The 65,077-nt window shown below is 42.5% G+C and overlaps 1 protein-coding gene across 1 annotated transcript; it reads right to left on the minus strand.

Annotated features, from left to right (window-relative positions):
* Nucleotides 1–26,373: 26,373 nt before the first annotated feature.
* LOC117427706 (TM2 domain-containing protein 3-like) lies at nucleotides 26,374–51,853 on the minus strand. The gene is made up of 6 exons (XM_034045927.3): nucleotides 51,687–51,853; nucleotides 48,167–48,259; nucleotides 47,260–47,420; nucleotides 44,642–44,816; nucleotides 33,317–33,392; nucleotides 26,374–29,376 (listed from the first exon to the last, which is right to left on the minus strand). The coding sequence occupies exons 1-6, from the start codon at nucleotides 51,793–51,795 to the stop codon at nucleotides 29,211–29,213; spliced, it is 780 nt and encodes a 259-aa protein (XP_033901818.1). The 5' UTR covers nucleotides 51,796–51,853; the 3' UTR covers nucleotides 26,374–29,210.
* Between the last annotated feature and the right edge of the window lie 13,224 nt (nucleotides 51,854–65,077).

Genomic DNA, 65,077 nt, shown 5'->3' on the forward strand with positions numbered 1-65,077 from the left:
CTCTGAAATGACGTCAGAAAACTATTAAAATGAAAAGTGAAGCATTTTGTTCAGTAAGGTTTGCTCGCCGATGTCGAGTCGCATGAAGCGCTACATGCTCAGTACACTGTACTGAACAAAGACCCGCATCAGAATCTCAAGTGAAAGGCATCACTAACATGTAACATAATACAAACTATATACAATATTTAAAATTATAATAACATTATTCGTGAGGGTCTGGAACCAACTCCCCAGTAATGTTGTTGAAGCGGACACCCTGGGATCCTTCAAGAAGCTGCTTGATGAGATTCTGGGACCAATAAGCTACTAACAACCAAACGAGTAGCCTGAATAGCCTCCTCTCGTTTGTAAACTTTCTTATGTTCTCATGTTCTTACAATTGCGCTATGTACGTTATAGCATTAGCTTGCATCGTTGATACACTATATTAAGCAATTATACATTTTCTAGGTAGACTAGAATGTAGCCTATAATTAAAATATGGGGCACCTTTTTCTCATTGATTATGGTTGAGGAACAAAATATTCTGAAGAGACTGGTTTTGTTTTATTCATAAAAATGTTGCAAACACAATTAGATACTCCCATATTTAAATAATAATAAAAAAATGCACATTTGATGTATTCAATTTAACCGACTTAAACGTCACATGTATAATAAGTATTATATAAACAACAAATTTAGGACTTAACGTTCAGTGTCAATGCAGCAACAGGGTACCGGCGAGTTAAAATGCAAGTATGATCCGTGTGCGGAATGTGCACAAAAAGACAAGTACAATTAGGCCTATCGATATAGATTATGAATATGTATTTTAAATGTGTTTGCCCGAATCACCACCTGATACGCATGAACAGCGCTCAGTGCCGCACCGCCGCGGACCAGCAGCCAATTGCGAGCTAGTAAGCCAATATAGAAATTGTCACATGACAATTGTTCGTGTGGTGTTTTAGATTGCTGAAATCATCTTTATAAACTTTATTTTTATTTTCGATGGCTCATATTGTAAGTGATATTCTGGAAGACGAGACCCCCTTTTCAAAGCGTGTAGAAACAAGCAATCAGCAGCGACAGTGCTTCCCGGCAGCTTTTGTCGAAATTCTCTTTTTATATGTATTTTCTGTTAACATTAGTTTATGGATAATCTTGTTTGCTTTTAAACCAATTAAATTGTTACAAAAAAGACTATTCTATAGTCCCTGCTAGCTATGCGACGCTCAGCCAATAGGCAGGGACGGGATGTTGAAAAGAATTGTTGGAAATGTGGGATCAGGCATAGAAGCAAAGGTATATTTCAAGGTCTTAAAACGACATTTCCAACAATTCTTTTCAACGTCCTGTCCCTGCCTATTGGCTGAGCGTCGCATAGCTAGCAGGGGCGGCACATTCAAGTTTCAAACTATACAGACAGACTCGGAGCACTTAGCTTATTTGTGTTTAAGTTACTAACACTGTCTCTGTTGAACCAAATACTGTTTTGTTTTTAGCCGTATTTTTATTTTCATCGGCAGACGCGCTCTGGATGCAAGCACAGTGCTGACATGTCATTTCCTAAAATTATATTAAGCGAGATTTCGGGTAAATATAGAAAGAAAAAAGGGAGTGTATATTTGAGCACTAGTACAACAAGACCATGTACGGAATTAAAATGAACGGACTATAGAACAGTCTTTTTTTTGCAACAGTTTAATTGGTTTAAAAGCAAACAAGATTATCCATAAACTAATGTTAACACACCAGCGCCAGTAGGCACTGGACTTCGGACACAACAAGCACATATGTTTCGCCGAAGCTTTCCGGACAGAAGTTTTGGTTTAATTTTAATAAAATAATAGTTTACAAGTTACCCATGTGCTTACAATGTAGACATATGCGTTGGTTTAAAAAAATATAACACAAAAAGCTGTGTCTTCCCAAAGAATGTTTTTAAACTAGGTGAGATATAGGGGGTGAAAAATAAAGCTGATCACTACGGATCGAAGGAACTTTTTCTTTTAAAGTTGTGTGTGATAGTCCATAATACAGACAAGCATCTTCAACAACAGACCTTATTCCAAGTATTTAAATGTATTATCCAGTGTCAGGAGCTGAATTATTAGGGAGATGCATTTTTGTCTCCTTAAGTCAAATGTCTACCCAAAGTATATATATATATATATATACACACAGTACTGTGCAAAAGTTTTAGGCAGGTGTGAAAAAATGCTGTAAAGTAAGCATGCTTTCAAAAATAGACATGTTAATAGTTTATATTTATCAATTAACAAAATGCAAAGTGAGTGAACAAAAGAAAAATCTACATCAAATCAATATTTGGTGTGACCACCCTTTGCCTTCAAAACAGCATCAATTCTTCTAGATAACACTGTAACTCCTGCTGCCCTGTCCTCTCTCTACGTCTTGTCCCATACCCCGCGTCTCACTGGACGGGGAGGTGGGACGGGTCTTCTCCTCTCTCCCTACTTACTCTTTTCTGTCTCCTCCGATCTCACCTCACTCTCTGTCAATACCTTTGAATTTCATGCAGTCCAACTAACCTCTTCCTGTCAACTCCTGCTCATTGTCCTGTACTGCCCCCCTGGGCCTCTCACTCACTTTCTGGATGAACTCGACTATCTACTCTCCTCCCTCCCCTCTCTGTCTACCCCGACTGTCATGTTGGGTGACTTCAACATCCATCTCTCCAACCCCAGCCACTCTGCTGGATTCCTCCCTCTCCTTCACTCCTTCGACTTCTGTCTCTATCCGTCCCCTCCTACCCAGAAAGCTTGCCGTCAACTGGACCTCACCTTCTCCAGGGCCTGCTGCCCCTCCACCCTCTCTGTCACCCCCCTGGACCTCTCTGATCACTATTTCATCTCTTTTTCTCTGTCTCTCCCCCCTCTCCCTGCTCCTCCTACCCCCACTATCACCTCTTGCCGTAACCTCCGCTCTCTCTCCCCCCTGTCCTTGCCTCCACTGCTCTCTCTCACCTCCCTCCAATCGACTCCTTTTCACAACTCTCCGTAGACTCTGCTACCTCCACCCTCTTCTCCTCACTCACCTCCTCCCTCAACTCCCTCTGTCCCCTCACCTCCCGACCTGCTTGCCCCTCCCCTCAACATCCCTGGCTCTCCTCTGCTCTCCGCTCGGCAAGAATCACACTGCGATCTGCTGAAAAGAAATGGAAGAGAACCAAACTCCCTGCTGCCCTAGACCTTTACCGCACTCTCCTCTCCTCCTTCTCCTCTACTCTCTCCTCTGCTAAATGTACTTATTTCCAATCTGTAATCCAAGCCTCCACTAACAACCCACGTAAACTATTCTCTACCTTCTCCTCCCTCCTAAACCCTCCCCCCCTCCTCCTCCCTCCTCTATCTCCCCTGATGACTTTGCCTCCTTCTTCTCTTCTAAAATCTCAGATATCCGCAAACTCTTTAACACCTCCACACCTCACCCTCTCTTAACTGGAGTCCCCCAAGGGTCAGTCTTGGGTCCTCTCCTGTTCTCTCTCTACACCCGCTCCCTGGGCCCCTTCATCGCATCCTATGGTTTCTCATACCATTTCTATGCTGATGATGCTCAGATTTTCCTCTCCTTCCCCACCTCTGACTCCACCATCTCCTCCCGTATCTCTACCTGTCTGTCTACTATCTCCTCCTGGATGCACTCGCATCATCTCAACCTCTCTAAATCTGACCTCCTTTTCATTCCCTCCTCCTCCTCCTCCTCCTCTGATCTCTCTATCTTTGTTCCTATGGAATCTACCACACTCTCTCCCTCTTCCTCCGCTAAGAACCTCGGAGTCACCCTGGACCCCTGCCTCTCTTATTCCCAGCACATCTCCACTCTGGCATGCACTTGCCGATTCTTCCTGAGCAACATCCGAAGAATCCGACCCTTCCTCACCAACTATGCTACCCAGCTCCTGGTCCAGGCCCTGGTACTCTCCCGCCTAGACTACTGCAACTCCCTCCTGGCTGGCCTCCCTGCGTCCTCCACCCGTCCGCTCCAGCTCATCCAGAACTCTGCTGCCCGCCTGGTGTTCTCTCTGCCCTCGCTTCGCCCACGCTACTCCACTACTCCGCTCACTCCACTGGCTCCCGATCACCGCTCGCATCCAGTTCAAGACTCTTGTACTAGCCTACAGATGCCTTGACCAGACTGCACCCAGCTACCTCCAGACCCTCATCTCTCCCTACACCCCCACTCGACCTCTCCGCTCCGCCTGCACTAGAAGACTAGCTCTACCTCCGCTACGCTCCCCTGCCTCCACCCTTGCTCCGCAGTGGTGGAATGACCTTCCTACAGATGTCAGGACTGCCCAGTCCCTGACCACATTCCGGCGCCTCCTTAAGACTCACCTCTTCAAAGAGCACCTGTAGAACTCCTCTGTTTGTATCCTGGGACACTATCACCCTTCATGTAAATGTGCTTTATTTTGCTCTTATCTGCCCCTATTTTACTGCATTTAATCCTGTACTTCAGAATATTGTAATCTGCCAAGTGCTTAACCTGTAGTACTTTGTATTTAATCATATCCTGATGTAACTATCACTATTTAATCATACCCTGATGTAACTATCACTATTATCGGCTGTATTATTGAATTGTGGTTTGTCACACTTATACTTTGCTTGAACAAAAGTTATTGTATTTCTTGCTCTTATTGTAACACTTGAAAGGTATTTGCTTACGATTGTAAATCGCCCTGGATAAGGGCGTCTGCTAAGAAATAAATAATAATAATAATAATAATAATAATAATAATAATAATAATAATAATAGGTACACTTGCACACAGTTTTTGAAGGAACTCTGCAGGTAGGTTGGCCCAAACATCTTGGAGAACTAACCACAGTTCTTCTGTGGATTTAGGCAGCCTCAGTTGCTTCTCTCTCTTCATGTAATCCCAGACAGACTCGATGATGTTGAGATCAGGGCTCTGTGGGGGCCATACCATCACTTCCAGGACTCCTTGTTCTTCTTTACGCTGAAGATAGTTCTTAATGACTTTCGCTGTATGTTTGGGGTCGTTGTCATGCTGCAGAATAAATTTGGGGCTAATCAGATGCCTCCCTGATGGTACTGCATGATGGATAAGTATCTGCCTGTACTTCTCAGCATTGAGGAGACCATTAATTCTGACCAAATCCCCAACTCCATTTGCAGAAATGTGTCCCCAAACTTGCAAGGAACCTCCACCATGCTTCACTGTTGCCTGCATACACTCATTCGTGAACCGCTCTCCAGCCCTTCTGCTACAGCCAAATATTTCAAATTTTGACTCATCAGTCCAGAGCACCTGCTGCCATTTTTCTGCACCCCAGATCCTGTGTTTTCGTGCATAGTTGAGTTGCTTGGCCTTGTTTCCACGTCGGAGGTATGGCTTTTTGGCCGCAAGTCTTCCATGAAGGCTACTTCTGACCAGACTTCTCCGGACAGTAGATGGGTGTACCAGGGTCCCACTGTTTTCTGCCAATTCTGAGCTGATGGCACTGCTGGACATCTTCCGATTGCGAAGGGAAGTAAGCATGATGTGTCTTTCATCTGCTGCAGTAAGTTTCCTTGGCCGACCACTGCGTCTACGGTCCTCAACGTTGCCCGTTTCTTTGTGCTTCTTCAAAAGAGCTTGGACAGCACATCTGGAAACCCCAGTTTTATTCCTCCTACACAGCTGTTTCTGTTTCAGTTAATGATTGTGTTTCAACCTACATATTGAATTGATGATCATTAGCACCTGTTTGGTATAATTGTTTAATCATACACCTGACTATATGCCTACAAAATCCCTGACTTTGTGCAAGTGTACCTAGAAGAATTGATGCTGTTTTGAAGGCAAAGGGTGGTCACACCAAATATGGATTTGATTTAGATTTTTCTTCTGTTCACTCACTTTGCATTTAGTTAATTGATAAATATAATCTATTAACATGTCTATTTTTGAAAGTATTCTTACTTTACAGCATTTTTTCACACCTGCCTAAAACTTTTGCACAGTACTGTGTATATATATATATATATATATATATATATATATATATATATATATATATATATACATATATATATATATATATATATATATACATATATATATATATATATATATATATATATATATATATATATATATACACATACAGACGTGCTCAAATTTGTTGGTACCCTTACAGCTCATTGAAATAATGCTTCATTCCTCCTGAAAAGTGATGAAATTAAAAGCTATTTTATCATGTATACTTGCATGCCTTTGGTATGTCATAGAATAAAGCAAAGAAGCTGTGAAAAGTGTTGAATTATTGCTTATTCTACAAAGATATTCTAAAATGGCCTGGACACATTTGTTGGTACCCCTTAGAAAAGATAATAAATAATTGGATTATAGTGATATTTCAAACTAATTAGTTTATTTAATTAGTATCACACATGTCTCCAATCTTGTAATCAGTCATTCAGCCTATTTAAATGGAGAAAAGTAGTCACTGTGCTGTTTGGTATCATTGTGTGCACCACACTGAACATGGACCAGAGAAAGCAAAGGAGAGAGTTGTCTGAGGAGATCAGAAAGAAAATAATAGACAAGCATGGTAAAGGTAAAGGCTACAAGACCATCTCCAAGCAGCTTGATGTTCCTGTGACAACAGTTGCAAATATTATTAAGAAGTTTAAGGTCCATGGAACTGTAGCCAACCTCCCTGGGCGCGGCCGCAAGAGGAAAATCGACCCCAGATTGAACAGAAGGATAGTGCGAATGGTAGAAAAAGAACCAAGGATAACTGCCAAAGAGATACAAGCTGAACTCCAAGGTGAAGGTACGTCAGTTTCTGATCGCACCATCCGTCGCTTTTTGAGCGAAAGTGGGCTCCATCGAAGAAGACCCAGGAGGACTCCACTTTTGAAAGAAAAACATAAAAAAGCCAGACTGGAATTTGCTAAAATGCATATTGACAAGCCACAATCCTTCTGGGAGAATGTCCTTTGGACAGATGAGTCAAAACTGGAGCTTTTTGGCAAGTCAGCTCTATGTTCACAGGCGAAAAAATGAACCTTTCAAAGAAAAGAACACCATACCTACAGTGAAACATGGAGGAGGCTCGGTTATGTTTTGGGGCTGCTTTGCTGCGCCTGGCACAGGGTGCCTTGAATCTGTGCAGGGCACAATGAAATCTCAAGACTATCAAGGCATTCTGGAGCGAAACATACTGCCCAGTGTCAGAAAGCTCTGTCTCAGTAGAAGGTCATGGGTCCTCCAACAGGATAATGACCCAAAACACACAGCTAAAAGCACCCAAAAATGGATAAGAACAAAACATTGGACTATTCTGAAGTGGCCTTCTATGAGTCCTGAATCCTATCGAACATCTATGGAAAGAGCTGAAACTTGTAGTTTGGAGAAGGCACCCATCAAACCTGAGACAGCTGGAGCAGTTTGCTCAGGAAGAGTGGGCCAAACTACCTGTTAACAGGTGCAGAAGTCTCATTGAGAGCTACAGAAAATGTTTGATTGCAGTGATTGCCTCTAAAGGTTGTGCAACAAAATATTAGGTTAGCGGTCCCATCATTTTTGACCATGCCTTTTTCATTTGTTTTATTATTTACAATATTATGTTGAATAAAAAATCAAAAGCAAAGTCTGATTTCTATTAAATATGGAATAAACAATGGTGGATGCCAATTACTTTTATCAGTTTCAAGTTATTTCAGAGAAGATTGTGTATTCTTCGTTTTTTGTGGAGGGGTACCAACAAATTTGAGCACGTCTGTGTATATATATATATATATATATATATATATATATATATATATATATATATATATATATATAATCTTTTCACTGTAATTAGCAAAACAGTTGAAGAAAGAAAAACAGCCTGGTTGCAACAGTAAACAAAGAAGAAGAGCGTTTCCACCATCTGCGCAAAACTTAGTACTCGGTGAAAGCAATCACTGATGTCCAGTTGCTGTATTTTACAATGTACTGGACATGGCAGCCATCAATTCCTTCGTTTTGTACAGTGAATGCACCGGGGAAAATATCAGTAGGAGAGATCTCTTATGATGCTAGCCACGGAGCTTTGGCAGAAACATTTCGATCAGAAAACTGCAAAGCGGCAGCGCAACGCAGCTCAACCTGGATACAGTGTGCATCAAGTGACACACGCAACAGAAAACTAAATGCAGTAAAAATAAAACTTCTGATATCTGTGCCCAGTGTGAAAGAGCAGTATGTGGTAAATGCACACAAGCTGATAAGTGTTACATCTGTGTGGATTGTGCTAATATGGGGGTGTCACAAAGACGGCCAGAGTGGGTGGCGTCAGACCAGAAGCAGGAAGGAATACAGAGACAGTGGTTGTGATGAGCTGAGTGCAATGGCTGCACTCAGCGTTTATTAACAAAATAAAAAGGTTTAACAGTACAAAAACAGGACACGGCACTTGCGCCAAAATAAACAGACATACAAAACGACTAAACACTAACACACAGGTGAAACGGAGACGAACAAACACGGTGAGTACAAACAAAACACTTATTATATTTATAATTACGATTTTAACTCTCCTTCTCTCTCACCCGTTCTCCACTCTCTGAACCCCTACCCCGAGTGACAGAAACGTGCATCTATATATACTGTTGTGCTGGGATTCAATTACTAATTAATTACTCACTTGAATCCCAGCACGTGAATTCATTACGTGAAACCCCGTGTTCACATATTATATTTTAAATGCACGTGCGTGATGTGCAATCCCGTGCCTAAATACAAATATACAATTTAAACACACGTGAAACACAGACCCGTTTATATCCCGTGTACCAATCTATACACCAACATTAACATACGCACGCATATATACAACACAGAACACACAAATGCACACAGGGGCGGGGCACTTTGCCACATATACCCCCCCTTGTGCGCAGCACACATGGCCTCAACGGCCACTTCCCCCCTTAAAAACCCAGCAGTCCAGGACAAAGTCTCGGGCTGGGAAGGGAGGCTTCAGTGGGCCCATGGCTGGAAATGCTGTCAGCTCCCCTGCCGGTAGTGGCACGGCTGACAGCATGCTGGTCCCGTCCTGCAGCGAAAAAGCTGCGGGGGCAGGTGGTCCCCCGACCTCCCCCTTCTTCGTAGCCGGCAGCTCCCTCCTGTGGGGCTCCGGCCACAAGAACTCCTGCAGCGAAACTGCTGCTGGGGAAAGTGGTCTCCAGACCTCGTCCCCCTTCTTCGTGGCCGGCAGCTCCCCTTTCTGGGGCTCCGGCCACCGTACTCCCTGCGGAGGTACGGGCAGCAGAGGCAGCTCCTGCTCCTCTGCTCCGGGCGGTGGCGGAGGCAGAGGCAGCTCCAGCTCCTCTGCTCCTGGCGGTGGTGGAGGCAGAGGCAGCTCCAGCTCCTCTGCTCCTGGCGGTGGTGGAGGCAGAGGCAGCTCCAGCTCCTCTGCTCCTGGAGGTGGTGGAGGCAGAGGCAGCTCCTGCTCCTCTGCTCCTGGAAGTGGTGGAGGCAGAGGCAGCTCCTGCTCCTCTGCTCCTGGCGGTGGTGGAGGCAGAGGCAGCTCCTGCTCCTCTGCTCCTGGAGGTGGTGGAGGCAGAGGCAGCTCCTGCTCCTCTGCTCCTGGAAGTGGTGGAGGCAGAGGCAGCTCCTGCTCCTCTGCTCCTGGCGGTGGTGGAGGCAGAGGCAGCTCCTGCTCCTCTGCTCCTAGTGGAGGAAGCGGTGGAGGTGGCGGAGGCAGAGGCAGCTCCTGCTCCTCTGCTCCTGGTGGTGGTGGAGGCAGAGGCAGCTCCTGCTCCTCTGCTCCTAGTGGAGGAAGCGGTGGAGGTGGCAGAGGCAGCTCCTCTGCTCCTGGCGGCACTGGCTCCCTCCGCTGTGGCGGCTGGGCTGGTGCGCGCCGTGCTGCCTTCAGCAGCATGAATAGAGGCTGCTGGGGGACACCAGCCTCCTGCCCCTCTCCCCCCCAAAAATTTCCAGGGGGTTGGGCCTGTAACTCCTCCCCTTCCGGCTCTTGGGGCTGAACCAGCAGGCATTTTCCCTCTGCTGGTGGCTTGGGTCCCAGAGCTGTGGAAGCCCCGACTTGCCTCCCTTTGGGCTGTGGACGCACCGACTCCTCCCTTTTGGGCTGTGGACGCACCGACTCCTCCCTTTTGGGCTGTGGACGCACCGACTCCTCCCTTTTGGGCTGTGGACGCACCGACTCCTCCCTTTTGGGCTGTGGACGCACCGACTCCCCCCTCTTGGGCTGTGGACGTTCGGGCTCCCCCCACTCAGGCGTAGGACGTTCGGGCTCCTCCCACTCAGGCGTAGGACGTTCGGGCTCCTCCCACTCAGGCGTAGGACGTTCGGGCTCCTCCCACTCAGGCGTAGGACGTTCGGGCTCCTCCCACTCAGGCGTAGGATGTTCGGGCTCCTCCCACTCAGGCGTAGGATGTTCGGGCTCCTCCCACTCAGGCGTAGGACGTTCGGGCTCCTTCCGCTTGGGCACTGGCGAGCTGGCATAGGGGCATCCTGACCAGTCATGTCCCCCTTCCTCACATCGCCCGCACCAGCTCGGTGGCACCTCGGAGCAGTCCCTCCAGCGGTGATCCACCTCTCCGCACCAGGTGCACCAGGGGAACAGGTTCTCTGGCTCCTCTGGCCGCTGTTGCAGTTGTGGTTGGGGCGGTGGGAGCAGCAGTCTACCTCCCCCTGCTGGTGGTGGAGACTGAGGCGACCCCTGCTCCTCCCTCTCCTGATGGACAGGGCAGTGGGCCACGAAGTGCTCACCTCCGCAGATGGGGCATCGTTGGGGTAGCTGTCCGAGGGGGTACCAGGGGCAGTTGGTGCGGGAATGCCCAGGCTCAGCACAGCAGTAACACCCGGGCTGCTGTTCCTCCTCCTCCTCACCTTGGAAGGGGCAGATCGCCACCGTGTGTCCTTGGACCCCACAGGCCATGCACCAGCCTTGGTCCTCGAGGCCCCCGAGGAGGTCCTCCAGGTCCCGGCAGCCGTCTCTCCAGCCTTCCATTTTCCCCTCGGGGTGCATTAACCAGTCCCATATTTCTCGGGACGGTGGGGAACCCGGTGGCAGTGGGGTGGCTACTGCTGGTTGGGGTGACCGCTGCTTCTGCTGCTTCCTGCAGCTCTTTCTCCCCATCCCTCTTCTTGCTCTTTTTTTTTTTTGTAATACAGACCCCTCCTGGTCTGACGCTTGGAGGCGCGGCTATCCCACGAAGACACCACGTGTCACAAAGACGGCCAGAGTGGGTGGCGTCAGACCAGAAGCAGGAAGGAATACAGAGACAGTGGTTGTGATGAGCTGAGTGCAATGGCTGCACTCAGCGTTTATTAACAAAATAAAAGGTTTCAAACAGCACAAAAACAGGACACGGCACTATAGCCAAAATAAACAGACATACAAAACGACTAAACACTAACACACAGGTGAAACGGAGACGAACAAACACGGTGAGTACAAACAAAACACTTATTATATTTATAATTACGATTTTAACTCTCCTTCTCTCTCACCCGTTCTCCACTCTCTGAACCCCTACCCCGAGTGACAGAAACGTGCATCTATATATACTGTTGTGCTGGGATTCAATTACTAATTAATTACTCACTTGAATCCCAGCACGTGAATTCATTACGTGAAACCCCGTGTTCACATATTATATTTTAAATGCACGTCCGTGATGTGCAATCCCGTGCCTAAATACAAATATACAATTTAAACACATGTGAAACACAGACCCGTTTATATCCCGTGTACCAATCTATACACCAACATTAACATACGCACGCATATATACAACACAGAACACACAAATGCACACAGGGGCGGGGCACTTTGCCACAGGGGGCTACTTTGAAGTATGAGTTTTATTTTCTTTCTTATGTTATTTTTTTATAAATAATTTATATTTTACAATTTTGTATGTAGGCTACATATAACCAGTTTACAGCTGGTTACACAATTTTATTATGAAATGTTTATTTTATTATAGTTTTTCATTTTTTGAAGTCGTGCTATGCAGTAGGCTAATGTGAAAAAAAGCCTTTTATGTTATTTTTGTAAATGCTGACATCGTTTTTACAATTTTGTATGTCCATATGTCAGTTCACACTATCTTCTTTTGAAATGTTTATTTTATTAGTTTTACATTTATTTTACGTCATGCATTATATGCGCTAATTTCGAAAATTAAGCCTTATGTTTATTTTTTCATTTAAATACGATGTTTCTGCTTTGCAAATGTTAGATATGATGTTCATAAATAAAACTTTTGAGTTGTATCTGATAGTTTGTGTTTCATTTTCATATCAAAGCTGTTTAAAATGTACCCCCCTCAAAATGACTACTGCTGGCGGTTCTAGGTAGTAGCATAAACCCGGCGGTTCTAGTGATAAAGAATTGAATCTATTCAGTCTTGAACAAAGAGGATTGCACGCTGATCTGATTCAAGCATTCAAAATTCTAAAATATCTTGATAATGTCAACCCAAGGGACTTTTTCGACCTGAAAAAACAAGGACCAGGGGTCACAAGTGGAGATTAGATAAAGGGGCATTCAGAACAGAAAATAGGAGGCACTTTTTTACATAGAGAATTGTGAGGGTCTGGAACCAACTCCCCAGTAATGTTGTTGAAGCTGACACCCTGGGATCCTTCTAGAAGCTGCTTGATGAGATTCTGGGATCAATAAGCTACTAACAACCAAACGAGCAAGATGGACCGAATGGCCTCCTCTCGTTTGTAAACTTTCTTATGTTCTTAATTCCTTTGGACACAGGGATAGAGGAGGATATCTGATGCAAGGCCTGTCTCCCATTGTCTCCCCCTCTCTTACAGCATCACTCTGGGTGGGTTCGGCGCGGATCGCTTCTACCTGGGCCAGTGGAGGGAAGGTCTGGGGAAGCTCTTCAGTTTCGGAGGTCTGGGGATCTGGACTCTGATCGACGTGCTGCTCATTGGAGTGGGCTACGTGGGGCCGGCCGACGGCTCAAAATGAGAGCTGGGGGAGGGAGACCAGGCGACAATTATATGGACTGGTCCTACTGCAGTTTCCCCCTGCCATTCTTTGGAAAGCTGTCTGCAGTCCTCAGTCTTGTAAATATTTGTAAAGTATGTATATAATCCACAGTCTATCGGGTTGGACATAAATGCAATCCAAAAGAGGAATGGGAGCCTAGGAGATTTGTCACATCTCAGGTCAGTTGTCATGGTTACCATGTAGAGTGTGTGACCAGGTAGATCAGTTGTCATGGTTACCACGTAGAGTGTGTGACCAGGCAGATCAGTTGTCGTGGTTACCATGTAGAGTGTGTGACCAGGCAGATCAGTTGTCATGGTTACCATGTAGAGTGTGTGACCAGGCAGATCAGTAGATATGTACATCAGATGCATATTTTGAATCGGAACCATCAGTACCTATTTATTACCTGGAATAGTAAGCTATTGGAAAGCTTTGTAAAGTACTTCTGTTTAACATTGCTCTTGGGTACTGTAAACTGAATACATTTCACTTAGAAGAAACACAATTATTTTTGCTACATGGCCATTCATTACTCTCTAGTTTTTTCTACCCCCAAACAAATGCTGTTCATAGTATCGATAAACAAGAGGGTCCACCATCATGGCTATTTTCATATTTTTCCCTCCTAAACAAAATGTTTGAAAATGATGTGCAATTTAAATTGAAAAAAAAACTGCTTTATATTTGAAAAATAATTGAAGGGAATTAATCTTAAGCGTCCAAGCTCATGTCATTTCAATTAGTTAAAACCAGAGGGCTTAATCCTTTGTAATGTAAAACAGCCCTGGTTAAAATCCTGCATCTACTAAAGTCCCATCTAGGGTCCTAAAATGACCTTTGGATAAGATCCCATGTAGTGCTGTGAACTTCTAATGGTATTAACCTGCCTTTCTCATAACTGCAGCCACATCTGTGTAAATCTCTTCTGCACTGTAAATAAATGGAAACTTACTGAATGCCTTCTCTGTACAAATGTTGCCATGTGTACTGCATTTGTGTTTCAGCAAAGCAATTAATTTGACTTCGTCGTGATCAGATAAAGCATCATGCAACTTTGATTTAGTTATAGCATCTTAAACTAGGTATAGAGAATATAGAAGCCCATATTGCCCCTATTGCAGGACTCAGTGAAGCAATCTGGAGCATATTTAACACAATTTTGACTTGTCTTTTGAGAATTATTAGTTTGTCAACAGATCTTAAAGTAAGATTGCAGCAGTCTTTTTGTGTTGGGAGAGTAAAACTCTATATGATGCAATCATCATGATTCCTATACAGTGCAATCTTTATGACTCCTTGTGGCAAAGTGCCCCGCCCCTGTGTGCATTGGTGTGTTCTATGTTGTATGTATGCGTGCGTATGTTAAATGTTGGTGTATAGATTGGTACACGGGATATAAACGGGTCTGTGTTTCACGTGTACTTAATGTAGATTTGTATTTAGGCACGAGGAGAGCACAAATCACTTCACGTGCTGGTTAAATATAATATGTGAACACGGGGTTTCACGTAATGAATTCACGTGCTGGGATTCAAGTGAGTAATTAATTAGTAATTGAATCCCAGCACAACAGTATAAATAGATGCACGTTTAGTCACTCGTGGTTGGGTGTTCGGAAGAGGAGAACGGGTGAGAGAGAGAGGAGTAATTAAGATCGTAAAAGTAAAGAGAAGTGTTTTGTTTGTACTCACCGTGTTTGTTTGTCTCTCCGTGCACCGTTTGTTTAGTGTTAATCCGTTTTGTCTGTCTGTTTATTTTGGCTATAGTGCCGTGTCCTGTTTTTGTGCTGTTTGAAACCTTTTATTTTGTTAATAAACGCTGAGTGCAGCCATTGCACTCAGCTCATCACAACCACTGTCTCTGTATTCCTTCCTGCTTCTGGTCTGACGCCACCCACTCTGGCCGTCTTTGTGACACGTGGTGTCCTGCGTGGGATCGACAGCGCCTCCAGGACTCAGGCCAGAGCAGGAACCGCAGTTTGGATTTAAAAAAGAAAAAAAAAAAAAAATGGCAGAAGACGCCATCAAAATGCGGGACTGGATGCTGGAAAATGCTGGGCCCAGTCTATCCCAGTAGTCGTCCAGTTCCTGGAGTTTATGGATAGGGAACGATGGGAGGCTTATGCGAGGGAACAGACCGTAAGCACCTGGGAGGAAGGTGTGGGGTTGGTCCTCAGCTACCTGGAAGCAGTTATAAGTGGAACAGCAGCCCAGGTAGCAGGTCCACCAGCAGAGGAAGAATGCCTGCTGTCCCCGTCTCCACCAGCAGAGGAAGAATGCCTGCTGGTTTTGCCTCCACAGCCCAAGCGGGAGGAGCCTGAGCGTCCACAGCCGAAGCGGGAGGAGCCCGAACGTCCTACGCCTGAGTGGGAGGAGCCCGAATGTCCTACGCCTGAGTGGGAGGAGCCCGAACGTCCTACGCCTGAGTGGGAGGAGCCCGAACGTCCTACGCCTGAGTGGGGGGAGCCCGAACGTCCACAGCCCAAAAGGGAGGAGTCGGTGCGTCCACAGCCCAACAGGGAGGAGTCAGTGCGTCCACAGCCCAACAGGGAGGAGTCGGTGGGTCCACAGCCCAACAGGGAGGAGTCGGGGCGTCCACAGCCCAAAAGGGAGGAGTCGGTGCGTCCACAGCCCGAAGAGAGGGAAGTCGGGGCTTCCACAGCCCTAGGACCCAAGCTGCCAGCAGAGGGTGAATACCTGCTGGTCCCACCTCCACCAGCAGAGGGTGAATGCCTGCTGGTTCCACCTCCACCGCAGTGGGAGGACTGCTTGCCCCTCCCACCTCCACCAGCAGAGGGTGAATACCTGCTGGTTCCACCTCCACCGCAGTGGGAGGACTGCTGGCCCCTCCCACCTCCACCAGCAGAGGGTGAATACCTGCTGGTTCCACCACCGCCAGGAGCAGAGGAGCTGGAGCTGCCTCTGCCTCCACCACCGCAAGGAGCAGAGGAGCAGGAGCTGCCTCTGCCTCTGCCACCACCACCGCAAGGAGCAGAGGAGCAGGAGCTGCCTCTGCCTCCGCCACCACCACCGGAAGGAGCAGAGGAGCAGGAGCTGCCTCTGCCACTTCCAGGAGCAGAGGAGCAGGAGCTGCCTCTGCCTCCACCACCGCCAGAAGCAGAACAGCAGGAGCTGTCTCTGCTTCCCGTACTTCCACCACGGGGAGTACGGTGGCCGGAGCCCCAGAAAGGGGAGCTGTCGGCCACAAAGAAGGGGGAGGAGGTCTGGAGACCACCAACCCCAGCAGCAGTTTCGCTGCCAGAGATCGTGCTCCCACTGCAGCTTCTTCGCTGCCGGCAGTACTGTGGTCGGAGCCCCACCAAGGGGAGCTACCGGCTACGAAGGAAGGGGGTGAGGTCAGGAGACCAGCATCCCCTGCAGCAAGTTCGCTGCAAGCATGGACCAGCAGGCTGTCAGCCGTGCCACTACCGGCAGGGGTGCTGACAGCATTGCCAGCCAAGGGCCTACTGAAGCCTCCCTTCCCAGCCCGTAGACTTTGTCCTGGACTGCTGGATTTTTAAGGGGGGAGGTGGCCGTTGAGGCCATGTGTGCTGCGCACAAGGGGGGGTATATGTGGCAAAGTGCCCCACCCCTGTGTGCATTGGTGTGTTCTATGTTGTATGTATGCGTGCGTATGTTAAATGTTGGTGTATAGATTGGTACACGGGATATAAACGGGTCTGTGTTTCACGTGTACTTAATGTAGATTTGTATTTAGGCACGAGGAGAGCACAAATCACTTCACGTGCTGGTTAAATATAATATGTGAACACGGGGTTTCACGTAATGAATTCACGTGCTGGGATTCAAGTGAGTAATTAATTAGTAATTGAATCCCAGCACAACAGTATAAATAGATGCACGTTTAGTCACTCGTGGTTGGGTGTTCGGAAGAGGAGAACGGGTGAGAGAGAGAGGAGTAATTAAGATCGTAAAAGTAAAGAGAAGTGTTTTGTTTGTACTCACCGTGTTTGTTTGTCTCTCCGTGCACCGTTTGTTTAGTGTTAATCCGTTTTGTCTGTCTGTTTATTTTGGCTATAGTGCCGTGTCCTGTTTTTGTGCTGTTTGAAACCTTTTATTTTGTTAATAAACGCTGAGTGCAGCCATTGCACTCAGCTCATCACAACCACTGTCTCTGTATTCCTTCCTGCTTCTGGTCTGACGCCACCCACTCTGGCCGTCTTTGTGACACTCCTATGCGATGCAATCTTCATGACTCCTTTATGATGCAATCTTTATGACTCCTATACGATGCAATCTTTATGACTCCTTGTTACAAGAATGGCTGAGTGGGTGACGTCAGACCAGAAGACAGGAACACAAACGACAGAGAGATGTGGAGTTTGGTGGAGCTGAGCGAATGCTTTCGCTCAGCATTTAATGAATAAACAGACAGAAAATAAACGTTTGTAACAAAACACAAAAAACAGGACACGGCACTTGCCAAAATAAACAGATATACAAAACGACTAACCACTAAACAGACGGTGCAGGACAGACGAACAAACACGGTGAGTGAAAACACTTATCTTTACGATTTTACTTTACTTTTACTTTATAATACCCTCCGTCTCCTAACCCGTTCTCCACTCACCGAACACCAACCCCCAGTGAGTGAAAACATGCAGCTTTTATGCAGTTGTACCGAGATTCGATTGCTAGTCAATCATTCAATTGGAATCTCGGTACAACTGCACGTGAATTAATTAAAGTGCAATTCCCCGTGCTCACATATTACTTTTTACTTGCACGTGATGTGATGTGCCATCCCCGTGCCTAAATACAAATATACAATTTACACACACGTGAAACACAGACCGCTTATATCCCGTGTACCAATGCCTATACACCAACATTTACACACAACACGTAACATATAACACACACAGGGGGGGCACTTTGCCACATATACCCCCCCTTGTGCAACGCACACATGGCCTCAACGGCCACCTCCCCCCTTAAATACCCAGCAGTCCAGGCAAAAGTCTCGGGCTGGGAAGGGAGGCTTCAGTGGGCCCATGGCTGGAAATGCTGTCAGCTCCCCTGCCGGTAGTGGCACGGCTGACAGCATGCTGGTCCCGTCCTGCAGCGAAAAAGCTGCGGGGGCAGGTGGTCCCCCGACCTCCCCCTTCTTCATAGCCGGCAGCTCCCTCCTGTGGGGCTCCGGCCACAAGAACTCCTGCAGCGAAACTGCTGCTGGGGAAAGTGGTCTCCAGACCTCCTCCCCCTTCTTCGTGGCCGGCAGCTCCCCTTTCTGGGGCTCCGGCCACCGTACTCCCTGCGGAGGTACGGGCAGCAGAGGCAGCTCCTGCTCCTCTGCTCCGGGCGGTGGCGGAGGCAGAGGCAGCTCCAGCTCCTCTGCTCCTGGCGGTGGTGGAGGCAGAGGCAGCTCCAGCTCCTCTGCTCCTGGCGGTGGTGGAGGCAGAGGCAGCTCCAGCTCCTCTGCTCCTGGCGGTGGTGGAGGCAGAGGCAGCTCCAGCTCCTCTGCTCCTTGCGGTGGTGGTGGCGGAGGCAGAGGCAGCTCCTGCTCCTCTGCTCCTTGCGGTGGTGGAGGCAGAGGCAGCTCCTGCTCCTCTGCTCCTTGCGGTGGTGGTGGTGGAGGCAGAGGCAGCTCCAGCTCCTCTGCTCCTGGCGGTGGTGGAGGCAGAGGCAGCTCCAGCTCCTCTGCTCCTGGCGGTGGTGGAGGCAGAGGCAGCTCCAGCTCCTCTGCTCCTTGCGGTGGTGGTGGCGGAGGCAGAGGCAGCTCCTGCTCCTCTGCTCCTGGAGATGGTGGAGGCAGAGGCAGCTCCTGCTCCTCTGCTCCTTGCGGCGGTGGTGGTGGCGGAGGCAGAGGCAGCTCCTGCTCCTCTGCTCCTGGAGATGGTGGAGGCAGAGGCAGCTCCTGCTCCTCTGCTCCTTGCGGTGGTGGTGGCGGTGGAGGCAGAGGCAGCTGCTGCTCCTCTCCCTCAGGTGGTGGAGGCAGAGGCAGCTCCTGCTCCTCTCCCTCGGGTGGTGGAGGCAGAGGCAGCTCCTGCTCCTCTCCCTCGGGTGGTGGTGGAGGCAGAGGCAGCTCCTGCTCCTCTCCCTCGGGTGGTGGTGGAGGCAGAGGCAGCTCCTGCTCCTCTCCCTCGGGTGGTGGAGGCGCTGCCGGCTCCTCCGACAGCGGGGGTAGGGCTGGTGGCGCTGCCGGCTCCTCCGACAGCGGGGGTAGAGCTGGTGGCGGGCGTCTCCGCTGGGCTCCCTTCAGCAGCAAAAACAGCGGCTGCTGTGGAGCCTGAGCTTCACGCCCTCGTCCCTCCCAAAAAAAAATAGGGGTTTGGGCCTTCAGCTCCTCCCCTCCGGACACAGGACGCACCGACTCCTCCCTCTCGGGCCGTGGACGCACCGACTCCTCCCTCTCGGGCCGTGGACGCACCGACTCCTCCCTCTCGGGCCGTGGACGCACCGACTCCTCCCTTTTGGGCCGTGGACGCACCGACTCCTCCCTCTTGGGCCGTGGACGCACCGACTCCTCCCTCTTGGGACGTGGACGCACCGACTCCTCCCACTCGGGCTGTGGACGTTCGGGCTCCTCCCACTCGGGCTGTGGACGTTCGGGCTCCTCCCACTCGGGCTGTGGGCGTTCGGGCTCCTCCCACTCGGGCTGTGGACGTTCGGGCTCCTCCCACTCGGGCTGTGGACGTTCGGGCTCCTCCCACTTAGGCGCAGGACGTTCGGGCTCCTCCCACTCAGGCGCAGGACGTTCGGGCTCCTCCCACTCAGGCGCAGGACGTTCGGGCTCCTCCCACTCAGGCGCAGGACGTTCGGGCTCCTCCTCCCCTGGCTCCTGCTCTGGGCAGTCCTCGTCCTCATGCCCATATGCAATGCACATGGTGCACCACCTTGGCTCCCTCTGCTTCCTCCTCATCTTTCCCCCTCTCTGCCTCCTTCTGCTCACCTTCCTCCTTTGGGCTGGTTCCTCCTCCTCTTCCTGGAAGGGGCAGACAGCCACCGTGTGCCCATACACCCCACAGGCAAGGCACCAACCTTGGTCCTCCAACCTGCCGAGGAGATCCTCCAGCTCACTGCAGCCGTCTCTCCAGTTCCAGCCTTCCATTTTTTTTATTTATTTATTTTTTTTTATTTACTTTTCCACAAAAAAAAAAACTGCGGTTCCCGCTCTGGCCTGAGCCCTGGAGGCGCTGTTGTCCCGGTTCTGACACCACGTGTGACAAGAATGGCTGAGTGGGTGACGTCAGACCAGAAGACAGGAACACAAACGACAGAGAGATGTGGAGTTTGGTGGAGCTGAGCGAATGCTTTCGCTCAGCATTTAATGAATAAACAGACAGAAAATAAACGTTTGTAACAAAACACAAAAAACAGGACACGGCACTTGCCAAAATAAACAGATATACAAAACGACTAACCACTAAACAGACGGTGCAGGACAGACGAACAAACACGGTGAGTGAAAACACTTATCTTTACGATTTTACTTTACTTTTACTTTATAATACCCTCCGTCTCCTAACCCGTTCTCCACTCACCGAACACCAACCCCCAGTGAGTGAAAACATGCAGCTTTTATGCAGTTGTACCGAGATTCGATTGCTAGTCAATCATTCAATTGGAATCTCGGTACAACTGCACGTGAATTAATTAAAGTGCAATTCCCCGTGCTCACATATTACTTTTTACTTGCACGTGATGTGATGTGCCATCCCCGTGCCTAAATACAAATATACAATTTACACACACGTGAAACACAGACCGCTTATATCCCGTGTACCAATGCCTATACACCAACATTTACACACAACACGTAACATATAACACACACAGGGGGGGCACTTTGCCACACTCCTATACGATGCAATCTTCGTGACTCCTATATGACGCAATCTTCATGACTTCTTTATATGATGCAATCTTCATGACTTCTCTATGATGCAATCTTCATGACTTCTGTATGATACAATCTTCATGATTCCTATACAGTTGTAGGTTCTATAGACATTGTCATCTCAAATATATTGCAAATGTCATGGACTTTCTTATTTATTTCTTAGCAGACGCCCTTATCCAGGGCGACTTACAATTGTTACAAGATACCACATTATTTTTACATACAATTACCCATTTATACAGTTGGGTTTTTACAAGAGCAATCTAGGTAAAGTACCTTGCTCAGGGGTACAGCAGCAGTGTCCCCCACTGGGGATTGAACCCACGACCCTCCGGTCAAGAGTCCAGAGCCCTAACCACTTATGTTATGATATTATATATTATCAGGAATCTACATTGAATGAACTTTTAATCTTAATTTGTCTAGCTTTGCCTAGAGATAACGATCAACCTAACACCTTGAATGCACCAGTTAGGAAACAAAAGGCTAATCAAAACCGTCTCCATGATTTAATTAACCCGTCTAGTGAGAGAGGTGGTTTAGAATAGGAGTCTGAAAGAGAGAAAAATAGCTTAGAGATTGAAGACAAATTTCACATCATATTGACTTAATACCACTATGAGTACAAGATGCAAGCATTTTTATTCTTAAATTGCCTAACAAGTATAGAATAACCCAGGTAATAAATCCCTAAGAGAATTAAACTGTTTGCAATGTCTAACCAAAGTCGCAACCAGACATGTTTGGTGTCTAAAGAAATGTAATTTCTTATGGTAAAAATAACATGAATTCAGAATAAAATATGAATTATTTAGCAAAAGTTATGCACGTTTTAAAAGTTTCCCCTTTCCAGATTATGATAATGAACTAATCAGACAGAGGAAGGGGGGAGCAATCAATCAAGATTTCAAGCCCATTCGCTACCAAATAGCCAATCGGAGCATGCAGCGAGAAATTCAAATAATCTCTTTGTTTGGAAAGTATAAAACCCCCTGCTTTAGCCCAGCTCCTTGTCCCCAGCTCTACCCCCCTACGCTTGCCCTCTAATCTGAGTCCCCAGCTCTACCCCCCTACACTAGCCTCTGCTCTAGTCCCCAGCTCTACCTTGCTATGCTTGCCCCAGACCTGCGTTAGCCCTCTAATCGATGCCCCAGACCTGTGCTATCCCTTCTCGCTCAGACTAAGAAACTACAAGACTGCACCTGGAGCCCTCAGCTTCCAGTATTTATCCATCAAGGTTGGGGGCCCTGACACTCGGAGAAACACAAGGTAACAGAATGCTGAAAGTGAATGCTTTTCAGGCTAGGTAACAATACTCTTAAATATCTATTCAGGTATTGTGCGACCCCTTGTTGTGTCAGTATGTACTAGTATTTCTTTGGTAAATTGTTGTTTTAAACATTAGTTCTCATTGTAATGCTTTTAATGTGACATTAATTGTGTAACTGTTTTGTGTGATTTTCAAACTTATGTTGTTGCATGCTTAATAAATACCATCTTTCTAAGAAGAGATTCCCAGTATTGAATCATTTGCTCATGTTGAACAAACACGATTTATGAACTTTGAACAGTCAGGAATGTGGTCTATTTTTGGCTTGTTGTAACGTGTAAATCCGCCATCGTTTTCAGAGAGCGATATTAAAAACGGGTTTGTACATTATAATAGGACACCGTTTATTGTAGAGGTCCCACTGAGAAGGTATCTCTTTATCCCCTACAGTTTTTGGAGGTCCTTTTAATTTATTGCTCTTAAGAATATATTAACTGCCTACAATAGTACCCACAGCTCTAATTGGAGGTCCCACCGAGATCTTGACAATCAACGGTATCTCTTTATTCCCTACAGTTTTTGGAGGTCCTTTTAATTTATTGCTCTTAAGAATATATTAACTGCCTACAATAGTACCCACAGCTCTAATTGGAGGTCCCACCGAGATCTTAACAATCGAAAATATCTCTGTAGCCCTCCACAGCTTATTTTGGAGGTCCCACCGAGATATTTCGAATTGTTGAGTAATGAATGTATTTAATATTGATGAATCTGTTCAATGCTTAAACACACTAGTGCTGTGATTATTGTTGAAAATTCAGGCGATTGAGCTGCTACCCCATAATTGTAGTAAATCGAACTACACAAATTCCTTAATTAGCGAATACATTGTGGCAATTGTGGTACATTGCTGGGAGCCTGTCTTGAGTCTGAGTTACGGTGTTCCACTATAGGAAAAACGCTTTGAGTTTTAAATTAGCGTGTCTGCCCCCATCTAAAAACCATAATTTGCTAGCCGTTCGATGTTTCAGTACTTGTGCTATCAGCAATATGGGTTTTTAATGTACACAAAGCAGACATTTCTAATTCGCTGGTAAAAGGAGGGCTGGATGCTGAACTGAGCTGCAAGTTGAGGAGGTTTGTGGGGTGGTCTCCGAACGTGAGTTCACTGTTTCCATTCCAAGCGGGTATTTCTATGGTGGACTGCTTATGTTCTATTCTGTATTAACTAATAAAGACAAACAGTTAACCGGGTATGATTCAAGCATGCCACTTTCATGGGTGTAGCTGGATTGTTTGATTGTTAGCATTGCACACATTGGTTTTGTTTCTACTTTCATGCCAATTCGGTTGGTAAGCTTAGGCATAAATGATTGTAAGGTGATTTTGAATTTGAGGACTTTATTGCAGTGTGACGATTGAATAACTGGAGTGTTGAGTGTAAAGTTGGAAACGCCAGCTCACTTACTGATTACAATACAGCCTCAAACGATTGGTTACATTATTGACAAATGTTGAGATATTGATTTCACGGCTAAAACAAAGATCAGCAAATATACGCGTTGCTAAACCCAGAGAGAGGCTGGATAACTTTTATTGTGTAGTATCTGCAGCCATAAGACCCGCATCCAGATAAGTGGAGCGGGGGGCCTAAGACAGATCAAAATAATTAGCTACGTGCTTGATATTTGAAGAATTATCAGCCATACCAGGGGGTAATCGCATGACTAAGCTGAATATTGTAAAGCCACATCGATTTTCAATTTGAATGTTAAAAGTAAGCCAATTGTCACGTAGCCAATTTGATCAGTTAAGCAAACAACTGTCCTTCAATCAATCGTGTTAACAGAATAGGTACTCACCTTTCTAATCAACCCTTACAAATAATGAAACCTGGTAAAGATTAACTGAAATGTGTTGTATTCCTCAAGCAGCATAGGAATAGTTTGGATGGGCTGTTAATTGTCCAAGGTAGTGGAATGCATAATTCTCCATATCACCTGAGTTAACTTCAATTCCCAAGTTAACTGTTAACCTCTTATGAGATTGTATTGTTATGCTCTTTATTTTTCCCTTTGTGTATTGTTTGTTATCCCCTTGCTATCTCACCCCTGTTCATTCTCTCTCTAATTTGCTTCTATCAATTGTTTGTCAGTACTTTATTATTTTATTTTGTACTTTATTCCTGCTTCCAATCTGTTTCTTTTTGTTCTATTTTGTTACCGTACTATTTTGTTTCTCTGTTTACACTCATTTCATTTCTTTTTTATTTTATTTTTATTTTTTTTATTTATTTTGATTCTTTCCTTTTTTTGTTAATGCTGGTGTACCACAGAGTACACAATTTGAACACTCAGCAAACCAATCCTTTTCTGAGTTTGTGAAATTCTAAATTTAGGAAGTAAATTCCTTGACTGTGAAATTTAAATAATCAAGATAAGATTAGGAATAATCCAATTACTCTTTAGGGACAAGATAAATTCATCCTAAAACACTAGTTTAGTGCCATTGAGTAGGTAATATTCAGAGTCAACGAATATACAGTAGATTACACAGATGTTATTCCTGTGATAACCTCAATTCCCTAAGCTATATCCCAGATATATCTATTTAAAGAGGAATAATTTATAGGGAACCCATTGTTCCCCATTCTGCCATCTAGTGGTGGAGTAGTATTTATTAATTTGGCCTTCCTATTTTCTAATCTTGTAGTCTGCATTGTCTGACTAAAATAGGATACATTTTGCTACTAGATTTCCCATAGAAGCTTACTAAACAGTAAGAGAAATTCCCTGTTTCTTTTGCTCTCTCTATCTCTCTCTCTCTTTTGATCCATTAAAGACTGCTGTTAGTTCCTTGAGAATAACTCTTTCTCTGTTTTCTTCCTCTAGCACATAGCGTAGAAGAGCCAGCTGTCAGGAGACCTAGCAAAGAATCGCCATTATCCTAAGAGCTATTCTCATAGGGAGGCTTCTGCTAATTCACCCGGCTGGACACCCCTCATAGAAGCGTGAGTGCCCCTAGTTACACACACACACACACACACACACACACACACACACACACGTGCACACTACAGATTAAGTTAAGTCAGGATTCACTTGAATAATGAGTGCTAACTTTTAACTCCCAATCAATAGAGCCCCTAGTTAGAGTAGTGTAGGGATCAGAAATGGCAACCAAACTGCTGGACATCTCCGCATTCCTCTACAATGCTGCAATCCAAGAACCCAACCATGCGCCTGAGATCATCTAATGGAAAAGTCGCTCCGTGGCTGAGCTGGAAAGTTACCAGCAAGAACACGCCTGGCAATGTGAGGACAACCCCAAAATGAGATCGGCGTACAGAGCATACCCGGTTAACTGTTTGTCTTTATTAGTTAATACAGAATAGAACATAAGCAGTCCACCATAGAAATACCCGCTTGGAATGGAAACAGTGAACTCACGTTCGGAGACCACCCCACAAACCTCCTCAACTTGCAGCTCAGTTCAGCATCCAGCCCTCCTTTTACCAGCGAATTAGAAATGTCTGCTTTGTGTACATTAAAAACCCATATTGCTGATAGCACAAGTACTGAAACATCGAACGGCTAGCAAATTATGGTTTTTAGATGGGGGCAGACACGCTAATTTAAAACTCAAAGCGTTTTTCCTATAGTGGAACACCGTAACTCAGACTCAAGACAGGCTCCCAGCAATGTACCACAATTGCCACAATGTATTCACTAATTAAGGAATTTGTGTAGTTCGATTTACTACAATTATGGGGTAGCAGCTCAATCGCTTGAATTTTCAACAATAATCACAGCACTAGTGTGTTTAAGCATTGAACAGATTCATCTATATTAAATACATTCACTACTCAACAATTCGAAATATCTCGGTGGGACCTCCAAAAAAAGCTGTGGAGGGCTACAGAGATATTTTCGATTGTTAAGATCTCGGTGGGACCTCCAATTAGAGCTGTGGGTACTATTGTAGGCAGTTAATATATTCTTAAGAGCAATAAATTAAAAGGACCTCCAAAAACTGTAGGGGATAAAGAGATACCTTCTCAGTGGGACCTCTACAATAAACGGTGTCCTATTATAATGTACAAACCCGTTTTTAATATCGCTCTCTGAAAACGATGGCGGATTTACACGTTACAACAAGCCAAAAATAGACCACATTCCTGACTGTTCAAAGTTCATAAATCGTGTTTGTTCAACATGAGCAAATGATTCAATACTGGGAATCTCTTCTTAGAAAGATGGTATTTATTAAGCATGCAACAACATAAGTTTGAAAATCACACAAAACAGTTACACAATTAATGTCACATTAAAAGCATTACAATGAGAACTAATGTTTAAAACAACAATTTACCAAAGAAATACTAGTACATACTGACACAACAAGGGGTCGCACAATACCTGAATAGATATTTAAGAGTATTGTTACCTAGCCTGAAAAGCATTCACTTTCAGCATTCTGTTACCTTGTGTTTCTCCGAGTGTCAGGGCCCCCAACCTTGATGGATAAATACTGGAAGCTGAGGGCTCCAGGTGCAGTCTTGTAGTTTCTTAGTCTGAGCGAGAAGGGATAGCACAGGTCTGGGGCATCGATTAGAGGGCTAACGCAGGTCTGGGGCAAGCATAGCAAGGTAGAGCTGGGGACTAGAGCAGAGGCTAGTGTAGGGGGGTAGAGCTGGGGACAAGGAGCTGGGCTAAAGCAGGGGGTTTTATACTTTCCAAACAAAGAGATTATTTGAATTTCTCGCTGCATGCTCCGATTGGCTATTTGGTAGCGAATGGGCTTGAAATCTTGATTGATTGCTCCCCCCTTCCTCTGTCTGATTAGTTCATTATCATAATCTGGAAAGGGGAAACTTTTAAAACGTGCATAACTTTTGCTAAATAATTCATATTTTATTCTGAATTCATGTTATTTTTACCATAAGAAATTACATTTCTTTAGACACCAAACATGTCTGGTTGCGACTTTGGTTAGACATTGCAAACAGTTTAATTCTCTTAGGGATTTATTACCTGGGTTATTCTATACTTGTTAGGCAATTTAAGAATAAAAATGCTTGCATCTTGTACTCATAGTGGTATTAAGTCAATATGATGTGAAATTTGTCTTCAATCTCTAAGCTATTTTTCTCTCTTTCAGACACCTATTCTAAACCACCTCTCTCACTAGACGGGTTAATTAAATCATGGAGACGGTTTTGATTAGCCTTTTGTTTCCTGAGTACCTGGTGCATTCAAGGTGTTAGGTTGATCGTTATCTCTAGGCAAAGCTAGACAAATTAAGATTAAAAGTTCATTCAATGTAGATTCCTGATAATATATAATATCATAACATAAGAAAGTCCATGACATTTGCAATATATTTGAGATGACAATGTCTATAGAACCTACAACTGTATAGGAATCATGCAGATTGCATCATATAAAGAAGTCATGAAGATTGCATCATATAAAGAAGTCATGAAGATTGCGTCAAATAGGAGTCACGAAGATTGCATCATATAGGAGTCATGAAGATTGCATCGTATAGGAGTCATAAAGATTGCACTGTATAGGAATCATGATGATTGCATCATATAGAGTTTTACTCTCCCAACACAAAAAGACTGCTGCAATCTTTACTTTAAGATCTGTTGACAAACTAATAATTCTCAAAAGAGAAGTCAAAATTGTGTTAAATATGCTCCAGATTGCTTCACTGAGTCCTGCAATAGGGGCAATATGGGCTTCTATATTCTCTATACCTAGTTTAAGATGCTATAACTAAATCAAAGTTGCATGATGCTTTATCTGATCACGACGAAGTCAAATTAATTGCTTTGCTGAAACACAAATGCAGTACACATGGCAACATTTGTACAGAGAAGGCATTCAGTAAGTTTCCATTTATTTACAGTGCAGAAGAGACTTACACAGATGTGGCTGCAGTTATGAGAAAGGCAGGTTAATACCATTAGAAGTTCACAGCACTACATGGGATCTTATCCAAAGGTCATTTTAGGAACCTAGATGGGACTTTAGTAGATGCAGGATTTTAACCAGGGCTGTTTTACATTACAAAGGATTAAGCCCTCTGGTTTTAACTAATTGAAATGACATGAGCTTGGACGCTTAAGATTAATTCCCTTCAATTATTTTTCAAATATAAAGCAGTTTTTTTTTTCAATTTAAATTGCACATCATTTTCAAACATTTTGTTTAGGAGGGAAAAATATGAAAATAGCCATGATGGTGGACCCTCTTGTTTATCGATACTATGAACAGCATTTGTTTGGGGGTAGAAAAAACTAGAGAGTAATGAATGGCCATGTAGCAAAAATAATTGTGTTTCTTCTAAGTGAAATGTATTCAGTTTACAGTACCCAAGAGCAATGTTAAACAGAAGTACTTTACAAAGCTTTCCAATAGCTTACTATTCCAGGTAATAAATAGGTACTGATGGTTCCGATTCAAAATATGCATCTGATGTACATATCTACTGATCTGCCTGGTCACACACTCTACATGGTAACCATGACAACTGATCTGCCTGGTCACACACTCTACATGGTAACCACGACAACTGATCTGCCTGGTCACACACTCTACGTGGTAACCATGACAACTGATCTACCTGGTCACACACTCTACATGGTAACCATGACAACTGACCTGAGATGTGACAAATCTCCTAGGCTCCCATTCCTCTTTTGGATTGCATTTATGTCCAACCCGATAGACTGTGGATTATATACATACTTTACAAATATTTACAAGACTGAGGACTGCAGACAGCTTTCCAAAGAATGGCAGGGGGAAACTGCAGTAGGACCAGTCCATATAATTGTGGCCTGGTCTCCCTCCCCCAGCTCTCATTTTAAGATTGAGAAATATTCCAGGTTTTGAAATGAGTCAGTTTCTTATTAAGAAAAGCATTTTAGGCAGCGAAAAAATGTTCATGATTATGTTTTTCTTCACATCATGCAAGATTCACTTAAAACTATAGTAAATAGTCAAGTAGAAAAAGGTGGCAGTCTGGAGGTAGTCACTGCAGGTTGGCTCCTTGGTTCCCTCGTTGGCTCAGATGTAGAGGGAGCCGTCGGCCGGCCCCACGTAGCCCACTCCAATGAGCAGCACGTCGATCAGAGTCCAGATCCCCAGACCTCCGAAACTGAAGAGCTTCCCCAGACCCTCCCTCCACTGGCCCAGGTAGAAGCGATCCGCGCCGAACCCACCCAGAGTGATGCTGTAAGAGAGGGGGAGACAAGGGGAGACGGGCTTTGCATCAGATATCCTCCTCTATCCCTGTGTCCAAAGGAATTAAGAACATAAGAAAGTTTACAAACGAGAGGAGGCCATTCGGTCCATCTTGCTCGTTTGGTTGTTAGTAGCTTATTGATCCCAGAATCTCATCAAGCAGCTTCTAGAAGGATCCCAGGGTGTCAGCTTCAACAACATTACTGGGGAGTTGGTTCCAGACCCTCACAATTCTCTATGTAAAAAAGTGCCTCCTATTTTCTGTTCTGAATGCCCCTTTATCTAATCTCCACTTGTGACCCCTGGTCCTTGTTTTTTCAGGTCGAAAAAGTCCCTTGGGTTGACATTATCAAGATATTTTAGAATTTTGAATGCTTGAATCAGATCAGCGTGCAATCCTCTTTGTTCAAGACTGAATAGATTCAATTCTTTATCACTAGAACCGCCGGGTTTATGCTACTACCTAGAACCGCCAGCAGTAGTCATTTTGAGGGGGGTACATTTTAAACAGCTTTGATATGAAAATGAAACACAAACTATCAGATACAACTCAAAAGTTTTATTTATGAACATCATATCTAACATTTGCAAAGCAGAAACATCGTATTTAAATGAAAAAATAAACATAAGGCTTAATTTTCGAAATTAGCGCATATAATGCATGACGTAAAATAAATGTAAAACTAATAAAATAAACATTTCAAAAGAAGATAGTGTGAACTGACATATGGACATACAAAATTGTAAAAACGATGTCAGCATTTACAAAAATAACATAAAAGGCTTTTTTTCACATTAGCCTACTGCATAGCACGACTTCAAAAAATGAAAAACTATAATAAAATAAACATTTCATAATAAAATTGTGTAACCAGCTGTAAACTGGTTATATGTAGGCCTACATACAAAATTGTAAAATATAAATTATTTATAAAAAAATAACATAAGAAAGAAAATAAAACTCAGTTCTCATAGTGTAACGGGAATGCGCATTCAGGGAAACATACTTCAAAGTAGCCCCCATATTAGCACAATCCACACAGATGTAACACTTATCAGCTTGTGTGCATTTACCACATACTGCTCTTTCACACTGGGCACAGATATCAGAAGTTTTATTTTTACTGCATTTAGTTTTCTGTTGCGTGTGTCACTTGATGCACACTGTATCCAGGTTGAGCTGCGTTGCGCTGCCGCTTTGCAGTTTTCTGATCGAAATGTTTCTGCCAAAGCTCCGTGGCTAGCATCATAAGAGATCTCTCCTACTGATATTTTCCCCGGTGCATTCACTGTACAAAACGAAGGAATTGATGGCTGCCATGTCCAGTACATTGTAAAATACAGCAACTGGACATCAGTGATTGCTTTCACCGAGTACTAAGTTTTGCGCAGATGGTGGAAACGCTCTTCTTCTTTGTTTACTGTTGCAACCAGGCTGTTTTTCTTTCTTCAACTGTTTTGCTAATTACAGTGAAAAGATTATATATATATATATATATATATAATGTAACATCTCTTTTCCTAAGCACGGTTACATCAGCCTAACACATTGTCACCCAGTCTCTGACCAGCTGGGCGAGTTTCATCCTTGCACAGGACACCGCGCTTTTGTCGGAAACAGCTGCTTGTCCATGTAATGTTTTATGTTTAGCTTGAAACAGGCAATGCTGTTTTCAATGAAGTTGTTCCAAATTTCTGATGCCAAGGGAAATATATCTGTAGTTGCTCTCAAATCAAAACGCAAAAATATCACGATTTCTCCAGAAAATCTTGTAATGGTAATATTATAAGACAACAGACTATATATATATATATATATATATATATATATATATATATATATATATATATATATATATATATATATATATACATACACACACATACATACATACACACAGTACACAGTATATATTATATATATATGCTCACGTAGTCAGCCAGACAGCAGTTCTCCAAGGAATTGATAGGATTACAACAGAGATTTGGATAACACATATCTAGACGTCAAGAGCAATATTCTATTCAAACACATACTGCTGTAAACTCAGCGGAGGTAGAGATAACAAACTGGCTTGTATACATATAAAAAACAGCGTATTGTAGGTTATACTAACAATAAAAGCACGTATTGTAACAAGCCTTCAAAATGACTACTTTTGGCAGTTCTTGATAGAAGTGCTCATAACCTCTTTACTTTTGCAATTCTGACTTTCAAACACCGTCAGTATATTTAATACATGTTGTAGCAGGGCGGTAGTAAGCCCTCCTGATTAAATGCATTTGTTTATTTTTAGAACGGGGTTTCCCCCTCCGCCCCTCCGCCCCTGTGTATTGTGTTATTATGTATGTGTTTTGTATTATGATTTAGTTATTGTATTTATATGATGACAAAGTGCCGCGTGTTTTGTTATTGTTTATTTGTATTTATGTATTGACGGCGTAGCCATGCGTTTTGTTTATTTTGGTTAGTAGCGTGGGATGGGAAACCCAATCCACAGTAATTAATAAACTTGTGCAGAAGGTGGCCATCTCCCAAATTAATTAGGTGATTTAATTTGTTGCCAATCGGGAGATGGTCACCTGCATAAAAGCCTGCAGCTCGCTGCACTCGTGGTGGGTTTATGAGGAGCGAAAAACAAAACTAAAAAAGATACAGGAACAGTGAAGGCTACAGCCCAGCCTGACCTGTATTTATTATTTTGTGTTCGAGATTTGTTTCTGTTTGAACCTTTTATTTTGCTCTGTGAGCACAGTTTCTTTGTTTAAACCTTTGACTTATTTATGTATTTAAATAAAATGGCGGCCAGCCGCGTCTTTCTTTTGCAACTGCAGTATTTGGTGTCAGTGTTTTTAGTTCCTGCTTCTGTCTGACGTCACCGCCCAGCCAGCCTGCCACACATGTATTTAGGAAGTCAAGAACAGACAACCGCGGATCCTTAACACACACAGTAAATTTTAAAAGTGAAAACCGTCAGAATGACTACCATGGCGGTTCTAGTGTTAAGCCTTCTAGCCATGATGTAAAAAAAAAAAAAAAATTGTTTAATAAATTACTGAGTCCACATTGAAGTTAAGGGACTGAAATGGTCTGATAGCTACTGATAGCTACACAGGTATAGACAATGTCAACCCGGGGGAATTCTTTGACTTGAAAAAAGAAAAAAGGACCAGGGGTCATAAATGGAGATTAGATAAAGGGGCATTCAGAACAAAAAATAGGAGGCACTTTTTTACACAGAGAATTGTGAGGGTCTGGAACCAACTCCCCAGTAATGTTGTTGAAGCTGACACCCTGGGATCCTTCAAGAAGCTGCTTGATGAGATTCTGGGATCAATAAGCTACTAACAACCAAACGAGCAAGATGGGCCGAATGGCCTCCTCTCGTTTGTAAACTTTCTTATGTTCTTATGTTCTTATGAAGACTAAACAGCAGCCATCTGCAGTTTCGTTTGTGATACACTGTAGACAGTAGCTATCAGACATTTCATTTGTGATATACTGTAGACAGTAGGTATCGGACATTTCATTTGTGTAGACAGTAGCTATCGGACATTTCATTTGTGATATACTGTAGACAGTAGCTATCAGACATTTCATTTGTGTAGACAGTAGCTATCGGACATTTCATTTGTGATATACTGTAGACAGTAGCTATCAGACATTTCATTTGTGATATACTGTAGACAGTAGCTCAGACATTTCATTTGTGATATACTGTAGACAGTAGCTATCGGACATTTCGTTTGTGATATACTGTAGACAGTAGCTATCAGACATTTCATTTGTGACACTGTAGACAGTAGCTATTTGCTGTAGTAAAGGCTGTTTTTTTCAGCTAGAAATGAACAGATACCAAGATATAATTCCAAATTTATTTGCATGTAATGAAACCCCCACATCCCAGCTCTAATGTATGATTACTCACCTCAGAGCCAGCGCAGTTGACCACTTGTAACCCCCTGTCCAGTTGCAGTAAAGCATTTTGTGGAATTCCCGGTTTCCTGTGGAGGAGACAGAGGTCAGATCTTCAACCATTAAAATACTGAGAAAACCAAGATCCATTCAAGCAGTCAGATCACCAGCCTTACTAATAACAACCAAGATCCATTCAAGCAGTCAGATCACCAGCCTTACTAATAACAACCAAGAGAGCGACAGCGAGTGAGGCGACAGCGTGGGAGAAGTACGAGTGGACAAGTATAGTGCAGAAAGGAGAAATTACATCTTTAAATTAAATTTTGAATTGCTTTAATCAGAAAACATTGCAGCTTAAAGTCTAACAGCTGCGTGTCTTTTTCTGATAACACGCTGTAACTTGGAGCAGCTGATTCAAATTCCGCGCCGTTCTGAGACACAAGGGAGGGGAGGAGCCTGCAGCACAACTCACACAAACAAAAGGCAGCCAGTGCTCAGAGCGACAGCGTGGGAGAAGTACGGGTGGACAAGTACAGCGCAGTTAGAAGCAGTCTTAAAGCAGGTTGACAGCTGCAAAAGCTAAACTTCCAAAAAAATAAAAAAATAAAAAAAAACATGGTCTTCAAGTCAGTAGTCTGTGACAACTGCATGATGTGGGAAATCCGAGAAAACCCAACAGAGCTCAACCAAGTTTGTGTAAAGTGCCGCACGATCCAGGACTTGCTTCACCAAGTAAGTCTGCTAGAAAAGGAGCTGGAGGAAATGAGACAGCAACAGGAGCTTGAGGAACACCCCTAGCAGACTGAAAGCCACCACGGAGATGGAAGAGAGTCGAAACAGCTGGGTTCAGATAGGCAGAAGCAGGGAAAAAAAGAAACTGTGTCAAGCACAACCACTAGAAATCCAAACATCCAACAAATTTGAGCCACTTCAACATTTAGATGACCAAAACCAACATCAAGAGAATGAAAGGAACAACATCCAGGACCCTATAAACAGTGCTGGCCAGGCAGAAAAAAGAAGGGAGGTCATGATTGTTGGGGACTCCATATATTGAGAAACACAGCAAGTTCAGTTCGCAGTTTGGACCCCCTTACTACAACAGTGTGCTCCCTTCCAGGAGCCTCTGTCACGCACATCACCGAGAACGTGGACAGGCTCCTAGAATGAACAGGAGACGACCCGATAGTAGTCGTCCACATCGGTACAAACAACATTGGAAGAGACAGACCAAGATCCCTGCAAAACAAATTCAGAAAGCTAGGATGGAAATTAAAAGACAAGACCAAAATAGTGGTATTTTCTGGGATACTGCTGGCAAAAGGAGCATATGGACAGCTGGAAATACAAAATCAAAATGCATGGCTGAAGCCGTGGTGCACACAGGAAGGCTTCACCTTTCTTGAACATTGGAGCACATTCTACAACAAGGACTATCTATATAGGCGGGGCGGACTGCACTTAAACAGAAAGGGAACAAATCTACTCAGAGAAAGGATCCTTGAGGAGGTCCAGAAGCATTTAAACTAGAAAGGAAGGGGGAAGAAAACAAAAAAACAGAAGGGAGACCACATCAAAACAAGGGCAACAGCTCAGGTAAGACCACTATTAAATGTATTTATCTTAATGCTAGAAGTCTCAGAAACAAAATGTTAGAACTTGAAGCTACTGCACTAACAAGTAACTACGATGTGATAGGTGTTACAGAAATTTGGTGGTCTGAGAGTGATGGAGACCAATATAATATTAGTGGGTACACACTGCATAGGAAAGACAGGCAGGACAGAAGAGGCGGAGGGGTAGCGCTATACATAAGAAATAGTCTTGAAGCCCAGGTGTTAAATCAGGACAAAGAAAACAATGCCGAATCAATATGGGTCAGAATAATGGACAAAAATTCAAAGGGCATAATAATAGGAGCATGCTATAGACCGCCAAATTCAGACGCCGAGCAAAATAATCTGTTATACAACGACATTCGAAATGCATGCAGAAAAGGAGAAGCCATACTAATGGGGGATTTCAACTTCCCCCGTATAAAATGGGAGAACCCAGTGGGGAGCACAATGGACGAAATTGAAATGGTGGAAATGACAAATGACTGCTTCCTAGCGCAATTTGTCAAGGCACCGACTAGAGGGGAGGCATGCCTTGATTTAGTCTTTTCAAATAATGAAGACAGAATAACTAAAACAAAGGTCAGAGAGCCATTGGCAAACTCAGACCACAACATGGTCTCATTTGAAGTATTTTTCAAAACCCCAAAAGTAATGACTAAAGCTAAGGTTTACAATTTTAGAAAAGCAAACTATGAAGGTATGAAACAGAGGCTAATAGAAGTAGATTGGAGTAAAATAAAAAACATCCACAGAAAAAGGATGGCTGTTTTTTAAAAATGTAGTACTAGAGGCGCAAAACAATTACATCCCAAAAGTAGACAAATCTAAATCTAAAACAAAATGGCCAAAATGGTTTAATAGATCAATTTAAAAAAATATTCAGCGAAAAAAGGCACTTTACAGAGCGATTAAAAGGGACCAAAAACAAAGCACACAGAAAGAGTACTTGGAACTGCAAACACAAGCCAAAAAGGAAGTTAGAAAGGCCAAGAGAGAGCTAGAAATCAATATTGCTAAGGAGGCTAAAACCAATTCCAAAATGTTTTTCCAATATTATAACAGCAAGAGAACATTCAAAGAGGAGGTTAAATGTCCAAGAGACACAAAATCATAGATGAAGAAAAAAAAAATAGCAAATATATTAAATGATTACTTTTCACAGCTTTTTACAAAGGAGGACACGGACAACATGCCCCACATGTCGACCTGATCCTATCCAATTTTAAGTAACTTTAGCATAACAGAGGCAGAAGTGTTAAAGGGACTAGGAGCTCTTAAAATAAACAATCCCCTGGGCCGGATGAGATCCTCCCAATAGTACTCAAAGAAATGAATGAAATTTACAAACCGCTAACCAAGATCATGAAACAGTCTCTTGACACAGGGGTTGGACCGACAGACTGGAAAATAGCAAACATAATACCGATCCACAAAAAGGGAGACAAAACCGAACCAGGTAACTACAGACCAATAAGCCTGACTTCTATTATATGGAAACTTATGGAAACTATAATAAGATCTAAAATGGAAGACCTACAGTGCCTTGCGAAAGTATTCGGCCCCCTTGAACTTTGCAACCTTTTGCCACATTTCAGGCTTCAAACAAAGATATGAAACTGTAATTTTTTGTGAAGAATCAACAACAAGTGGGACACAATCATGAAGTGGAACGAAATTTATTGGATATTTCAAACTTTTTTAACAAATAAAAAACTGAAAAATTGGGCGTGCAAAATTATTCAGCCCCCTTAAGTTAATACTTTGTAGCGCCACCTTTTGCTGCGATTACAGCTGTAAGTCGCTTGGGGTATGTCTCTATCAGTTTTGCACATCGAGAGACTGAAATTTTTGCCCATTCCTCCTTGCAAAACAGCTCGAGCTCAGAGAGGTTGGATGGAGAGCATTTGTGAACAGCAGTTTTCAGTTCTTTCCACAGATTCTCGATTGGATTCAGGTCTGGACTTTGACTTGGCCATTCTAACACCTGGATATGTTTATTTGTGAACCATTCCATTGTAGATTTTGCTTTATGTTTTGGATCATTGCCTTGTTGGAAGACAAATCTCCGTCCCAGTCTCAGGTCTTTTGCAGACTCCATCAGGTTTTCTTCCAGAATGGTCCTGTATTTGGCTCCATCCATCTTCCCATCAATTTTAACCATCTTCCCTGTCCCTGCTGAAGAAAAGCAGGCCCAAACCATGATGCTGCCACCACCATGTTTGACAGTGGGGATGGTGTGTTCAGGGTGATGAGCTGTGTTGCTTTTACGCCAAACATAACGTTTTGCATTGTTGCCAAAAAGTTCGATTTTGGTTTCATCTGACCAGAGCACCTTCTTCCACATGTTTGGTGTGTCTCCCAGGTGGCTTGTGGCAAACTGTAAACGACACTTTTTATGGATATCTTTAAGAAATGGCTTTCTTCTTGCCACTCTTCCATAAAGGCCAGATTTGTGCAGTATACGACTGATTGTTGTCCTATGGACAGAGTCTCCCACCTCAGCTGTAGATCTCTGCAGTTCATCCAGAGTGATCATGGGCCTCTTGGCTGCATCTCTGATCAGTCTTCTCCTTGTATGAGCTGAAAGTTTAGAGGGACGGCCAGGTCTTGGTAGATTTGCAGTGGTCTGATACTCCTTCCATTTCAATATTATCGCTTGCACAGTGCTCCTTGGGATGTTTAAAGCTTGGGAAATCTTTTTGTATCCAAATCCGGCTTTAAACTTCTCCACAACAGTATCTCGGACCTGCCTGGTGTGTTCCTTGTTCTTCATGATGCTCTCTGCGCTTTAAACGGACCTCTGAGACTATCACAGTGCAGGTGCATTTATACGGAGACTTGATTACACACAGGTGGATTCTATTTATCATCATTAGTCATTTAGGTCAACATTGGTCCTCACTGAACTTCTGGAGAGAGTTTGCTGCACTGAAAGTAAAGGGGCTGAATAATTTTGCACGCCCAATTTTTCAGTTTTTTATTTGTTAAAAAAGTTTGAAATATCCAATAAATTTAGTTCCACTTCATGATTGTGTCCCACTTGTTGTTGATTCTTCACAAAAAATGACAGTTTCATATCTTTATGTTTGAAGCCTGAAATGTGGCAAAAGGTCGCAAAGTTCAAGGGGGCCGAATACTTTCGCAAGGCACTGTATATGGTAACAATATCCTGGGAGACAGCCAGCATGGTTTTAGGAAAGGGAGATCGTGTCTAACTAACCTGCTTGACTTTTTAGAGGATGCAACATTGACAATGGATAATTGCAAAGCATACGACATGGTTTATTTAGATTTCCAGAAAGCTTTTGACAAAGTCCCGCATAAAAGATTAATTCTCAAACTGAATGCAGTAGGGATTCAAGGAAATGCATGCACATGGATTAAAGAGTGGTTAACATGTAGAAAACAGAAAGTACTGATTAGAGGAGAAACCTCAAAATGGAGTGAGGTAACCAGTGGTGTACCACAGGGATCAGTATTAGGCCCTCTGCTATTCCTAATCTACATTAATGATTTAGATTCTGGTATAGTAAGCAAACTTGTTAAATTTGCAGATGACACAAAAATAGGAGTAGTGGCAAACACTGTTGCAGCAGCAAAGGTCATTCAAAATGATCTAGACAGCATTCAGAACTGGGCAGACACATGGCAAATGACATTTAATTAAGAAATGTGTAAAGTATTGCATGCAGGCAATAAAAATGTGCATTATAAATATATGGGAGATACTGAAATTGAAGAAGGGAAAAATGAAAAAGACCTAGGAATTTATGTTGACTCAAATGTCTTCATCTAGACAATGTGGGGAAGCTATAAAAAAGGCTAACAAGATGCTCGGATATATTGTGAGAAGTGTTGAATTTAAATCAAGGGAAGTAATGTTAAAACTTTACAATGCATTAGTAAGACCTCACCTAGAATATTGTGTTCAGTTCTGGTCACCTCGTTACAAAAAGGATATTGCTGCTCTAGAAAGAGTGCAAAGAAGAGCGACCAGAATTATTCTGGGTTTGAAAGGCATGTCGTATGGAGACAGACTTAAAGAATTGAATCTATTCAGTCTTGAACAAAGAAGACTACGCGGTGATCTAATTCAAGCGTTCAAAATCCTAAAAGGAATAGACAATGTCAACCCAGGGGACTTTTTTGACTTGAAAAAAGAAACAAGGACCAGGGGTCACAAATGGAGATTAGATAAAGGGGCATTCAGAACAGAAAATAGGAAGCACTTTTTTACACAGAGAATTGAGGGTCTGGAACCAACTCCCCAGTAATGTTGTTGAAGCTGACACCCTGGGATCCTTTAAGAAGCTGCTTGATGAGATTCTGGGATCAATAAGCTACTAACAACCAAACGAGCAAGGTGGGCTGAATGGCCTCCTCTCGTTTGTAAACTTTCTTATGCAAGATCCATTTAAGCGGTCAGATCACCAGCCTTACTAATAACAACCAAGATCCATTCAAGCAGTCAGATCACCAGCCTTACTAATAACAAACCAAGATCCATTCAAGCAGTCAGATCACCAGCCTTACTAATAACAACCAAGATCCATTCAAGCAGTCAGATCACCAGCCTTACTAATAACAACCAAGATCCATTCAAGCAATCAGATCACCAGCACCTTACTAATAACAACCAAGATCCATTCAAGCAGTCAGATTACCAGAGCCTTACTAATAACAACAAACTAAGAAAAATAAAACAAGAACAAAATACAGATTTGGTGCTCAAGTTTCAATTAGGCTTTTTTGGCCCATGGCCGGCTTTTTCTAACAAACTCAACATTTTATGTCAACTGACAACTGATAAACTATTTTGATGCATGTCCTTTCTGTAAAATGTAACTTAGTTAGACAACCTGGATTTAATATAGGAATAAACAGTTGTAGCAGGGCGATTGCCCTGCACGTGTGTATTTAGTGTTGGTATAATTTGTATGGGGAAATGGGTTTATTGTGTGTCGTTTTGGAGTTGATTTGTTTAATTGAATTATTGTTTTACAGACGGGCGCTCGATTGAGACTTGCTGCCTGCTAGGCTTGGTTGAGGGGAAGGGCAGCAAGTGATTGGCTGTGCTGGACCTCGAGTGTCCGTCAGTTCAAAAGCATCCGCGGGAGATGGTTCGGGGCGACTGCAACGCCATGCCTGAGGGGAGCGGTGTATACTCGAGGGGAGAGGGTCCGCTCTGCAGGAATGACAGCTACGCAACCCTGAGACTGCAAGCGGTGCTTGTGAAGGCAATGCCCAGCCAAGGCCGTATGAAGCAGCAGGAGTCGTTGTATGAACACCGGCTCATGAGTAGATTAGTTAGGGGATTGTGATCCCATGTGATGTATAGTGAGGGTTACGTAGTGTAGCCGGTTCCTGGAGTGGGACCCCTCGTTTTAAGGCTAGCGCTCGCCCTCTGGGGCACCTTTTATTTGTAGTTTTTGTACTGTGTTTTATTTTGCCTTTTGTACAGCTTGCTGTATGTGTCCTCTGTGCGTTACCATGGCTGGTAACGTCACATGACCATCTTTATTTCGTTTCTGTTTGTATTAATAAATCCTGTGCGTCTGTGTCGGCGTTTCAACTCCACTCCCAGTTGTCTCTCTGTGTTGCTTAAACAGTGGTGATCCACGCACGTGACGTAAGACCCTGTCACATATGGTGTCGGAAGGGGATTCCGCTGCATCCTGCCGAAGCAAGGCTAGATGGCTACGGAGAGACATGGAGGAGCAAACCTCTGAAATTTTTGGGGGGGGACAAGGGCAGACCGCAGATAACCCTCAGGGGCTGCTGAAGGAGATGGACGACGCCAAGAGATCCAGAACGTCAGAGAGGCCGAGGGAGGTCCGTCCCCGAGAGCTGCAGAAGGAGGAGTTCCGGTCCTGGAAGCTGGCGAGGGAGGCGCCGGAGAGACTGCCTGCCCGGAAGCCAGTGGGAGGAACTGCCTGCCGAGCGTCAGCGAAGGAGGACCTGTCGTTCCTGGGAGATCGTCTCAGGAGGAGGCGGGGCAATCCTCCGGAGAGGAGCCCCGTGAAGGGACACTGGGTTTAGGGGGTAAGCGGGGTTGAATGGGCGCTCCCTCATAGAAGCCCAGGGGTGAGAATAAGTGTTGGTGAATAGTTGTAAATTAATTATTGGTAAATGTTAGTTGATTATTGGTAAATGATTTATGGTATGAATGATAGTTATTGGTAATGTGAAATGATTATTGTAGTGATGTTAGTAATGGTAATTATAGGAATGATAAATTATAAGGTTAAATGATAATAGTAAATAAGTTAAATAGTGTAGTAATGATGATAGATTATAATGATAATGGTTAATGATAATGGTAAACTAGTGATGTGTATGGTGATGGTAATAAAAAGGATGATTACGGTTACATTAAAGTAATACTTATGGTGATGGGAATATTGATAAATGGAAATGATGGTAAATAATAGCGAATGATGATAAAGTATAGTTATAATTGTGATGATTAACATTGGAGCCAGTTAGCTGTCTGGTGGCTGGTTGAGGTTGGCTGGGCTCTAATGTTCCCTCCCATCCATCCATCCATCCATATGTGTTAGAATAGGATTTAAAAAAAAAAAAAATTGGGGGGATGGGGGAGTAGATAAAGAGTAATATTTTTTTTGTTTTTGTTTAGACTGTGGGTTTTGTAAGATGTCTGTTTGTGTAAATTCTAATGTGATAGTAGTAATATTAAATAATAGTGTTGTCGGATGAACCCTTAGGGTTCATCCTAAGGAGGGAGGTATGTAGCAGGGCGACTGCCCTGCACGTGTGTATTTAGTGTTAAGAACATAAGAACATAAGAAAGTTTACAAACGAGAGGAGGCCATTTGGCCCATCTTGCTCGTTTGGTTGTTAGTAGCTTATTGATCCCAGAATCTCATCAAGCAGCTTCTTAAAGATCCCAGGGTGTCAGCTTCAACAACATTACTGGGGAGTTGGTTCCAGACCCTCACAATTCTCTGTGTGAAAAAGTGCCTCCTATTTTCTGTTCTGAATGCCCCTTTATCTAATCTCCATTTGTGACCCCTGGTCCTTGTTTCTTTTTTCAAGTCAAAAAAGTCCCCTGGGTCGACATTGTCTATTCCTTTTAGGATTTTGAACGCTTGAATTAGATCACCGCGTAGTCTTCTTTGTTCAAGACTGAATAGATTCAATTCTTTAAGTCTGTCTCCATACGACATGCCTTTCAAACCCAGAATAATTCTGGTCGCTCTTCTTTGCACTCTTTCTAGAGCAGCAATATCCTTTTTGTAACGGGGTGACCAGAACTGAACACAATATTCTAGGTGAGGTCTTACTAATGCATTGTAAAGTTTTAACATTACTTCCCTTGATTTAAATTCAACACTTTTCACAATATATCCGAGCATCTTGTTGGCCTTTTTTATAGCTTCCCCACATTGTCTAGATGAAGACATTTCTGAGTCAACATAAACTTCTATTTCTTTTTATAGATTCCCTCTTCAATTTCAGTATCTCCCATATGATATTTATAATGAACATTTTTTTTTTGCCTGCGTGCAGTACCTTACACTTTTCTCTATTAAATGTAATTTGCCAAGCGTCTGCCCAGTTCTGAATGCTGTCTCGACCATTTTGAATGACCTTTGCTGCTGCAACGGTGTTTGCCACTCCTCCTATTTTTGTGTCAGCTGCAAATTTAACAAGTTTGCTTACTATTAGGGATGCACCGAATCTAAGTTTTTGGGATTCGGCCGAATACCTAATCCATCTGAAAAGATTTGGCCGAATACCGAATCTACAAAAACTGTCAAGAAAACTGAAGGAAACTGTTGAATGAAAAACAGACTGGCAGCTACTTACAAGGGCACAATCTATAGTTTTGAGCCTTTTAGTTAATAGTATTTTTATTGAATAAGATTTCAGTTTGAAACTTACACAATTTACCGCTAGCCCCCTCCCCCCACAATAGAAACGTCAAAATACAGAACCATTTACTTTACCTTTACAAGAAAGGAGAGCAGCATCTTTGCCATAACCCTCTATTTTCTTTAATGATGTTTCAACCTGTGTCACCTGATCTGAGAGTAGGGTTGCCAACAGGCTCCAGAATCTCGGGACACTTTAAGGCAGGTCAGGTTTTGTAACTCGCCTCTCTAAACTGCAATGTATTCAGTAAAGTGAGTGTGAATTGTGTGAACTGTCGCTAAATCAATTGAATTGTTTTACTTAGTTGTTACCAAAAGCACACACCTGCCTGCGAGGATCGTTTCCATCAATCAGACCTATAGAGCAGCCGATTGGCTTTGAGTCTCTGACTGGGCGGGACTGTGTAAACCAATATTAAACAATTAGAAACTTTACCTGCTGTCACAAGGTTAAATGAAAAAGTGCAGGTGAGTGCAAAGTTGTCTATAATAATGGTGTTGCACAATTTTGATAAACATTGTTTAATGTATAAAAAAATTCAAGCAATACGATTAATCGTTGTTACGAGGCTCTTCGGATAGAATCACCACCACAATTAAACAATTAAAATAAATTTACTAAACTGCTCAAGCAATTCACACTCACTTTACATGTCGAATACATTGCAGTTTAGAGAGGCGAGTTAAAAAACCTGACCTGCCTTAAAGTGTCCCGAGATTCTAGAGCCTGCCGGCAACCTGAGAGCTATGAGGAAAAAATGACCATGATGAGTGACCTGAATCTCCCTGCGTTGACTTAAATGCACTGTGTGTGTAACACATATCAAAGGCTACGAAATAGTTTTAAAAATATTTTAATAAAACAGAAGTTCCCAGATAAATCAACTTGTATTGGCACATTACAATAACGTAATTTAATTTACTGAAGCATATTGTTCAACAACGTCTTGCACATCTGACAGTTGTAAAGTTACAAAAAATATATATTTCTTTGAACCGATTATTTTTTTTTTTATCTCAGTATGACTTCTAGAATACGTTTGACAGACAAAGCAACAAAGCACAGAAGTCTACAACAGTTTGCCATTACTATATATTACAGGTTTACTGCATAACTTTACTCCATGAAAAGTGTGATGTGACTGTGCTGTTGCATGCGGGGGTATGTTTGCATTCAGCAGCTGCGTGTGTTTAGTGCGTGCGCCTCCAGTAATTTAGGGAGACGAGAGCTGCAACAGAGTTCAAACGTGTTCTTGTTATTAAATACAACAGTTACGTTCAATACCATATTCGTGTCTTATTTCAAGAAGAACCGCACACATTGGAGGGATGTATTAAAATGGATGTGCGTCTGGAAAGATATAGGATTCGGTTCACCAAAAAGTAGGTATTCGGGCCGAATCCGAAACCGAATACTGGATTTGGTGCATCCCTACTTACTACACCAGAATCTAAATCATTAATGTAGATTAGGAACAGCAGAGGACCTAATACTGATCCCTGTGGTACACCACTTGTTACCGTGCTCCATTTTGAGGTTTCTCCTCTAATCAGTACTTTCTGTTTTCTACATGTTAACCACTCCCTAATCCATGTGCATGCATTTCCTTGAATACCTACTGCGTTCAGTTTGAGAATTAATCTTTTATGCGGGACTTTGTCAAAAGCTTTCTGGAAATCTAAATAAACCATGTCGTATGCTTTGACCCAGTAAGATTTATGATGACACACTATGTCTGTAAGACTTATGATTTTGTTTGCTGCAATCACTTTAAAGCCAGGCTGTCTCAGACACAATGCTGCAGTGGTAATGGTACGTACCCAGGCAGTGGACATGGTCCAGCACACTGCAGTTGGCGTTGTAGCGCTTGCGGGGACAGGAGACGGTCATACAGCTGGTAGACTTGCTACACCTGTACTGAGAGGGGGGCAGCTGCCAACAGAACTGGCAGTTCATCAGAAAAGGGAATGTCTTCTGTGGCTGTCCAGACTCATCCTGCAGGGCAAACAGGACAGGTTAGAGCAGAGGTGTGCAAAAGCTTTGAAAACAACTTGTTCTCCAAGGAACAAAATGCTCAAAAAATCTACTTGTCTTTCTTAAAAATCTACTTGCCCCCTCCCCGTCGCACAAAACACACATACAGAAAAGCAGAATATAACTCGTAGGATTTATTTAACAGTGAACAATCAATCAATTAGTGATTAACAGGGGAAGGTCTAGCCTTGTTGCTGGACTGGTTCACTAAATTCTTCAAGATACACAAAAGGTTCCCTGTGAGCCCACCTCACCTCAACACATGTACACCATACTTTAAGGAAATGTTCCTTTCAGTGCAGTTTGGAACACATTTACTAGTACATTGAAGTACCATATGAAGAGTACAGCTATAATAAGCAATACTTGAGATTTATTCAAATAAAAATAGCTTCTGCCTGTTTTTTTCCACTCTTTCTCTATAAGCTGAATCCAACTCCTAGTGTACAGATGCTTTAGTTTGTTGAATCACAGATATAAAACCACTGCCAACTATTACTGCTGCTTTGTGGAATTCTGATTTTTCTTGACGTTCTCTCAGTTTTGTAACTGCTAAATGTCAGGTTCATTTATTCAGAAAGCAGTACCACTTGCTCATTTACAAAAAAACGTAAATAACACCTTAAATTTAAAAGAGTAGTCTGTGCGTTGCCAGAGGCTCTCTTCAGCCATTTCATGAGAACATAAGAAAGTTTACAAACGAGAGCTTGTAAACCAATCCCTAATCTATGTGCATGCATTTCCTTGAATCCCTATTGCATTCAGTTTGAGAATTAATCTTTTATGTGGGACTTTGTCAAACACTTTCTGGAAATCTAAATGAACCATGTCATATGCTTTGCAATTATCCATTGTCGATGTTGCATCCTCAAAAAAATCAAGCAGGTTAGTTAGACACGATCTCCCTTTCCCTTTCTTGGTTTCTTTGTAACCAATAGAAGATTAACTTCTTCCACAGCTAGCCAATCAGAAGTGATAGGGGTGGGACGTAAACACTTTTTAAATGTGTGCTTTGGTGCTAGACTTCCGCAATTCAGTTTTCAGAAGCTTGCGTGGCTCTCTACAGATATACCCGGAGCGTCTTTCTAGCAACAGAACGAACAAAGGACAAACAAATACATAAAAATGATTTGTCCATCGGCAAAACGTGCTGTCCGCGACACAAATCATGTTGCCCCGCATGTCGGGCTATACGAACTGCACACCCCTGTAGAGACATCAGATCACAATATGCAGTCAACAACTGTACTAACTGAAACATGCTTTAAATACGAGCAGGGTGCAGCACACACCCCTACACTCAACAATGTACTAACTGAAACATGCTTTAAATACGAGCAGGGTGCAGCACACACACCTACACTCAACAATGTACTAACCGCGTCTCATCAAAACTGGAAACACGCTTCTCAAGACAAGTAAAAATGGAAGCGTTCTATACAGACGGATGACATATTTGAATATGAATATTTTATTAACAGATAATGACAACATTACACCAAGTGAAAAAATGATCATCAGTCACATATCCATGCATTCAAATATTAAGGTTTGGAAATCCTGAAGTCAGACACCCTATTAACTCAAAAACCTAAACTTAAACATCCATTGGTGCCCTATTTGTAGCCTAATACATATATTAGATTACTAGCTGTGACACAAAGACAATGATTCTTGGTGGTAAATCTCCCTCCCGACCTGTGAGGGCGCTAAGTAACGGGAACCGAGTACCCTGGACTGTTTGGCCTGACATTTCATTCCCAGGGTTAAAAGGAAGTCGTCATCTAGAAAGGAGGCGGAGCTTCGGTGCACTAACTCATCGACCCGGGAAATGATGTGGCAGCCGCGGATTTGTTTGTTTTTCTAATTGTTACTTGATGTTTGTTAGATGGCTAACACGTTCCGGAGCTGTCGCCAGAGGCCAGCACGTGCCCGGAACAGCAATGCACCAGAGCATGATATATTGTACATTCACTACGAGCACTACTGCACTCACTGAGGACTGGTGATCATGTATGTGTATTGTGTGTGTACTTTATTTGGGACTGCCCCGTGCATTAATTACACAGAGCAGTACACATTGTAGTGTAACTGCCTGTATTTCATTTATAATTTCTGTTGATCAGTTTAAACCCTTGGATTACAATTAAAAACCCATCGCTTCATCAGAACTGTGTTGTTTGTTGTTGTTTGGAGCACTGCATCACCTTTACACCTGCGCACTGCAACCCACTTTGCCACACTAGCTCATACATGTTCAGCAGTTGTATCAGAATCCATCGTGAAGAGCCTTTTTTAAACTAGCAACATTTTGCTTGCTGCATTCTAACAATGATGTGCTCTCAATGAATTGGTTATTACCGGTCTGATATTGGCTGCTGACTGCACCTCTCCCCATACTCACCACACAGTGCACAGTTTGATTGACGCTGCACTGGAACGTGACAGGCTTGCCATATCTGCAGGAGGTGCTGGTGTTGCAGGTCATGCAGGCTGGAGGCAGCTTGGAGCATAGCCCTCTGCTCGGACACTGGGAAGAGTAGCTGGTTGTGCTGGTCATCTGAACTGTGGGGGGGAGAGAGTTTGTAACATGTATGTTCTGCTACACCTGCAGATGTATGCGTCAAAAGTCAAACCTAAAAAATACATCACGTGAAACTTCACTGGATTAGGGTTTGGATTACAGTATCATGATATTATCAATAATTTGTTTCGTCACTGAAATGAATGGTAATTCATTTCTAAAATAGCAAGTGGAACAAGAGCTCCGTCTGTGTGGGACTGCTATAAAAACACTGAAAACCAACACTGCAGCTCTGACTACCTGTTTAAAATGCTGAAGTGACAGCAGGAAGTAGTGTCAAGGTTAGGACGGGCATGCAAGCCAAGCTGCCAGTGAGCTCTACCTAAAGTTGCAGGTGCTGCTTCAGATTTGTGAAGCGAGTCAATCGGGTTCTTATATATCGGGCTTTGATGAAGCTTTTCAAATGATAAAATATTCCAATACTTGTCTAAATCTTAAATGGATATCCATACATGGAATTGTCCCAGCACTACTCACTTGGGAGAAATTCACAATCAAACAGAAATTAAAGCACAATTTAAGATAACCATGAGAATTAATTGTTAGCCGATCATCACTAAACATCAAACGTCCAACCCAACAATGGATGAGTCCTGACTACTGCAAGCTCACTATGTTCTGATAATCAGAATAGACTGAACACCAAGCCTTGTGCTTGCCGTTAGTCTGATTCTGCTGCCTTATCGGTGTGACAAATCCTTTTCCTGGATCGGACCGGCTGCCTTACCCTTAACAGCCGCAGCAGCGGGCGTGGCTGTGCTGCGGGCCTGCGGAACGTCCTGAACATAGTTAGGGATGTGCTGCTCCGAGCTCAAGTAACCTGCACAACCCAGAGAGAGAGAGAGCACGGGTGAGCAGGTACTGTGCAGGTAAAATACAGGGTAGAGTTTAAACATTAGCCAAGTGTTAACCCAACATTAACCCCAAATCAGTGTTAGCCTGTAAAGCCAAAACCTGGATCGCATCCACTAGTGGATCTCAACAGATTTTTGGTGGACCTTGGTCCATATCTGAACAAGCATCAACAAATATGCATAGAATAGTTTTAACTTGGTTGATTGTGTATTTAAAAATATAATTCCTGACTATGAAGAAATGACATTCATTCCAAACAGAGATGGTGCTAATAACTGAATTCAGTAACCAAGCAACACGTTTCCTCAACTTGTTGGTTCGTAGAGTACAGTTGTGAGTTTGTGTTTGCCTTTTTTTTTTTAACTCTATTTAGTAGGAAAGGAAGAAAGTAACATACAATTGTACATATTTGTTTCAGACAAAAAAATAATTAGTCCATTTTCCTATTTTTTTTCTTCATCTTTTAGAACTATTCACAATTTGCCCAGGGAGATGTTGTAAATTGTCCGTTGTCCTTGTGTGTAGCTTTAGGGTTGCCTTCATAGTACAAAGTCAGGTCTCAGAGGTGTTACAAACATAATCAATTTTGCCCAGTATTTTACAAACTTTTCTGTTTGCAGTTTTAAAGAAAAAGTCAAATTTTCCATTAGGTAAATGTCATATATAATGTCTATCCATTCTTCCACTATTGGTGCCTCTTGTGATAACAATTTCCGTGTTATTGATTTTTTTACTTGCTGCTAAAAGTGTTCCTAATAAATATCTGTCCTTCTTTTCTATTAATCCAAAAGAAAGATTTCCTAAGTACAATACTGAGCACTCTTGAGGAATTTCAAAATCGAGAATTTCTTTTAAGCCTCTCCTATACGACAAAAAAATAGGAGGAGTGGCAAACACTGTTGCAGCAGCAGCAAAGGTCATTCAAAATGACAGCATTCAGAATGGGGCAGACACATGGCAAATGACATTTAATAGAGAAAAGTGTAAAGTACTGCATGCAGGCAATAAAAATGTGCATTATAAATATCATATGGGAGATACTGAAATTGAAGAAGTAATCTATGAAAAAGACCTTGGAGTTTATGCTGACTCAGAAATGTCTTTATCTAGACAAAGTGGGGAAGCTATAAAAAAGGCCAACAAGATGCTCGGATATATTGTGAGAAGTGTTGACTTTAAATCAAGGGAAGTAATATTAAAACTTTACAATGCATTAGTAAGACCTCACCTAGAACATCGTGTTCAGTTCTGGTCACCTTGTTACAAAAAGGATATTGCTGCTCTAGAAAGAGTGCAAAGAAGAGCGACCAGAATTATCCCAGGTTTAAAAGGTATTTTATCCCTGCATATTTGGACAAAACCACAATATGAGTGACTGACTTCTTGCCTCCCAGACTTTCTCCAGCACATTGACTGGGCACATGTCTGATGTGTCTTTTGTTTAGGGGTAATAAAAAAACGGGTTATATTTTTTTAGCAAAATTCCCTCCAAGTCTGTGGATTAGTATTGAAACCTGCAAATACTTACCCAACCTTCCCCTGGAAGTACTAGGTTATTTTCTTTCTCCCTTTTATTTTTTATATACTTTGTTGAATCTGGTTTACATACCAAAAAGCTATTGTATAACTTGGAAATGGTTTTTTCACATTCTTTTGCTTTATATGGTGCAATGTATATCTTCAGTATTTCATTATTTATTTTCATCTTATCTATCCTTATTTGTTTACAAAAATACTGGCACCTCTGTAGAAATCCTGACTTTCCAAATTAAACCTTTCTTTTTAAACTTTGAAACTATCCAGTTCTCCTTTATCCATAATTGTGCAAAATGCAGTCAGTGTTTGGTGGTTTTAATGGATCGCTTTGTGGTACGAGTAACCAAACATGGAGGAGAGCCTTCTGTGCCTTCCAGTAGTACTGATTTGGATGAAAATATCCCAGCTGTTTCAAAGAAGTACAGTTTGTTTAGAAGTAGAGTTTGTCCTTTCAGGACTTCTTTTGCCTTGGATATAAAAACATTTACGTTTCCATTTGTTTAGAGGTAGAGTTTGTCCTTTGTTAAAGATGAAAATGCAGATACATTTGCATTCTGTTTCATTTCATTTTTTTTTTCATTGCTACAGTAACGTACTGGTCACCACTGGCTTAAAGCTAGATAATCCCAACTGGTCAAAAGGGTTTCACTTTATTGTACTTGTGCTCACTTTATTGCTGGTGGATCGCAGAGTCCACTGATCCACCAAAACGTATCTCAATACTTAGTGTATTGGCCCCCACTGCTGTAGAGTGCAGGGCAATTTATTTCATATTTCTTAAGGCTTTTTGTACAGTTAAATGGTGTCTTATACATAAACACACAGTCTTATAGACAAACACGCACACACATACAGCAATATACAAACACACAGACACACACACACACAGAACTATGCATCAGCTGCAGAAACACACACAGTCATACACACAGTCTTACATACAAACACGCAGTCTTATAGACAAACACACACACAGTCTAATAGAAAAACAAACACACACACAGTCATACACACACAGTCTTATACACAAACACAGCCATACACAAACACACACACACTCTTATACACAAACACACGGTGCAGTCATTTATAAAGAGTGATGGACATTAAGATGACTTTTTTGGTTGCTTACAAATATGTTAAAGTTTAAACATTTAGGAAATGAAGAAGAAACTATTGCCTCTAACATGGAGAGTTAACCAGCTCCAAACACAGTGCTAATTATCAGCGTAATTATCAGATAGTTCTGGTCAGTCAACAAGGTGATCTTTGGAAAAGTACAGTGACGTCACAGCAGACCAAACTACAGGAGCAGTAAACAGAAATCGAGGCATAGTGATGAGTAAACATGACTGTGTGACCCTGCATCATTCTAATGGCTTTTACAACAATCAAACATAACCACAGGCTAACGAGGACTTCTGACAAAATGCAGAATCTGAAAAATAAATCGAACTTGAACGGTAGAAAACATGCTGGCAGCAGCCTTTTCGGGTTTTCTTATTAACCTGTACCAATTCTGCTGCCAGTAAGAAGCCACCAGAAAAACTGCTGACACGAGTAACAACATCAGGGCTGAAGGAAGAGAAATATTTTACTGATTTAAGTTTATTTCTTTTTGTCTTACTTGCCTGTGTTTTTGTAAACGCTGCAGTTTTTTGTGTTAACTGCAAAAAGACCACTTAAATTATTACTCAAATGGTAATTACCGTCCTTACTAAGCAAAATTATGGTAGTAAATATATAGATGTTTTATAGACAAAATAATTTCACCACAAAATGCACGTTACGTGCCCTATTTCCCGTCGTATCAACTTTGAAACGTCATAATATTACTGTTAGAGCTCCTTTCATACCTCGCACAGACTGAAGACACAAATCCAGCAGCAATAAAACAACGAGTCCGGCTCTTCTCATGTTGCCCAATTCCTTCAACGCTCTCAGCAGACCCCCGTTCGCAGCCATGTCTGACACTGATTCAAACACTTCCGCCTCCACAGCCTTCTTCCTCGTCCCCGCTGTGAACTCCGCCCCTAGCTCTTAAAGTGGCAGTCACACTATTAGAATGGACGTAATTAATTAAATCGTACAGCAAATTCTACAGATTTTAACCTGACATGTTTTTATAATGTACTTCTGCTGCAACAGAAATCCTGGCATACAAAGGTACATAATAAAAAAAAATCTTGTATTGATTTTTTACTGAATTTGATTTGATTTGTGCTGTTTGTACAGCACAAATCAAATCAAATTCAGTAAAAAATCAATACAAGATTTTTTAAAAATATGATAATAAATTCTGATGGGTCACATTGTGGTGTCAGAAACTGCTACCCTTGATTATACAATGAAAAAAGACAGAATACAGTACTAATTTTCATTAACCTCCATAGCTTGGATTCGAACCGGCGGTATTCAAAATGTAGTGTAAAATTACATTGTCCAGAACTGTCAGCAGGTAGTCTTTAAAAATAAATTCAAAAACTATTCTAACTGTACTGACCAGTTCTTAAATTGGTGACGAATAATAATAATAATAATAATAATAATAATAATAATAATAATAATAATAATAATAATAATAATAATAATAATAATAATAAATGAAATGCAGTACCTATTAAATGTTACCTCAAGTTCAATGTACAAGTACAACGTGAATTCGTATAATTTGTTTTCGAAAAATCCATAGTTCAGGTACTTTAAAATGTAGGACTACAACACTGGTAACCAATACTGTATTCTGTCTTTTTTCATTGTATAATCAAGGGTAGCAGTTTCTGACACCACAATGTGACCCATCAGAATTTATTATCATATTTTTCCCCCATTGTTAAAGAAAATCAATAAAAAATAAGCATTAGTAGCAATTTCTGATTAAGAGGCAAATTGTGACAACTATCGATATCAGATTCTTCTACAGGTAGCACATTTTTACGGGGAGGTCAACACACTCCTCATACAATGAAACGTAATGTTGCAGAAAGGTTGTATATTGGTCGTATTAGATACAACGCTGTGTAGAAGTTACCTGAAGGTCCTAACCCCTTGTGTTCGCTGAATGTTGCACAATAATATTGTGTGCACATTTAATTGCTCTGTTTCTGGAACTTTAATTTCAAAAAGATTAATCAGTTTAGGTATGAAGAAGAAGAAGAAGAAGAAGAAGAAGAAGAAGAAGAAGAAGAAGAAGAAGAAGAAATAATTTTTTGCCCATTTTCTTTTTATTTTATTTTGTTTCACTAATTTTGAAATAAAGATTAATACAGTAGTTTCATATAATTGCATCATGTTTTGTTATTAAGCAGTATTGTTTTATTTTTGTACTGTTTACTGTACAATGTTTCCTCACTTAAATATACAAATGAATTAATACAGCTCACTTTGACAAGAATCAAACTCTTGATTTATGGTTCTGAAATATAAACTCAACAAATATAAGCATACATACATAAATAAACAAATAAAAATACCATCAGAGATGTTTCAATATGCAACTGTCAAAATTAGCTTGCCATCAACGAGGTGTTTCAAACGCTGGAGCGTCTGCCTCTCGTGAAAATCCTTGCCCTCAGAAACTTTCAAATCAACAGCGGCAGTTGAGGTAAGTTGGTTCCCTGCCGTAATTTCTATAAAAACTGCAACTTTGTAAAATGTTTTAATTTCAAGGATTTCATTATTTTTTGTATGTGTTTCCCATGTATGTATTCTTGTGTGTTTTTTCTTTCTTTCAGAATAACAACTTCACACCTTAAGGTAGGTTTACCTTCAGATTTCTGTTGGGAATTTTAGAATATATGCAGTGGTAGTAGTGGCAGGCCCGGCGTTATGGACGGGCCTCAGGGGGCCTGGCCCATCCAGTTTACATCCAGTGCCCCACCCCCCTCTCCCCTTTCAGATTCTAAATTGATTTAGAAAACGATTCACAGTCAGGGATCCAGACACCCTGAAAATGGGATGTACCTGACTCAGTCTGCTATACTCCTCAATCCAGGTTTTTTAAAAGTTTAAACCCTCAGGAATAAGAATCAAGAGGCCTGCTCTGCCGGAACGGTTGCAGAATATGAAAAAGTCACGATTTTAATGATGTCAATCTTTGATTTCAACTTGGTTTTCAAGATATGAGTCAATAAAAGCATCAAATCACATAGACTTGTATAGTAAATGGAACACTTTTGGGGCATTTTCAATGTTTACCCATTTTTTCACAAATGTTTATTAGCGGTCTTTATAACTTCATAAATTCTTATTTTAAACACTAAATCTGTGCTTGTTTTGAATAGCATTTGTAAAGGCATTTTCAACTAGAAATGGTAGGAAATATACTGAATTTTCTACCATATCCACTTGTGGGCCTGAAAAAGATGTGTTAGGAACACGCTCTTCAACACCATCTCCTATCCATCTAAAAGAAAACAGCTTTGTTTGTGACAGAAAACATGACAAATTAGGTAACTGGCATCTTATAAACATTTTTCAAAAGGAACGTTTACATGTAATTTGGAAGAAAGCGCAAGAACTTAAACATGATACTATGCTGATCAAAATTCAGGGCTTTGGAGACACATGTATCGACATGGTAGCACACCATTTTAAGTATCATCAATCCTGCCTAAACACCTTCAACCCCAGAATGAAATCCACTGTCACTGACACCAGAGATATATATGTGTAACAGGGGAGGTCTCTGCTGACTATCTGGCGCATGCGTGGTTCTGCAGGAAGAGGGCAGCAGCCTCGTAAGATCTGCCTGTCAGTCATGGTAATGAGGTGGGGAAGAGGGTGTGTTGGCTTTCCCTCCCTCTGAGAAGCGGGCCTTGGGAGATTGCTCTGCCCATAAGAACTGAGCCTGGTTGTGCATTCGGGTGGCCATGACTGGGGAAACCCAGTGACGCTAGCTGAGGAGGCGAGCGTACACAAACACCAGGCAGGAACGGCAGTGGTGGGAGCGAGAGAATAAAATCAGGCAAGCACGGTTGAGGAAGACAGCCAGCCTTAAACAAACCATTTATTAAAATATATGGTTATGTACCCAAGGGGATGTGTGTAGTGATAGGGGAACCTTGGCCACCCCAGTGTATAGTGCACTGTGAAGCGTAGGACGGAGACCCAAGCTGACCGGGATAGCGGCACTTTTGTTTTGTAGTTTTATTACTGTGTTTTATTTTCCTTTTTCATTTTTCCTTTGGTTTTCATTATTTTTTTTGAGCACCTGTGAGTGTGCCTGCATATACCTGTGTTGGTACCCTGTGTTCCTGATTACCGTTGCCAGTATACAGGCCACAGACAACAGGCTAAAATAAATAAAAAAAGAAATAAAACTGGGCACCTGTGCGGTGTTTGCAAATACAATCTTCTGTCTCCCGTGTCAGTGAATACCCCCACACAAAATGAAATAGCTTTTTCAGAACTTATTGGTCAGATAGATGCCCCACTTTTCAATGAAGGGAGTGTGTTCTATATATCAAGCTTATGCAATCAGTATTGTCATCTCCTTAACAAACATGGAGTTGAAAATGCAGATGTCTATAGAACATCCTACTTAAAAAGACGCATTGAAAATCATTACAAAACACCAACTAGCTGTAGGGTATTAATTGTACCTCAGAAAGGTACTTCTGGTCTTCTCTGTTCCTTTCAACTAAATGTTGGTGAGCTTCATCCAACATCTAATGAATTGAAATGGATGGAAGAAAGTGGGGATCAAGATTAAGAACCCATTCACAGTCCACATCAGCTGACAATGATTTCATATCTTTCAGCTAAAAGTATAAGATCTGACTTGAAGGAAACAAGGAAATTATACAGGCAAAACATAAAGGCTGGGAGACAGCAGACTTCTGAAATTAATATGGACATATCATAGATGAAGCATCTGAGCGTGTCACCAACAGTTTATATAATCACTTTGCATGGTTTTTAACTGAAGCTGATATTGCAGTTGGTGACATTGGAAGAGTGAGCCTTGAATCACATCAGCAAGAGCTTGTTCTCAACCTTGCTCAAGATGTATGTGCTGCTGTGAGTGGTATGCCAACCCCTAAGCAAGTTGGTACTGCACATCTGCTTAATGAAACTCAGAGCAAGGAAACAGTAACTTTGTTTAACACGCTTGGGAACAGCATCGGCTACCAGGCCCAAAGGTATATTACTGCCATGGCAATTTCTGTTGAAGACGAGATTAAACATGATGGGTTCTTACACCAAAACATCTGAGGGCTGGTCACTTTACCCACTTTGCAATTGACAACTTAGACTTCCAAGAACACACAAAAGATGGCAGTACCCTTCATGCAACAACCCATAACATCTACCAATATTTACATGAAGGGTAAGAGGCAAAGCTTATGAGTGGTGTTCCTTTGATCAAGACACGGAAGACATCTATTCAAGCTCTGGGTCCATTCCAGATTGAAGCAGCAATTTGACTCAAAGATCAGAGAAAGGGTTGGTCCTTAACTGGGGTGAAACTGCTGTATGACCACTCTAGAAGCAGATATGAAACACTTGAGAATATTAACCTTCTGTGGCATCTTGTGAGAATGTGCCCCACACAGCTCACTGCAGTAGATAAGACCATGTCAGATTTAATTTGTCCTACATGGAGTGTATTCAATGAACTTCTCGTCTAGGAGTGGGCTAGAGAGAATGTTATAGGCTATGGGTCTATAGTTCCACAGTCTCCCACACATCCAAATGTGATCGAAAATTCCATTGATTACTAAGAACATAAGAACATAAGAACCTAAGAAAGTTTACAAATGTGAGGAAGCCATTCGGCCAAACAAGCTGTTTGTTTCTGGTGTGAGAGGACACAGGTGCATTTTTAGCTGCCGCTTCTCCGCTGTGTTATTTTACATAATGTTATTAGTTTATTCTACGTATTTAGTTTTAGCACTACTTGTTATTCTAGGTTTATGTACTTTCCTGATACCGGCCCGCTCTGCTGTTGCTGTTTGCTTATTTATCTCCCCCTGATTGAGGCCGCTCTGCTGTTGCTGTTTGCTGAGTTATCTCCTCCTGATAGAGGCCGCTCTGCTCTCTGCTTGTCGGTTCCAGATGCCTGCTTTGTTCTGCTTTTGCTGCCAGTGCCGATTGGGGACCTGATAACCTGCCCCTCTGTGTATAGGAGTTGTTCTATCCCTGTTGTCTGTGCCTGCTTCTATGGATTGATCTGCTACTGCTATTGTTGCACCTGCCGCGGCTTGCTTTTCAACCACTTGAGAGTCGGGACTTCGACCTGCCTCTGTGTACTGAGATTGTACTGCCGTTGCTCTCTGTTCTGGTATCTGTTTTAAACCGGGGTTGATCTGCTCTAGTTGCCACTGCTGTTCTGTTAACTGTGTACATTGGGATGCTCTGCAATTAACCTGCCGCCTTGGTTTGGCCGGGACTTTCGCCTGTGCCTTTGACTATCTGCTCTTACCGATTTGTCTGTCGGCTGTCTGTCTGCCTGCCGTTATTCTACTATTGTTTATTATTATTCTGAATCATGGCTACTTATTCATTGATCAACATTTTAGGTGCACAAATGATTGGTTCTTTTATATCACATGAGTTAAAAATGTCCTGTCGTGGTCTTGGGATTTTGCGTAGGCCGCCTTATCAGCACAGAGGCTCTCGGCGTGGTTTCGTATACGGTAGTTATAATGCCACTGATACCACTATGTTTTCTCGGTGTAGGAATACTCTAAAACAGCGCCATGGTGTTGATTTATCATGTTTACGCAATATTCCAAGATCCCGCCAGCCTTTAGAGCTGGTTAGCCCTGGTGAAGGTGTTAAATGACCTTTTGATAGCTGCTGATTCTGGCATTATTAATATACTTGTCCTCTTGGACCTGAGCGCAGCATTTGATACAGTTGATCATGAGGTTTTACTGGGCCGTCTTGAGAATTATGTAGTCATCTCCGGCACTGCACTCCAATGGTTTCGATCCTACCTGTTTGATAGAAGGCAGTGTGTGGGAATGGATGGAGCCAGGTCTAAACAATGCTGGTTCCAGCTGGTGTTCTGCAAGGCTCTGGACTGGGACCTATTCTCTTTAGTATTTATCTTCTACCTTCAGCTCAAATACTTCGCAGCCATGGAATTCATTTTCATTGCTATGCCGACGATACGCACATTTATGTACAGGCCAAACCCGAGTTAAATCTTGATTTTTCGATTCTTCGTGATTGCCTGTCTGATATTAAAATTTGGATGCAAAATATTTTTTTTAAATTAAACTGTGATAAACCTGAGGTGATGTTAATTGGTTCTCCCCCACAGCTTTGTAAAGTGGGTAGTGTCAATCTAAAAATCGATGGGGTTGAAGTATGTTGCGCTTCTGAAGCCTGCAATCTTGGTGTGATCTTTGACTCGGTCCTTTCTTTTGAGTCCCATGTTAAAAATACCACCAAGATTTCCTTTTTCCATCTGCGCAACATTGCCCGACTAAGAGAAATGGGTCCATGCGTACATTACCTCTCGTATTGATTACTGTAATGGACTATTAGCAGGGGTCTCTGGTAAGCTCCTGCAGAGACTCCAGATGGTCCAGAACACAGCGGCCAAAGATTGTTGGTTGTTCCAAAGATGAGGCTGCGAACAACGGGAGATCGGGCGTTCGCCAGTTACACGCCTCGTCTTTGGAACACGCTTCCCCTTGCAATAACGATTACGATTGTAAGTCGCCCTGGATAAGGGCATCTGCTAAGAAATAAATAATAATAATAATAATAATAATAATAATAATAATAATAATAATAATAATAATAAGGGAAGCTCCGTCCCCAGGTGTTTTTAAATCCCTTTTAAAAACACATCTTTTAACTATGACTTTTTTTTTAAATTTAGTCGTTACCAATTATTTTTGATTATTTTCTCCCCAATTTGAAATGCCCAATTATTTTTAGGCTCAGCTCACCGCTACCACCCTTGCGCTGACTCGGGAGGGGCGAAGATGGACACACGCTGTCCTCCGAAGCGTGTGCCGTCAGCCGCCCGCTTCTTTACACTCTGCAGACTCACTGTGCAGCCGCCTCAGAGCTACAGCGTCGGAGGACAACGCAGCTCTGGGCAGCTTACAGGCAAGCCCGCAGGCGCCCTACCAGACTACAGGGGTCGCTGGTGCGCGGTGAGCCGAGGACACCCTGGCCGACCTAACCCTCCCTCCCCCTGGGCGACGCTCGGCCAATTGAGCGCCGCCCTCTGGGAGCTCCCGTCCACGGTCGGCTGTGGAATAGCCTTGATTTTTACTATGACTTTTTGAATTACTTTTAGTTCTATGTGTGTTTTTATCTGTTTATATTTTATTTTTCTTGTAATTTTCCTGTAGTGCTGTTTTATTGATGCTCTTATTATTTTTGATTATTGTCATTTATGTAAGTAAAGTGCTTTGTGATTCCTGAAAGGCGCTATATAAAATCAATAAATTATTATTATTATTATTATTATTATTATTATTATTATTATTATTATTATTATTATCTTGCTCGTTTAGTTGTTAGTAGCTTATTGATCCCAGAATCTCATCAAGCAGCTTCTTGAAGGTGTCAGCTTCAAAAACATCACTGGGAGTTGGTTCCAGACCCTCACAATTCTCTGTGTAAAAAAGTGCCTCCTATTTTCTGTTCTGAATGCCCCTTTATCTAATCTCCATTTGTGACCCCTGGTCCTTGTTTCTTTTTTCAGGTCAAAAAAGTCCCCTGGGTCGACATTGTCTGTACCTTTTAGGATTTTGAATGCTTGAATCAGATCGCCGTGTAGTCTTCTTTGTTCAAGACTGAATAGATTCAATTATTTTAGCCTGTCTGCATACGACATACCTTTTAAGCCCGGGATAATTCTGGTCGCTCTTCTTTGCACTCTTTCTAGAGTAGCAATATCCTTTTTGTAACGAGGTGACCAGAACTGAACACAATATTCTAGGTGAGGTCTTACTAATGCATTGTAAAGTTTTAACATTACTTCCTGTGAGAGGGGAGGGATTTGGACTGACCGTCAGGTGCATGCGGGAGCCTGTAGGGGGTTCGTAATCTCTGTGTATTCCCACGCTGTCAGGCAATGTTTTGTTGATGGGACTCAGCTGTGAGGAAATCGGCTGACGTCATTGGCTGGGGGGTGGGACTACATGGGGTGAATGAATTAATAAAAAGGCGCTGTTTCCTGAATCCTGAATACCAGAGGCTTTGTAGCAGAGACTCGGAGTGGCAATTCCAGCGCGAGGCTTACAGGCCCAGGGTGCAAGCAAGGCACACGGATTATTTACTGTGACACTGTTTTTAGTGAGTGAGTTTAGCGGGACTGAGCCGTCCCACAGTGTACGAGAGGGTGCAGACCAGTGCCTGTTCCTCGGGGCTTCCACCACTAGTATGTTTGTTTTCATTTTTCCTTTCGCCTTTTTACTTATTGTTCCTTTGGATTACACACCTGTGTGTGTTGTATGAAGACGGGGCACAATACTATTGTTGGTAGAGTGCCCCGAACTATAACAAAACATCTGCCAACCAAGCTCACCCTAATAAATCTGGGCGCCTGTGCCGGCGTTTCATATTTGAACTTTGTGTCTGTCTCGTGTCTTCCTGCACCCTACCACACTTCCCTTGATTTAAATTCAACACTTCTCACAATATATCCGAGCACCTTGTTGGCCTTTTTTATAGCTTCCCCACATTGTCTAGATGAAGACATTTCTGAGTCAACATAAACTCCTTGGTCTTTTTCATAGAGTCCTTCTTCAATTTCAGTATCTCCCATATGATATTTATAATGCACATTTTTATTGCCTGTGTGCAATACTTTACTCTTTTCTCTATTAAATGTCATTTGTCATGTGTCTGCCCAGTTCTGAATGCTGCCTAGATCATTTTGAATGGCCTTTGCTGCTGCAACAGTGTTTGCCACTCCTCCTATTTTTGTGTCGTCTGCAAATTTAACAAGTTTGCTTACTATACCAGAATCTAAATCATTAATGTAGATTAGGAATAGCAGAGGACCTAATACTGATCCATGTGGTACACCACTGGTTACCTCGCTCCATTTTGAGGTTTCTCCTCTAATCAGTACTTTCTGTTTTCTACCTGTTAACCACTCCCTAATCCATGTGCATGCATTTCCTTGAATCCCTACTGCATTCAGTTTGAGAATTAATCTTTTATGCGGGACTTTGTCAAAAGCTTTCTGGAAATCTAAATAAACCATGTCGTATGCTTTGCAATTATCCATTGTCGATGTTGCATCCTCAAAAAAATCAAGCAGGTTAGTTAGACACGATCTCCCTTTCCTAAAACCATGCTGACTGTCCCAGGATATTGTTACCACATTGGTAATTTTCCATTTTAGATCTTATAGTTTCCATAAGTTTACATGTAATAGAAGTCAGGCTTATTGGTCTGTAGTTACCTGGTTCGGTTTTGTCTCACTTTTTGTGGATCGGTATTACGTTTGCAATTTTCCAGTCTGTCGGTCCAACCCGTGTGTCAAGAGACTGTTGCATGATCTTGGTTAGCGGTTTGTAAATAACTTCTTTCATTTCTTTGGGTACTATTGGGAGGATCTCATCCGGCCCAGGGGATTTGTTTATTTTAAGAGCTCCTAGTCCCTTTAACACTTCTGCCTCTGTTATGCTAAAGTTATTTAAAACTGGATAGGAACAGGTCGACAAGTGTGGCATGTTGTCCGTGTCCTCCTTTGTAAAAACTTGTGAAAAGTAATCATTTAATATATTTGCTATTTTTTTTTTAACCTCCTCTTTGAATGTTCTCTTGCTGTTATAATATTGGAAAAACATTTTGGAATTGGTTTTAGCCCCCTTAGCAATATTGATTTTTATCTCTCTCTTGGCCTTTCTAACTTCCTTTTTGACTTGTGTTTGGTTCCAAGTACTTTTTCTGTGTACTTTGTTTTTGGTCCTTTTTAAACGCTCTGTAAAGTGAGTTTTTTCGCTGAATATTTTTTTAACTGATCTATTAAACCATTTTGGCCATTTTGTTTTAGATTTAGATTTGTCTACTTTTGGGATGTAATTGTTTTGCGCCTCTAGTACTACATTTTTTAAAGATAGCCATGCTTTTTCTGTGTTCTCTATTTTGCTCCAGTCTACTTCTGTTAGTCTCTGTTTCATTGCTTCACAGTTGGCCTTTTTAAAATTGTAAACCTTAGCTTTAGTTGTTATTTTGGGGGTTTTAAAAAAGCACTTCAAATGAAACCATGTTGTGATCTGAGTTTGTCAATGGTTCTCTGACTTCTGTTTTTTTATTATTATTATTATTTGTTTATTTAGCAGACGCCTTTATCCAAGGTGACTTACAGAGACTAGGGTGTGTGAACTATGCATCAGCTGCAGCGTCACTTACAACTACGTCTCACCCGAAAGACGGAGCACAAGGAGGTTAAGTGACTTGCTCAGGGTCACACAATGAGTCAGTGGATGAGGTGGGATTTGAACCAGAGACCTCCTGGTTACAAGCCCTTTTCTTTGACCACCAGACCACACAGCCTTTAGTCTTATTTGAAAAGACTAAATGAAAGTCATGCTCCCCCCCACTCTAGTTGATGCCTTGACAAATTGCGTTAGGAAGCAGTCATTTATCATTTCAACCATTTCAATTTCGGCTGTCATGCTCCCCACCGGGTTTTCCCATTTTATATGGGGGAAGTTGAAATCCACCATTTCTACTCGCATTTCTAATGTCATTGTATAAGAGATTATTTTGCTCGGTGTCTGAATTTGGCGGTCTATAGCATGCCCCTATTATTATGCCCTTTGAATTTTTGTTTTCTTCTTCCAGATTTAATTATGTTGAAATTGTGAACTGTAAAAGAATAAATTAAAACGTCAATGTCTGATCGATCTAACTCTTGAGGACTACATCTTCTGGTTATAGTGGGTCACATTAGATAACCCATGCGAAAAACGATACAGAGATATCAATTCAAATCAACTGAAATCAAGTTTATCCAAATATTTTCTGGCCCTTTTTAATAGATTTGAAGTATTTTTTAAACAAACTAACCTCTATGTACAGTGTGTTCAGTAAGTATCTGAACACTAATTTCATACAGTAACAAGTTCTGTGTTTTCCACTGCATAGGACTTTGACCCAGAAGACCCTGCTGCGGTCAAGTGCAAGTGCAACAGATATCCTGACAATAAGACATCGAAACAGAGAACTTTCTTTAACACAAAGTAGCACCAGACAGCGTGTTTTAAGATGAAAATGCGTGTGTACTATAACATGTGTTTCTTTCAAAACTGCACGTGAGACCCGTGTAGCTCATGGAGGTGCAACACAGGTCAGATTTCTTTTGTTAGATACAATGACTTGAATGGAATGATCTGTGTTCACATACTTATTATACAGACTCTATTTTAGAAGGGTGTGGGCAAACTTTCATCTGGATCAAATTGTATTCTAAATCCCTGTGTGGTCAAACCCTTCACACCAGATGCAATTTAAAAGCCCCTGCTTGGATTGGCTCCCATGGGGCTTGGTAACGTGCTGGGTTCTAGAACTCCTCCTCAGCGTTCCTGGAGCGGGATTTCTTCAGTCTGGTCAGCTTGCCGATGGCCTCAGGGACAGACACTTCACCGTGGACCTTGTTGTCCCTGGTCCTCACGTTCACAGCCCCGCATGCCTTCTCCTTCTCCCCGACCACTGTGAAGAGAAGACAGCTGCTCTGTCATTGAACTGATGTCTTCTTTTTGTTTAGATACACTTTGTATACATGGATTTGTATAATCACCCCTTGTGACTCAGCTCTCAATTCAAATGTCTAAATTCTATGTACACTGAAGTGTAGCTGTTAAAATGTCCCTCTGCAACTAGGCACTAGTGGATGTAAGTACGTTTATTTATTTATATATCACCTTTCATAGTGCAGTATCTCAAAGTGTTTACAAGTCAATAAAAATAAAAGTTACAATGAATTAAAACAATTAAACATGAACATGAAAAAATTCTAATAAAATGAATCTGAATTAAGCAGAGAAGTAAAAAGAGAAGGAGAAAGAACACATTTACATGTTTTTATAAAATGCTAGTCTAAATCTTCATTTAAAAATATGAAGTGACACTGCAGCTCTAACGTCAGATGGTATATTCCATAACCTGGGAGCATTGTAACTGAAAGCTCTCTCCTTTCCTTTTTGTCTCAATGTTTGGGAGGGACAGAAGAGCAGAATCAGACGACCTTAAAGCACGTCTCGGTACATACAGGGACGAGAGCTCTTAGACAAATCAGGTGCCAGGCCTTGAAGTGTTCTCCAAGTCAAAAGCAGGATCTCATAATTACTCTGAATCGTACTGGAAGCCAGTGTAGAGAAGCCAGCACAGGAGTTATGTGGACTTTATTATTTTTTTATTTTTTAAAATTTTTTTTAAACTAAGCACCCGTGTCCCTGTAAGCTGTAACCTTGAGAAGGGATGGGGGGGGGGGGGGACGGACGACAGACGACATGTATCACAATCGATCGACCAACCGACGCAGCGCTAAATTGGCGGAGTGTAAAGTAGCGCTCTGCCGCGGCACAAATTTGACCCCATCCCGAATGTATTAACTGGCTCAAAATGAATGAGGCACGGCGTAAGCTGCCATATTTAAATACGTAAATGCACTGTGCCGGTGTTCTGAAACCCTCAAAATGGGCTACTGGTAAAACAGATTAACAGACTTATCTGAAAAATAGCGCCTCCCCTCCAAATGGGCTACCTCAAGTGAACAATAGGCAGGTCGTTTGGAGAGGCAATGACCTGTATTGACTAAGTGTCTAGGAGTCTGCACTCTCCGTTGTAAGAAATGCCCCTGAACATTCACGATATCACCAATTTCACAGAAATCGTGTATTTGACTGTCTACCGTGAAACATATGCATTGTATTTTCCTTACAGTATTTTCCATTACTCTTCCCCTCCCCTGTTCATTTAATTATTTTATCAAGTAGAAGTAGCGCTGCAGTAGCTGTACACGGTCCGGCGTCAATGACGTGCAATTGGTTACTACGTCAAACAAATACCGGCTTCATGATTGGTGAATTCCCCATACTGTACAATGACATTTCTACATACTACAGTAAAAGCGCTCCGTGTGGAGTGCAGGATGCACCCTATAGCCTGGAGATCGCTGGTTCGAGTCCAGGTTATGCCATCGCCGATCGTGGACGGGAGTTACCAGGGGGTGGCACACAATTGGCTGAGTGCCGCCCTGGTGGGGAGGGTTCAGGTCGGCAGGGTAATCGTCGGTTCACCGCGCACCATCGACTCC

The sequence above is a fragment of the Acipenser ruthenus genome, chromosome 21 (genome assembly GCF_902713425.1).
Source record: "Acipenser ruthenus chromosome 21, fAciRut3.2 maternal haplotype, whole genome shotgun sequence".
NCBI classification, from domain to species: Eukaryota; Metazoa; Chordata; class Actinopteri; order Acipenseriformes; family Acipenseridae; genus Acipenser; species Acipenser ruthenus.

Excerpts from the sequence above, each read along its gene's own strand:
- LOC117427706 (XM_034045927.3), bottom strand. The coding sequence starts at position 51,795 with ATGGCTGCGAACGGGGGTCTGCTGAGAGCGTTGAAGGAATTGGGCAAC. Across the intron at positions 44,817-47,259 it reads ATCAAACTGTGCACTGTGTG|GATGAGTCTGGACAGCCACA; the intron begins GTGAGTATGGGG and ends TTTGCCCTGCAG. Across the intron at positions 29,377-33,316 it reads TCAACTGCGCTGGCTCTGAG|CATCACTCTGGGTGGGTTCG; the intron begins GTGAGTAATCAT and ends CCTCTCTTACAG.